General features: G+C 30.2%; 2 protein-coding genes across 2 annotated transcripts; both read left to right on the top strand.

The window, feature by feature from the left end:
- The first annotated feature begins 7,706 nt into the window (after positions 1-7,706).
- LOC136971755 (patched domain-containing protein 3-like) lies at positions 7,707-32,425 on the top strand. The gene is made up of 5 exons (XM_067266251.1): positions 7,707-7,813; positions 20,832-21,355; positions 21,517-22,004; positions 22,644-22,976; positions 31,086-32,425. Exons 2-5 carry the CDS (start codon positions 20,847-20,849, stop codon positions 32,363-32,365), a joined length of 2,610 nt encoding a protein of 869 aa, XP_067122352.1. The 5' UTR covers positions 7,707-7,813; positions 20,832-20,846; the 3' UTR covers positions 32,366-32,425.
- A 5,185-nt stretch (positions 32,426-37,610) lies between these two features.
- LOC136971754 (insulin-induced gene 2 protein-like) lies at positions 37,611-48,346 on the top strand. Its single transcript, XM_067266250.1, has 6 exons — positions 37,611-37,732; positions 38,385-38,569; positions 44,602-44,726; positions 44,969-45,135; positions 45,216-45,315; positions 47,908-48,346. The coding sequence occupies exons 2-6, from the start codon at positions 38,389-38,391 to the stop codon at positions 47,950-47,952; spliced, it is 618 nt and encodes a 205-aa protein (XP_067122351.1). The 5' UTR covers positions 37,611-37,732; positions 38,385-38,388; the 3' UTR covers positions 47,953-48,346.
- The last annotated feature ends 4,578 nt before the right edge of the window (positions 48,347-52,924 follow it).

Below are 52,924 nucleotides of genomic sequence, written 5' to 3'. Positions count from 1 at the left end.
TTGTTGTTACAGACACAACAATGCGGGAGAACAGATACGCAAAGTACCGTACAGGTGTAAAGACATCAGGAGAATAGGGCACTGAGGAGGACCAGGAAGAAAAACACTGGACCGAAATGCATATGTAGTGAAACAATAAAAGTGTTTAAATGCTTGTATAAGCTGTAAGAAAGTCTACCGTTTAAAGCAATTGTTCGGTTTAAAGAGACTTTTATCAATTCAAAATCATTATTTTAATAAAATACATCATAATTTTATCCTAAAACACAAAAAATTACAGACGTTTAAGCTGAACTTCTACTCGACATGCTCAACGTTCCAAATGCCGTTGTCAAACTTCTAGGATTACAAGATGGCGACGCTCGACGTTCCACGTTTAGTTTTAGAGATGAAAACTTCGGCCACAACCGCTCTATTGAAAAATGGACTTCGCTCTGGAGAGAGCTGAAAAACTACATTGTAACCAACATGTGCAATCCATATGAAGCATGTATGTGCGTGCGTGCGTGCATAAGGTAATTATATGCCATATTAATTATTTTCTGTACATAATCATTTAGGACCATGTTTAGTACTCTTTCTTGTGTTTGGTTTACGCAATAAAATTAAATTTCTGCATTCCCACTTATTTTGTTGAATAAGGACATATTGTTTATTGAAATTAACGGTCATGCTTATATATTGGACGTGAATGTATAAACGCAATTTTACCCGAATATTAAACAATGACTAAAGAGATGAATTTTTAAATAACGGGATTATTTTGACATGACATTTATTATTAGGTTGTAAAAAAATTTAGGAACTCCTACTGACATGGATTATAACCGAAATAATTACAATCCTGATTCTATTTATTAGTCTTCGTTTTCATTACGTTTGAATATTTTCCATACAACTAAATAATGTGTAGGCCTACTTAATGAATATATATTTAATTTATACGCTTAATATACTTAATTTAATGAATATAATATTCTGCGTATGAAACATTGTATTTCTTTAATCACGACAATTTTTTTTTAATCGTTACTTTGTCTCATTATTTTGCCTTATTTCTGAAAGATTTTTATAATTAAAAAAAATGAATTGTCGCAAATGAAGAGAAATGCAACAAAACAAAAATTTTACATTCAAAAGAATGAAAACATATTTTATCAAATATGGCTATATATTAAAATATATCTTCATTTCTTTCTATAATAAATTGAGAAAAAGAAGTGGTATTTTACCTATAATTATGAAAGGTATATTTACTTTTATTGAAACAAAGAATTATATAATATTTCTACCATTGAGTTAACATTTGATTTTAACATTTGATAACATTAACATTTTATTTTTTTTATAATGGCCAATTGTTTCGATGATTATAATAGTTTTGTTTCATTAATTGAAGAAAAATGAACGTTGTTTTATACGTTAATTCTATCTACAGTATATACTACTAAAAGTCTAAGATTGTGTGGTTGGTTGTAATTAAATACAGAAAAAATACAGTACATGTGTAAAACAAAAATATAAAAACAAATAATAATAGCCAAGTATGAGCGTTATCGCCAATGCGCAAAATATAATGATCAATTTTATTCTATTTAATAAACATTGCTATTCTACCTGCTAAAATAAATATAAAGAAAAAGAAATAAACCTTACGTGTTAAATGAAAAATATTCCATATTTATACTGCTTTAAATTTATTCAGTTATGTTTAAATTAAATTTCAGGAAGGGTCCTAGCATTCTATGAGTTCATATAGTATCACTTGGTTTATATTTCAATAAAGGGTCTCAACGCCATGGATTACAGATCTCACCTTGTCCTGCGGGACCAAGGTACGAATCCGAGATAATCCGAGGTTTATTTCAAGGGAAAATCTACAAAACGAGATATGCCGAAGCGCTACGCATCTATAAAACGCCTCTATTACTTATTACAGTATCTTCTGTTTATAAATTTTAAGGAGTAAGTACTCAACGGGTCACGGTGGTATGGTTAATTCTAAATTATATATTCGTTTAATTCTATTAAAGAATATAAAAGTAAATATTGGATTTTCATTATTTAAACAATATAACTCCATCTATTTATTTGTGATTTATATTACACTCGGTAATTCTTGACACCAGGCAGCTAACCAAATTACAGACGTGAACTTCTACTCGACATGCTCAATGTTTTTTTACGGATGGCAATGACGCGGTCTCTTATAATGAGATTAGGGGTAAGAGGATGGAGAAGGAAATGACGAGATTCAGTTGGATGAAGTCATTCAATACAGTTAACTATTTTTAAATACTTACGAGTATTAGACAGCATGAAAGTTTTGTACCGTACGTAGGATTCGCGTTTATGTTTATTTTGATCTCTGAGACAGAGAGAGTTTACAATTTTCAATATATTCGAATCCTGACAAACGTTTCCCGCGTTGAATAGCATCCAAACAGGAATTCAGATGAACACAAACAAAATCCAAATATTAGTTCTAAACACTGATCTTAACGACTTGATGATTGGCACCATTGTCTAACTCGGCCGTCATTCCTCGCATTCGAAGGTGAAAATGATTCAAAGGGGTGACTAAGGGCGAAGAAAATGTGTCAAAGGTGTCACGATCAACTCTGAGAAAGCGTCAGTTGACACTCTTATTAGGTCAAGAAGTTGACCTATCCTGACTTCGAATGAGATAGATTTTCTTTTGATATAGATTAAGATATATGTATATTTTTCGATTCTCGCATTCGTTTTTGAAAATATTGTTACATCCATTAATATTTATAGAAATTTGGAAATCATACAAATAATAGTTTGTGATTTACAAAAAATAATTTGTTAAATCTTTAACATATACAAAATATAATCAATATTAATTTAAAATATCAGCAGCTTTTTTAAAAAATTGAAATTGGAAGTGTTTACTATTGGTAAGGTATCAAATAACTTATACATTTTATCTAATGCACAGTTCATTTCATAAACATTTTCACTTTCTAATCATTGATCTGTTTACTGATAAAATATACTTTTATATTATTAAATCTAAAATTAAAATGTTCATACTTCTTACTTTTATATTTTTTATTTTCGTATTTAATACCATTATCTATATACACTCATTTAAGAAATTACAAATTATTTATCTTACAGAATTCAAATTGTTGAAGCTGTTACGTGTAAATGATAAATGAAAATGAATCAGAAGAGATTTGTACATCGAAAAATGGGTTTCTGTCGTTGCGTAAATGCTCAATAAGAAATATCATCTTAAAATCATGGATGAAAATTGCAGTTATTATCATGTTTATAATTTATTTTTGTTGCGAAATTTATTGTTTAAACTTTCTGAAGAAAAATATCCCTTATATCGATTTTTTCTTTATAATTCCTAAGCATCACTTTATTCTTTAAAACGATTAGAATATTTTGCAAATTACTCATACATTACTCAAGTAGTAATTAATAAACAATTAGATTATTCTAGAAAAAAAGTACAAAAAAATATATTTGGTATTCTTGATAAATCTTCTAACTCTAAACAAATAACAGAGGAAGAAACTTCAGAGTTTTGACTTAAATACTATTTGAACTCTTTTAACGATACGAGATTATGGTATTCTTATAGCGGATATAATATGAGCTAATAGGAAGATTTCATTGAAGCACTTCGAAATATATTCCTGAAATTTCCTGTCTTTCGACAATTCAGTAAAGATATTCTTTTTAACAAAAACATAAGTGAAATATTAGCTTCGAGATTTTACATTGTGGAAAAATATATTCCAAATTAAGATATAGAAAACGAGTTATTGGCTTCTCTGTGGGAAATTGCAGATTCTGGTAAATATCCTGTATATGTATATGGTTTCCAATATTTAATTAGAGTTTTTGTCGAAAATACTATAATTATGACACTTTTAATAGCTTTCGTTGTAATAATTTTAGTATTTTTATTTTTATTTTTTATTTCTTCCAAATTTAATGTCTAGTTTGTGTCGCACTAACAGTAACACTTCCTATTGTCTATTTCTTCAGGTCCTTACGTAAATATGAAAAAAGATACACCATTAGTGAGAGAGAATGCCTTGCAATTGTAGCATCTATTGAAAAGTTTCACTTTTATCTTCATGATATCTATTTCACCATACACACTGATCATCAAGCTTTACAGTGGCTGAAAAGTATAAAAACCCATCTGGAAGGTTATTTAGATGGTCTTTGAAACTAAGCATGTATCAGTATGATATTAAACATCAGAAGGGAAGCCAGAATATAGAAGCTGATTATTTATCCAGAGCCCCCGCAAGCCATTTTGTTACCACTGAGGAAGTCCTTTCCAACCAGGATACCTCATTACTCACCTCACCCAAATTCTTCCGAGATCGTGAAGATGTAATCTGTATCAGAGAGAAGGGATTTACAAAGAAAGTCATACCTCCATCGCTTCAGTACAAGGTGCTATCCAGGACACTTGCACACTATGGTCACCAGTGAAGATCCTTCTTCCTCGTCACGTGATCTTTACAAATGTTCCGTCCCGAGTCGTTCTTTACGCCTCGAGATTGTCCGTTTGATGGTCCGTTGAAAGTCACACCTCCACACTCGATAATTAGTTATATACAGTTTATTTACAAATATTTACAAAGATATACACTATGTAATAGCATTACGTACACTACAGTATCGGAGCTGTGATGCAGCACGTCGACTTAGCTGGCCTGGGAACACGAGTCACTCTTCCGGAGATGGCTTAACCTCGTGGCCGTCCGTCTCTACAACAACCTTTCTTCAGAGGACTTTCCAAGAGGAGAACACTCTCTCTATCCGCCTCAAAGGTCTGCCTGTTGTTAGAGACCGCCACGTACCAGGTCCCTCGCCCTTTCTCCTCGCTTTTTTGCCACCCTTCCAATTTAAGGGATTCTGGCACTGCCTCCTGCGACCAATCACTTCCTTCCCCTTCTTAGAGCCTTCCAAGACGTCCGCCCTATCCCCCGCCGACGTAGCTCACATTTGCGTCCGTGCTTTATTTATTCTTGTTTTCTCAAGCTGGCCGGCACGTGGCCAACACATTGTCCCTTAAGTGGAGACGCTCCACCTTTGATCCTTCCGGCCGTTTATGGCCCCGACCCCAGGTGGGAGCAATTACCTCAGTCGGGCGGTTTCTTTGACACAGGCCGCCAAAGGCGACCTTACAGTCACCCAGGTATAACACAGATGCTGAAACTAATTAGTCCACGTTACTATTGGCCGAATGTCATCAAGGATGTTGTAGAGTTTGTTAAACATTGTGATGCTTGTCAGAAAGCAAAGACATACAACCATAAAAAGTTTGGCTTGTTAGGTGACTTACCTTCATCAAAAGCTCCATTTAACATGTTATCTATGGACACTGTCTCTGGAATGCAAAGATACGGATCTACTAAAGGCTACCTTCATGTTGCCATCGATCACTTTTCTAGGTTTGCTTGGTGTTTTCCATCCAAATCTACTTCTATAAACGCCTACATAGATTGTCTAGGCAAAATATTACAAACAGGCAGCCCAAAACGTCTACTAACAGATAGAGCACCTTCATTTACCTCCTCTAGATTCAGAAGATATTTAGAAAGGAATGGAATCAAACAACATCTAACAAGTACTCAGCGACCTCAACACAACGGGATAGTTGAGAGACTAAACGCCACACTTGTCTCTAGACTAAGAATAAAATATTCAGAAAATCCAAAACGATCCTGGACTCAAATGTTACGTGACGTTGTGAAAGAATACAATCAAACACCCCATACTATAACAGGATTCCCTCCAATGTTTTTGATGTACGGAGAAATCCACGATTCACCTGACAACTTGAATTATCCCTCTCTCAGCGAAGCACGTAAGATTGCCACCTAAAGAACTGAAATAGCTCATGAAAGAAACTCCATGAGATAAATATAATAGTCAACATCAAATTCCAAACTCCAAAGTAGGAGATCAAATACTACTACAAACCTTCTTCCATCCCGACCAAGGAAAGCTTGCTCCAAAGTATCATGGACCTTTCACCATATTAAAGATAGTATCTCCTTGTAACGTAGAAATAGACAGACCTGTCCAATCATTAAATAAATTAACTGATGTTGTAAATGTAGATAAAATTATACCGTATTATAATCCAACCAACTTTAGAGTTCAAGCCGATAAATTGTATAACACCTAGCCCAACCTCCCTGAGGCTCCATGATGTCGCCTTTTCAGGAGGGTGGCATTTAACATATTTTAAATTTTTGTAAACTTTGTAAATTTAAAACTGTATATATATTTTTCTGTAATTTACTTTGTTAATCACCAATAAAGTGGTTAACAACACCAATAAAGAATAAAGCAGAGTTCGAGTGAGGACCCGAAAGTGAACAGACGTGTTTTTATGGTCTCTAATTTTCATTTGTCTTGCTCACCCTACACTCGGCCCCACGACTACGACTGCAAAATAATACGACATATATGTATTAAAATATTTATTATAGCTATTAAATGTTAAGATATAATGTAGGTATAAGTATAGCGATGTACTGCATATATAACTTACTAATAATAATTTGAAAATATAATTTAAACCAGAAAACTCTGTAACTGAATTTTTCATAACAATAAAGTCATTTTTATCTCTTAAGTTGTTGATATATTCTTACAAATCATTAAAATATTTAATTACATAATCATTATTATAATGTCAATAAGACCGATAATATATATGATAAAATACGGCTTTGAGTACTGCATATGAATTATACCCCATAGAGTAATATACAGTAGTAATCGGAAAATTTTTGTAGTTTTTTTTTATGTTTATATCAAATATATTAAACAGATAAAGCTACATTTATTTATTAAAATTATTTAATTACTTACAGCTATTTAATCAATCACCTAATGTCCCTGTAGGATACGATCTTTACAGCAATTTTGAGCTCACTTCCAACGCTCTCAAAAGTTCTTATATATCCTAATTTAGGTTTAAAAAATCAATAAAAATATCATTCTCTAAAGAACCAAATTATGTATTGGATTAGCATTTTTATTAAATTATAATGTCATTTAGAATAGAACTTATATACTAATTGATTCACTGGCGTTGTTCAGTTTAATAGACAATTTAATTAATTCTAATTAACTATTAATAATTAAAATTATGTACCTATAAATAAGAAACTATTCGTTATATATACATTATATAATATACTGAAGTAATATAAATTAAAATTTTTATATTATAAAATAAAATACTACTTCCGTTTATTCGTTTATATTTTCATTTATTACATATTTAATATTTTAGAAATTGAAAAAAATTCATTAATATTTGTTAATATGTCAAATGAAGTATTGAAAATATAAATATAACGTGTTAATTATATATTTAGATAATTACAATTAACAATATATATTTCTAAAATTTTCTAAAATTAATTTTAACTTAAAATCTGTATTACAACTGTAACCTTTACATTCAAAAATTTAAATTTTATAAATTAAGTTTTTATTTTAAGCAAAATTTAATAAATGGTATAAATTAAAAATAATTTTAGTATTAGGCTAAATATTGATGTCAACACTAAATTTTGAGAAAACTTTGAACTAAATTATCCCTATACGTTAATCAATATTTAGCACTTACACTGAAGGGGCGTTATCTGTTATTGATAGGTATTAAATTACAGGAAATTTCCCAAAAATATGAATCATCATTTTATTGAAAGACGATGTTAAATCTTCATCATAAACGGGATTATAATTAACTTTTACAAATACATAAAGAAAATTTTCAATTAAAACTGTAAGTATTGCATAAGTATTTATACCATACGTTCGTATTGTAATTAAGAAGTTCGTTCGATTAGAGAAACTTTTTACCCACTTCAAGAAAGTTAATTATAACAAATTTTGCTGAATTACACTATTTAAAAACATTGTTAATGTAACATATATAAAGTGTATATAATGTAATTTTAAAATTAATATAAATGAAATAGAATAAAATACAAAAATCCCATTAATTACATTTTTTTAATTAGAAAATTAGGTCATTATTATTATTTTAAAAATTTCTTGAATAATAATTTATAATAACGTAAAATTTTATGTATTGTTAGTTTTAAAACAACTAACTGAATTCTTAAAATATTACACGCGATATAAACGTTAATAGAGTAAAAGTTTTAAACATTATAAAAATAATAGATAATTTTTCATTAAATAACAATAAGTATTACATAATTTAATTCTCGGTTAAAATTAAAATTCATATCTGTCATAAAAACAATAAATAAATAGAAAACGGTGTTCTATTAAATAATAAGTGATTGTATAACGTTTACTCAAATACAGGGTGAACCAAAAATAGGTAGGCAGTAGGTGGAATAGGGTTTATGTTAGGGTTATACTATAACAATGGTATATATTTAACTTGGTTATGGTTATGGTTGAAAAATTATATGAGAGATGCATTTCAATAAATTAATATACAAAGATACTTGTGCAAAAATGTTTGTCGAAGCGTGAAATGGTGAAATGTAAACTTCAAAGCTGGTATAAATTGTGATGGACAGTAGTTTGAGCACCCGTATTGATAAAATTGCATTGTATTTTATTAGTAAGTATAATTGTATATGTAATCTCAAAATTTATATGTATATGTAATCACAATAAATGTTATCATTTGTTGTCCACCTACTTTAGGTTCACCGTGTGTATATATGTCGTATTATTGACCAAGTGCATTGTAAAACCGATATAACGTGGCTTCATATAATGCAAAATGCTTTATTAGGCGATCAAATTCCCAGTTTTACATCTACCAAATTTAATAAAAAGCTTTATTTCCGTTCTTCAAAAATTTCTACAGGATAAGATTGTCACGGCTTTCTTTTATCTGTTACACCAATACCCAGTGTCGTAACTAGATTTTCAAGTGGCCTGTGCAAGATTTTATTTTTGTCCTTCTTTTGAAAAAAAATATAAATAAATACGATGGAAATAGTCGGTTAATTTTTAACTTTACCCAAAAGCGTTACGGAATTGATACCCACAACGATAAAATTTAAAATTTGAAAATTAAAATTTAATACTGATAAGTTTTTTGATACTATTTCAGAGCCCCCTTCGTCTTGGGTCTGTGCCTATGCCCTCGTTGCACCTGCCTAGTTACAGCACTGCCAACATGTATCAGCAACAAGTATAAATTTGATACAGGGCTCTCTTATAATGCGTACCAAGTTATTGATACGCATCGAGATTCCGTATCACCAGCATTATATACAAGCAGTTCCAACTTTCTGACGTAATGCATTCCTAAAAATGTGTCTGAAAATAAAGTTGCATGTTGTAAAACGAATTCTCCGTTCCCAGAGAATAAATTGAATATGTGTGTGTCGTCGTCGTCGTACTATGTTGTGTTGTATTACAATGCTTAAAATACTATTTAAAACGTGCATACTATATATTAAAGTGAAAACAAAGAATAAAAATATCTAATTTTAATACATGGTTTAGATGTTAGCGAAACCAAATTTTGCAGAGAGCGCCACCCCACAATAGCTCAAACTCTTTAGCTTAGTTTACACAAGTATTCACTTATGAAAGCGGTGTGCAAAAAGTGATTCAGTTTTGCTTAGCAAATTCTATTTTCAGCTGCTGTTTTGCAAAACGCGAATAGCGAAATGAGCAACCAATCATATGCGAGTTAAGAGAAACGTCATCGACACAAGGTGGCGGCTGGAAAGAACTAATTGTTGTTAAATTCTTGTATTTTTATTTAAATATATTAATGATAAAATTAATATAAGATTAATATTAGTTATTATATATATATGAGTTATATATACCACAATTAAAATATATCTATGTACAGTACATATTTTTATATATATGTGCATACAAAATGTCTTTGATCATTGTTTAAAAAAATATACGTGTAATATTAAATAGCCTACTTTCTCCAATAATTTGATCAACCTTTAATAATTACATCCTATTACAAATGGGAAGTAAATAGCAGTACACACATATCAAAATATAATAAATTTTAAAAATTAAAAGACTTAATATAGGTAAAATTACAGCGCTCAGCGAACAATTTTCATCTGTTTTCCTTTAAATGGAAGTCCAAATAATATATCGTCGTTAACACACGAAAACCTCGTAAGCGCCACTAGGTATCAAACAAATTTTGTCATAGTTATGCAGGCCCTTGGAGTATCCATGTGCTGCAATTCTCGGAAACATTTGACCAATAGAATTGGCTGTACTGTTACCTGTAACAAACTCGTATATAATTGGGAAATCCACATTGCTAAGGAAACTTCGTAAACGACTAAATTTTTTTTCTATTGTTCAGTTTAGTAAGTATTAAATCAGGGTAATCACACGATAATAAACCTTCACATGGGAAAATCTTGTGCTATTATGTGCAATATTAATTGTTTGTTGTTGCCTCTGTAAAATTTGATTTTTGGCGCTATTAGGTGTTTTCGTGTGTCAACGACGATATGTCTTTTTTGAAAAATGAAAGTAGAGCTTCGTTTATCTCCATAAAACGATGCTTCAACGTCGTAGTTTGGACGTGCAAACTTCATCGCTTTCATCTTGAAACTCCCTGTCTTTTCAAGAAAATTCCGTGCTTAGGATTGGTAGAAAGATTATTCGCTTTGCAAAAATGTTCAACATGCCAGTGCGCTTTGTGGCCCACCAGTGGCCAAGCGGTTCCGTTCCCCGAACACCCCGAATTCGGTCGTGTGTTCACACCTCTCCAGGACGGGCTAACCACATGGAGTTTTCCGAGATTTCTCCACGTTTGTAACGCCTGAATAGGGGCCAGTTACCTTTAAAAAGATCTCCCGCAAGACATCTCTAGGCGTGTTGCCTGGGGAATATTCTTTATTCCTCAGTATACTGTATAATAAAGGAATAATCTTTATTCCTCTACTGTACACAATTTTAAAAAAAATTTTAAATGTGTTAGATTGGTCACTCGGTGTGAAAAACTCTTACATAAGATAACATTTGTAAATATAAATTAAATACTATAATATAATATAATAGAAAGATTAGAAGTACGAAATAATTTAATAATCTTAATCTTTGCTGATGCTATTTTTTACCTGAGCAACGCCGGGCTCATCTGCTAGTATAATAATATAATAGTATAATAAACAATATAACGTAGATTTAATTGACAAATTTTCCATAATTCTTGTAAAACTCTACAAAATAAAGGAATGAATTTCTTACAGATAGAGTAAAAATTTAAAGTTTTTAAAAAATATATAAAACAGTCGACTCCGCATAAGTCGACACCCCAAGGGAAAGTGGAAATGTGTCGAGTTATCCGGGTGTCGACTTATGCGGACTCGACTGTATATTTTTTTCTTTATCTGATAATTTATCGATATAGTCTCACATAAATAAAAATGAAATCAGCAAGTCCTCTCTTAACGTCGTTGAACAAAGACAGTTAAATACAGTTAGCCCTAAATTTTATACAGTGAAAATAGTATGTAGGTTTGTTCAATTGGTTGTAGGAGCAAAGCAAAGCGAATTTATTTAAGACCTGGTTGGTGATTCGCGAAATAACCGTGTGTTTGGATAAGATAATACCCCGGTACACATCAGGAACTTTATACAGTTCCTCCATCTTGTTTTTGCTTACCCTGTATACTTATACCCCTATAAAACAAATGGAACATATCTGCATCTTTTCACTGTCTAAAACTTAATGCATTAACATTTGTAATTACTTACAATTATTGTTGTCGATTTTTTTTTATAAACAGTAAAAATGACTCTATGAGGGGAATTAGGCTACGTGCTGATAGTTGCAAACGCCATACGCCATCCATAGAAAATTTTTAACTATACATCGGTTAGCCTATGGTAAAATTGGTTCCGTTATACTTCCTTTCGCTTAACGTCGCAATTTCGAAGAACCTATCGACGACGTTAAGCGATGACATGCACATCCTAATTTTTTGGAATTATTTGAAGAAAGCGTGCTTATCTGTGGTATATTTATATTCATAATCAAACATTTTATCAGAACATTAATTTAAGTAATATTTTGTTTCTTAGTAAAACCAAAAATGTTGTAATTTTATTTGTTTCAAACTAACATAACTTAGAGATTAGTACATCCCCATGTAACAAGGCTTGCCATAATGCAATAGATTATTATTATACTGTATGATATTACAAACAGAATAACTTCTTAGTTCGCAAATAATTTGATAAGATTTCGGTCAGCATAGGTCTATATACTTTAAAGATGTCATTTATTACGTTTACTCATCTGCGCCTTGCAAAAATGTGAAATGAGTAACAGCTGACAGATTTTATCGATAAATTTTGAAAAAAAAACTAACAACTTTCTATTACTAGTTTTAAGATTAAGTCATTTACAGTAGAAAAAAGGGTATAGGCCTATATAAAACTATTTTTTTGTATGATGATTGTACAAAAATGAAACGCGTTTAGATATTTTTACGAAAATGTTTTTCATTTTGGTAAAAATATCTAAACACGCTCCACCATTGCCGATCTTACACATAATGATGGCTAAATAATATATGTTCTTTAAAATAATCGGATGCTCGTAAGTTATAATAAATTAATTATATCATTAACGGGGGGCGCTTGCAACGTTCGTCAGTGGTGAGTTTTTGAGTGAGCTGTCATTAATGAACTCTAGCGCTTTGGATATGATTTATATTAAAAATTGTGTGCTTCTTTACTTCAGTCTTACTAAAGTACTTACAGTTTTGATATATATTTATTACTACGTGCTTTATTACTAATTGGAGGTATCGAGTCTAACCCTGGCCCGATGTCTCGCACTCCTCCTCCCTCCCCTTCTTCAAAGTCGTCCATATCGTGTGTTGATAAACGACAAAGATCTATTGAACCCAGTGCCGTCTTTAGGGGAGGGCCTACGGGGCCCGGGCCCGGACCCCGAGGTCGTAGGGGCCCCTGAATCCGAAAGTAATAAAGTTACAAAGAAAACAAATAGGTTACTTGAAATGAAGAAACCATTAATGATACGATTGAAATTACTCCTCCAACACGCAGTTTGAAGTGTTGAGTACAGGGTGAAAAATCTCACTGGCTAAAAAAGAAAAAAATAAAAGGTCAACAGATTTTCTGGGGTATGTTAAAGGGTGATAGCACGATATCCGTAACCGGTCTCGCCGGTGCCAAGGTCTGTATAAGAAGGTCAAGACACGCTCCCGTGATTCTATGCGGCAGCGGCCATGTTGGGGCATATCGATAGAGATCACCATACGTGGTCCCTGCGTGAGTCGACTATTATTACGTATATACGCACTCAGAACGTTAAACAATGGGTTATTCTGTGGCACCTAATTGTAAAAGTAAGTCTACCGACCTTCGATTGTTTAGATTTCCTGCAGATAAGCAGAGGAAAGCGAAATGGGTGCAGAACTGCTGACGGGATAAGTGGCAGCCAACTGAACATTCTAAACTATGTGAGAGTAGTGTATATTATGTATTTTTCTATAGGTACTGTCTTCGAGATGTACACTCAAACCTGTTTTTGTGCGGTGGATAGGGACCGCATAAAAAAAGTCTCACGTAGAAAATAACTCAAAACCGTACGAAATAACTAGGAATTGCTTTTTTAACTCCTTGGGCCTTTTTCTGCAATCCCTAATGGGGAAAAAATCCTCTAAGAATTTTATTTTTTATATTAATTAATTATTTCCACTTAAATACCAATCTAACATTAAAAAGTTAAAAATAATCGTTAAAAAATGATTTTATTTGATAAATATAGCTGCAGAAAGTGTTATTTCATTTAACAAGGCGTGAAATTTCACACCCGCAGTCTAAAGCTGGAGGGGAGCTAACTTACCGCATCTGTTCAAATATAACATAATATTTATGATTTTTATGCTATTAAAATGAGAGGGACCGAAAAACGTGAGAAAAAAATTTTACTGAATAAAAAATGAAAAAACCTGCTGATGTCATAGAAAACATCCAATAGAGTTTTAAAAAATTTTACAGGAAGTCAATTATGTTCCAATTTGATTGAAATTTTCATATACCGCACAAAACAAATCGCACAAAAACAGGTTTGAGTGTATACGTGAGCTCACATTAAATTATTTGTTGTTCAGCTTCATTTCGAAGAATCTCAGTTAGAACTGTTAATCTCAACTTTTCTGTCAGTGAGATTACATATTTTTGCCAGAGATATGAACAGTACTTTGAATGTAAAAAAAACTGTATGGAAGCAAAAACTCATTTATGCGTACTTCTGCTGACTTCCGAAAATGGTATTTTATTATATTTGTATCTTGTGTGTTTACAGAGAAAGAAGTTATGTCTCAGATAAGCTCTGTTAAAAATATCATCAAATTGTGTTTAATATTATCCTTTTTGATTAAATTTTATATAATTAGGAAAATATGACGTTTAAGCCTTTGTAAAGCCAAAAATGTTCATTAATTAAACGTTAGTCCAGTATTTATTTTTTAATGCATTAATATTGTATTGGTAAATGCTTTAAAATAAAATTTTGGATAACTTATGTTATTGCATTACTTTACCAAGTGCTTATATACGTAATTGCATCAGTTTTAGCACCTATTTAATTAGTTTCATTCACGACAGCAAGTGATGTGGATGATTGTTTCTTTTAAACTATTTGATCGAAAAGTTACATAAAATTGGGGATGCATAATCATCCGAAATTATTATTATAATTTTGACTGGAAATCACTGGATTTATGCAATTTTAGTTTAATTAATGTCGTATAAAACTGACTGCTCGTACAAGTTTGCTTAAAACATGCGACTCAAAATACCTCAAAATGGCGGCTCAAGAAGTAGGTCACGCGTGTCCTGACCTTATACAGACCTTGCTGAGTCGTCTGCATGAAAGTATTAAAAAAGTATGATAACTTAAAACGTATGATAACTTTCTTATTTTTCGTCTCCGGTCCAAAAGTAGGGTATTGTTGAACTAGTCTCGGTCCCCTCAGTTCAGGTATATACTCAAAGTTCCGAAATTCCATAGGTGGTAATATATAGTATCCCCGAATTTTCTAACTTAAATGTCTCTTTTACTACTCCGACTTTCTATTTTTTTATATCTCTTAAATTCATCGTCTAATGAACGTCAGAGAAATAATATTGTTATCACCAGATTAGAGAGAAATTCGTCTGAAGTTCTGTCTTTGGTTTCCGACATTCTGTCATCTGTTAAAAGACCCAATGGTGACTCTATTTTGATGAAAGATCTTAAAATAGTTTCAAAAAATAATTTGGTGGTGGCTAAACTTGACGCTGTCTCCGATAAAAACTCATTTACCGAAATGTACAGTACATAACATCCGAATGAGGGAAAAGTGCTCTAGGATAAAGTTTTTTGACGATTTACATTGGAGATGGAGAATTAGGAGAAGAAATCTCGTTCTCTACCGAAAGGCTAAGGCGACAGGTAAATCTGCGTTCATGAGAGCAGATTGTTTAACAATTGATGGAGATAACTTTACGTTTCACCTAGTGAATAACAGGCTGATGAAGATTGAACCTTTTTTATCACCAGGGAAGTCGGTGGATCGTCAAATGGACGAAAATTAAAAACTTTACCTGTTATTCCTTGCTCAGAAGTTTGTAACAAAAAAAACGTTTGAGTTAATTTGTCTTATTAATGGGTATAATAACTATACATAGACATTATTTTTTATATGGTCAAAAAAGTTTAATAAAAACGGCGCCGATGTAGGTGTTTACAGTGTGATAGAATTTGTAATATGTTTCTCTGAGCACTGGACTAATTCTCTAAACTAGTTCTTAACCGGTGTTCCGTGGAAGAATAGGCGTTCCTCAAACTCGCCTCAAGTGATCCACGAAAAGAGGCTTTAAAGCTTTTATTACAAATTTATTTCAAATACTACAAGATATTATTTCATTCGGAGACAATTCCGTGTTTCTAATTTATTCAATACAATAAATTTTATTAGTTTATTGTCTTTTTGTTTTTGTCAGAATAGTAAACATGGAATTACTTATCGTATTTTGAATATATTAATGCTAATGCTTCGCTTAATAAAAAGTGTATGAATGATGTTCTGCGTCCTCAGAAAGATCGAGACCATTGATCTAAACCCATGGTCGGCAAACTGCGGCTCACGAGCCGCACGTGACTCTTTAGCTGCTTGAGTGCGGCTCTGCCGCAAATATTTACTCTCTGCTAAATATTTAATGACTTATATTTAAATCATCTTACCTTATAAACAACTTAGTCAAATAAACAATTACAGAAATATTAAAATAAATCATTTTATTAATTACAAAATTGGACGAATATTAAAGCGAAAACTAAATACGTGCACATGCTGCTATACGTAAACAAAGAGGTCAGGTTTCGTGCTAACGTCACTAACTTCGCATTCTTGGCTAACACTGTAGAATAGGGATGAAGTCCGTCAGCAGTCTCATTGTGTACAGTACGTTAGTTATCAAGAGAAAACGTTTTAAAACGTTTCGCTTCCTTACTAACAGAAATTAGAGCATTTCTTCTTGAGAAGGGTGTTCACTATCCAGAACTAACGGACAATCAGTGGATCCAAAAGTTTTATTTCATGGTAGACGTTACGTCTCATCTAAATCAGCTTAATCGTAAACTACAGGGGAAAGGAAACTCAATTTTTTTCGATGTTAGAAGTTATTTCATTCGAAAACAAATAATCCCTTTTTGCTCAAGATTTTGAAAGAGAAATTTTGATTCACTTTCCAAGCCTCTTGAAACATCGCCAAGAAAATAATTCTAATATTGACATTTGCTATTTCAAAACAACAATTTTAAATACGAGGGAAGCTTTTTTCAACAGGTTTCAGGAATTCAGAAACAGCAAAGCGACGTTAACCTTTGTTAAAAAATCCCTTAATGCTACTGTAAAAGAACTAAATTTTTCTCCCTTTAATATTGACATTGGCAGCTTTGAAATGCAATTGCTGGATTTAAAAAACAAAGAATTATGAAGCTCTAAATTTGAACGTCTTTTTGCTGATATTGGAGACAAAAAAAATGTGAACTTAGTTCACAGCATAAGTGGTCTGCTTTGAAAGACCTGGAGAAGGAAGACATGATGATTTTTAACACCTGGAATAGTATTCCTGACTCATATGATCAGTTGAAAAAACTAGCGTTTGCTGTTCTTTCCTTTTTCGGTTCTACATATTCACGCGAACAATCTTTTTCAAGCATGAACCTTATCAAGAATAAATTGAGAAGTCGTCTTATTGATGAGAACCTGGAATCGTGCCTAAAATTAAAAACAACAACATACAAACCTGACTTACTCAAACTTTTCAAGGAGATGCAAGGCCATTGTTCACATTAGTGTTTGTCAGTCATTATCGTGATTTAATTTTATGGATACCTTACAATTTAATTTTATCAATAAATAATATCATTATTAAGTATGATATCAAGTTTTCTTCAATGTACAGTTCCTATTGTTTAATTAAGACCTAAAATTTTAATTAAAGTTTATTGATTAAAGATTGTATGTATGTATGCATTAAGTTAATAACAATGTATCTACCTATATAGTTTAAGTTTAAGAAATTTGGCTCTCAAAAGGAATCTCAATCGTTGTAATGTTGATATTTGGCTCTTTGACTAATGAGTTTGCCGATCATGGATCTAAACTGATAATTTATAAAAACCCAACGCTATCCGCCCGGTATATCCTGTCCGGACGAGAAAGTTCCCAGGAACTTTTCGTGGTGATCTGCCCCTGATAGTTCGGGCCATCTCTCACCATCCGGCAGCCCAATTGTGGCTTGGCTGAAACCACGATAATTATGAATAAAAGGTCATCTGAGCGCAACAGGGAGAAAAAAGTAAAAAATAAATAATAATAATCATGCGTATTTATAGTAAACTTTTTAAATATTTAGTAATTTATTTCTGTTTAAGATTCTTGTTTCATTTAGGTCTAATATTAGTACACATTTGAAATGTTACGCAAAAACTATTTCACAAATGGCAATAATTTGTGACAATACTTTTTCTGGAGAAAATTTGAAAAGAAATACACGTGTAATTAGCAACTTGAGACCAATTACAATGTGATTTGTTCAGTAATACATCCCGGTTGCTTCCTTTGTGGGGCTTGCCGAACCCATGACAGGCATAAAAAGGCCCTTTTGATGCTCACGGGACAGAAAGTCAAAAATGAAATATATAAATAAATAAATAGTGTTACTATTTTGTTATTGTTATAGTATGTTTCATTTATAAGTCATTATTCATTAAAAAACAGGGCTGAAGTAACGCATTAGTCAACTCAGGCATTGCCTAGGGGCAGCATATGAAGAAGGGCTGAAAAATCGAAAATTAAAATATATAGCCTACTATATGTATGTCATACTTTATGTTTTATACTTAAACTTTAATTTTATAGAAACGTTAAGCTTTATTAGATATCGGATAACAAATAATCAGTTATAACTATTTTTCAAAATAATAGTGAACTAGAACCAACGAATTAGGATTATTACACTCTCGGGGAATTTAATTAATTCTTTTATGTCCAATATGAATTTCGGCCTATCTGAATTCTTTTCAATTGAATTTTACAAACGATAATAGCAATCCCAAAAAACAGAACTTCTGATAACAGCCATTAACACTACAATAAAACCTTATAGATAAGTTAAGGTACTCTAATTACCTTGTTATAATACACACGAAGGTTTAAAGAACAATTACGGCATTTAAACGAGTCATTCACATAAAATGAAAAAATAATTAATACAGATATTGAAAACAATCCAAAAGAGAATCAAAAATAGGAAATGGAAATGAACTAACCTAGCTTAAAAAAATGTGGGCCAAAAAGAAAACACCAGATCTAGGCCTATATTTCAAAATTTTTGCTCCCTTGTTTAAATTGTCATTCGGTTATGTGAGTGGTTCATCTATATGCTATAACTGTTCTGTGAATTTGAGTAACTTATCTATTGAAGATAATTTGAAGGTATTACCTACATTATAGATTTAGATAAGTTATACGACCTTTTATTTGAGGTTACTCGTCCATTTCGTTATGCAAAAATGCTTTAAAGATTTCCAGGTGGCGGAACAATTACGGTAAAAATAATTTTTATTACAAATAAAAATATTTAACGTCGACTCCGCCCGTAAACACTGTTGTGTTCCTGAGTTGTTGAATAAAGACAAGATATGAGGACATTTTATTGTTTCGTCTGATTTGTGAATACAGTATTTTTATATTTATTGTCCTTGTCCATTTCATTAATGTATTAATTGAAAGATCCTTTTATTGAAGTTTAATCGTTTTCACATAATTTTAATATTTTATTCTGACTGTGGCCATTCTAGAATTTCCTCTCTTCCCCAAAGGTTGATTTTTAGACTGTGGTTCCCTTGAAATGTTCTGTGGCCCCAAGGGCAGGGGCGGACTGGCCATGTGGAAAATGTGGAAAATTCCACATGGGCCGTATACATTTTGGGCCGTTTTTCTAAATACAGTATGTACATAATATACCGTTTTGTTCGGTTTTATTTTTAAAAAATTTCATTTATTTTTTTTTTCGTCAAATAAGATAAATTTCAATTTTTAGGTGTAATATAGATATATGTGTAGGCCTTTATCGTTTTCCGGCCCTACCCGAGTCTGAAGTTAAATTAGTCCGGCCGACCCGAGTCCAACACTACATTGACCCGACTCGGCCCAAACGCAAAGCATTCTAGAAAAAAAGTAATCAAAACAGACAAAATTGATCATTTGTTTACGTTGCTAGAAACTATTCACCACCCCTATAAATCTTAATGCTAAACTTTGAAAACACGAGTTATTAGTTTTCCACCCAGCCACCAAAACGCTGACTGTAGTCATAACAGATTTAATGGCCAATTATATCATTTCCTTTATTTTAGGTAAGTAAAAATTTTATTCAATAATAATTTCCTTATATTCCAAACCATTTAATTAAAGATATTCTTTAGGTTCAGCTAACTAATCTTTAGTTTGCCATTCACCCACGGTGGCGTTGCTTGTAGATGGGCAACCTGCGGCGTTGCACAAAATATTACAAAACAATATAACGCCATATAAAATAAAAATTTAAAATATTGACATCTAGTCGTTTGTAATCGTACTAAATATCAAGAGCCCGCTTCGTACATATATTCGACGCAACTAGAGTTAGCCCTTGGGTTGAGTCATTTTTGCATCTTTAAATATGAATAGAAAAAAAGACATTTTTTTTATTTATGGGCTGGGCCAGTAATAATTTTTTCCACACAAAAATTTTAAGGCCAGTCCGCCCCTGCCCAAAGGGATCACATGGTCTCCGGTTGAGAAACAAAGAAACATCCTGCTTTAGAGTTCATATAATACAGATCTCGTGTATACTTTTTATTCGACGTTTTTCATGCTTAAAATGTTATTAATCGCCATTCAAAAAAACTCTATTTTATACCATATATAATGTGATATAACAGTATAATAACAATTATCATTACATTTATTCGGTAAACAAAGCTCGCCAGTCATTTATAATTTATATGATAATTTATATCTAATTATTCTGATTTAATGTAAACTTAATTGTGTTCGTGCCTGAGTTTACAAATTAATCATCGTTTTTATTAATATTTGTTATTTACTGTTTTTAGATTTATTTTAAATTGATTAAATAAACTTTTATGCTTTATTATAAATTTTTCATGACAATTAGATATGTTTTGTTAAATCAATTATAAATAATTTAACGAATTTGTTAAAACTTTGTTATTATAGAAAGGAGCTGAAATCATGAAGTATGATTACATCAATAGATACGTTTCTCTCTTTTTTGGAAAAATGGGTTACAACGTTGGAAAACATCCTTTATTATATTCTTTAACGCCATTACTAATCATCGGGATATTATCAACTGGATTTTATAAAACAAAAATTCTAAATGATACCGAAGACTTGTATAGTCCTAAAAATGGAAGAGCAATAGAAAGCAGAACGATTGTGGAAAAACTGTTCCCAGATAATATGTCTAATGTTCAATTCAGTAGATCAACAAGACTTGGTCGATTAGGATTTATATTATTCGAAGAAAAAAGGCATAAAACAATGCTAAAAGAGTATATACTTAAGGAAATTACTTATGTTCATAACGTAGTACAAAATATAAGTGTAACTTGGAATAACAGGATCTATAAATATTTTGATTTGTGCAGAAAAAATGTGGACGGAACATGTTACAATAATAATGTATTGTCTTTTAGAGGAAAGATAAGAAAAATTCGGAAAAAATTATTAAAAATCAGGTAAATAATGCACTGTACTGTACATAGTGGCAATTATTAAATTATAAATTTCATATTGAATTATATTTAAAATTTTCAGTAATTTCTTTATGTTATATTAATTAAAAGCAGAGTATTTATATATATATATTTATTTATTGAAATATTTTAAAATTTTCCAGATATCCTGTAGACATACATGAAGCAACAATGAATGCAGTAATTTATGCTTTTGGTTTGGGTAAAGTATCAACTGACGACGATGGATATATTGTAAATGTGGGTGCTGTAAGACTAATTTATTTATTGAATTATCAAGATGAAGACAAAAAAATTTTAAACTTAAAATGGGAAGAGAAATTTATTGATACTGTTTCTCAAATTAAATGTGATCATTTGAATATTTATTTTTTTGCATCGAGTTCACTTGATGTGGAAGTAAATAAAATAACAGAATTGGTTCTTCCCCTTTTACCTGTAACAATAGCCATCATGGTGATATTTTCTGTAGTAACTTGTATGACTACTGACTGGGTTACAAGCAAACCTTGGGTAGGAATTGCTGGATGTATAAATCCGTTATTAGGTGTCGTTGGAGCATTCGGCCTTCTATTATGGACGGGTATGGAATTTATTGATATCAATGTCTCCATACCATTTATTCTCTTAGGTGAGGATTTTTTTAATCATTAAATATTCAAAAGCCTGATAAGAAATAACAGGTTTATTTAAGTTAAATTGTTTATATATACATTATAAGATATATTTTATAAGACAAATTATGAATTTATTTAGTTTTTTAGGATATCTACATACTAAAAATCATATAAATAGTTATATAAATCGTAACTTATATGATTTTTAGTACTCAGATGTTATAGCTTTAGTTATGATAGACTGTATTTAGGAAAACTTTTCAGATTAATTTTTGTTTTCTTAATTGAGATATCGTTTAGAACTCTAAATATTGAATTAATAGAAATTAAAAATATGAGATTATAATGTACATTTTTAAAAGTCAAATTATTTTGACTTTTGGAAACAATTCTTTTTCAAACAATTCAATATCTAGTAAACGTCCATCGCCTCTAGATTTCAATGGCTTTGTCTGTTTGCCAACGAGGTGAAAAAGACGAATTACGTGTTACTCAGCGAAAATATTAAATAATTAAATGGGGATATTAGCAACAAGTACTGTACAGTACATTATTAATTTTTTTGATTTTGTTTTTGTCATGTTATAACATATATACAATTCGTTTTAAATTATACTCTTGGCAAATTATTAAAATATGTTTGTATATTTTAGGTGTTGGACTGGATAATTCTTTTGTTCTTTTGGCTGCTTGGAGAAGAACAGATCCTAAGATGAGTGTAACGGAAAGAATGAGCATCACTTATTCAAAAGCAGCAGTATCGATAACAATCACTTCACTTACAAATTTTCTATCCTTTTGTATTGGAATGACTACTAGTTACAAAATAATCCAAATTTACTCCGTTTATATTTCGTTGGCAATAATCTTTTGCTATTTTTGTGAAATTACCTTTTTCGGAGGAATATTAGCAATTAGCGGATACAGAGAAAGCAAATGTCTTCATTCTGTATTCTGTATTCCAGTGAAAAGAGGAAAATTACCAGGTAAATATTTAAATTTTAAAAATATTAATTCAGTATGCTATTCATGATTTGCTATTTGTATTTATAAGTATAAATAACGATACAAAAGTAAAGAAACAAATCTTTTCACTGCAATATTTCTTTCCAGTGGCTAGATTAAAAATTTCAGCTATTGCATGCGTATCCAGATTCGAGACAGATCTGGATCCTTCCAAATTATCTTTGAAAATTTGGAACAGGCGGCATTTCTACGTCATCCATATTATTCATCCCAACCGAGGATCAAAGCCATGCATTACGAGTGAAAATAAATCCACTATATAGGATAAGTCAAGAGTCCTTTGCATCCGCTTTATTCCAAAAGTAATGCAGATATATTGATTTTATTAATTTAGTTACGTATGAAATTATGAATGGAGAATCGAATGGAACCTTTTTGTTTACGTTGAAAGCGATTTTCAAGTTCACTTTTATACTCCTCGTGAATTTTAAGTTACTTTTTTGAAAGAATTAATATCATGAACGCGATTAACGAATTTAATATATCTTCAGTATTCTTGGAATTATAAAAGTGCAAGCGACTACTCTATACACTTATAATATGATGACGAATGCCAAATGGCCGAAACGGTTAAGGTGTCAATATACAGTTCTGGGGACCAGGATCGAATCTTTACGAGCAACTCCACGGATTTTTAAGATTTGGTCTGTCCTATATTTCTCACCACCCGGTCGTCCCCACAGTGGACTTGATAGTTCAATGGCATGGTTAAATCCACGATGGGCGGGCGCTCTTAGTTCACACAAGGCAAAAGAGCCTAAGATAAAAACCAAAATTTGTATAAATATAACGGTGCTTTGCGTTGACAATTCAATTGATTGATCTTTTATCCGATTTCTTTCAAATTTAACTTTTTTTATTTATTTTTGTTTAGATTTTAAACAAAAAGTTAATTATATTAAAGATGTTTGTATACTATGATTTAAATCGGAATAAACATTAATTTTTGACATTTTCTATTTAAAGTTATAAACATATCAAGATATTAGTTAGAACATACACAGCAAGGTCTTAACATCGTTTTTGTTTTTACTCCGTGACGTCGCGTGTAAATTAAATAAATAATTTTCCTGTTAGAGCTTATATTTAATTTTCTGTATCTATTTTGGTGTTTTTAAAATGTATATTCCAGAAGAAAGATCAGAAAAAATAAAGAAAACAATAGAACAGGAGGAAGACAGAGTAATAAGGATGAAGAGCGCACGGAATAGGGCAAAAAATATTTATAATAAAAATTTACATTTAAATCTCACTTTTGTTTCAATTTATTACTTTTTAATCAAATCGTTCATTCGCTAGCTGTACTTAGTTCGTTCCTTAAGTTGTCTATAAATAATGAAGATCGGAATATTTTAATAATTAAAAAATTTTAAAAAGTAAACAAAGGATGTAGTAAATATTCTGGTTAATATTTTATAATGTACAATTTACACTGCAGACTTGCTTTGTATCTTCGCAATTTTAAAGCAATATAGCAACGTTTAAGTGAGAAAAATGTTGAATACAACACTTTTTAGCCCCATAAATCATCTCAAGAATGAAATTATTTTTTATAATACTAAGGCGGTTTCATATAGCTTGTGATAGCAATTTCCGACGGGAAAATAAATAGCGTATTGTATTTTTGAAAAAAACAAACAGCGTAAAATTCAGCTATACATATTGCCATTATAAAGTTTATAATATCACAATATTCGCGAGGCGTTAAAATGACAAGACTAAAATCTGTTAAAATATGAATCGTTAATGCAAACAATTTTAACAGTAGTGGATTATCGCCAAATCAAAAGAAAAAAAAAAGGTAATGGAATTAATCTATTAGTATTATTCAGGGAATGAAACATTTCGCTACTGTTTTTTCCATTTTTGGCTCTTTCTGTCATATAGGCATTAAGCATTTTTCCCAAATTCATCGTGGGTTCGGCCAGACCCACAATGGGGGCGATTGGGTGGAAAGGTATGAGGCCCGACATATCCAAGACAGACCGCTCATGAAAGATTCCTGGGCAGTTGTTGCTCGTCTGAATTCGATCCCGGGTTTCCTGAGCTTTAAATTGATGCCCTAACCTTCTTGACTATTCGTCGTACATGTCGCTTGCTATGTGAATCCGCCTGAAGCCTTTCAAATTTTTGACTTTAATGTTAAATTAAACTACTAATACATTACATTTTGTAACTTTCAATTTACAAGCTAATTTTATCTTAAAAAGTTATTTCACGCATTTTCAATTATACCGTGCATCCCATTTTAATTAGTCACTTAAAATATCTTGAAAAATATGCATCCTACGAGAACGTTCTACGCCGAAAATATTCTACCTTAAGGGAAGCTCAAGATGACACCGTAGATTTCAACATATATGGCGCTACAATCGGTGTAAATAGTCTTTATCATTTATACGAGGAATGCGAAACAAGGATCCCAACAAGACATCCTTGCTGATATGGAAATTTTTGAAATGTTTAACGCTAAATCCAAATACGCCACCAACAAGTTGGTATGTGCTTGTGCAATACGAGCAATGGGCAATAAACTAATTCTTTGAAATGGAAAGAGAGTATTATTACATATGTTTTAACATTGCTTTTAACTGAGAAGACTTCACAGTGTTTCACAGCTTCTAAACTCAGTATTATAACGTATCAACGTGCTCATATCAAGTTATTTGGATTCAGCATTAAACATTGTACAGGAATAACATTCAAAAATTTCCATATCAACAAGAGTTTCTTATGGGAATCCTTGTTTCACGTTACGCCTAACACTCTGTGCATATAAATATGTCATTATGTATTCATATTTTACATATGTTTTTATTTACTTACCCAGCTTAATGTTATCAGTCAGTTATTATTATCATTATAGATGGGTCCCAAAGTAATTATAATAAGCGAATTCTGTTGTGTCTACAGTTACGGTGACCATACGTCTTTTAAGAGGACAATCCTTTATTTCACCGCTCTGTCCTTTAGAATTTTTTTTTTTTTTTTTTTTTTTTTTGATAAAATGGCCATTTTGTCCCTTATTTTGTAAATTGAAATAGTAAATTGAATATTGGCACACGACACCAATTTTCAATTTACCTAATTTATTTTAAGCAATCTATAAATTTTACCAAACCTGCGTTGATTACTTAAATAGCTAGGATAGCTCTTGTGAAAATGAAGGAATTTGAATGCTCCTACTACGAGAAACACTTCTGTGGGCAGGAAGGAACGAGGAAAAGGTTTTGTGCATTTCCTGTCCGTGGAACTTATATATAAATGACGGCGAACTATTCAACGAAGTTTCGTGTATTATAAGTTATGTCACCAGTAAAAAGATCTAAGAATTTCGGTAATACGGCAAGTCTTGCCAATGTAGATGGATTGAATTTTTTTGAATATTTCACAGATAAACACAAATCTTTTCAAGTCATTTTAAAAATCGTTGAATATTGTTCATACCTCCCTGGATCTAATGCCACCACTGAACGAGTATTTTCATTGGCGAACAATATGTAGACCAGTGTAAAAACTTAATTAAAAATCAAAGCATTGGAAAAAAGCATTTATACAAAAGCAAAGTTGACATGCATTGTATACAGCGTTATGATGCTTATAAATGCTATGAACAGTACATGCTTATATTTTATAAAAATGATATAAAGCATTTTAGTTTAAGTGAAACAAATAAACGCAATCTGCTTTTTTTATTATTATGAAACAATTTCTAGTTTGACCTTTATTTTCTCCAAAAATATGGTCATCGTATCTATTGTATATGTACTGGGAAATCGTAAATAAAATAGTCCTACTCCTCTTCAACGTTACCTGGAGAGCTATTTAGCAGTATAAATGCATTTTTAATCTTCTGAAACCGTGTTGTCTTAATTTCTTTGATTCACTAACACAAGGTGTGTTACCATTTCAACACTTGGCGGTATTTCATCTTTATCAACTAAATAAAGATGAAATACCTCCAAGTGTTGAAATGGTAACACACCTTGTGTTAGTGAATCAAACTATAAATGCAATCAAGTTTTGTGACATTTTAGGACACACAGAAGACATTTCTATAAAAATTAGTACCGAAACTCATTTATTATGACAGTTTTGGCGCTGCAACCAACAAAGAACAGTTTCCTTTGCATGCAAACATACATGTCGCAGTCAAGTTCTGCGTATGGAAAAGTGATCAGAATGTTGAAAGATCATTCCTACCACTACAATGATCATTACTTTTCCGGAACGCACTTTTGTTTTTGTATAGCTGTTTCATGAAAACAACTCCAATGCTGCGCATGCACAGCATTGAAATTGTGCAGTTTCGTCGAGAGGACGATTGATTTCACAAGCTCTCAGAAAAATGATCGCTAGATTCAAGGAAATTGGACAACTGGAAGTTCAACCCGGTCGAGAGCGCTAACCTATCACTTCAAAAGTCGTTGAAGATGTTACCACAGATGTTATTGAATAATCCAAAAATAATGTTATAGGCTCCAGTAGTACACAAGGTAGTTGGATGTACTAAGTATACTTTAGCACAGTGTGGAAGGTAGCAGAAAGTTAGTGCATTGTTATCCACATGTCGACTGAATTATGATGACGGCTTTTTTAGCTCTTTCTACCCAGGGGGAATAAGTGAGCCTTTTTTAGCAAATCCATTATGGGTTCGACCAGGCCCACGGTGGGGTTGCGAGATGGTGAGGAACAGAACCTTGATACGTCCGGAACGGGCCGTCCCCGAAAAATTCTTAGGGTTTTTCGATCCTGATTTCCAGTGAGATTAGTTAACACCTTGGCTATCCAGCCACATGAGGCCGTGGCGGTTTAGCAGCAGTTTGACGTTCTGAGGAATCCAAGATCTGGTTCCGTTCCTTGGAAAATCCGTGCAGTTGGTTCCAACTGCACGGATTTTCCAAGCGTGCCAGCATTCTCCTGAACTAGTTTTGCCACCATTTTAAAGTTGCTGACCCTGACGGAAAGTCAAGTTTTTTCGACACAGAAATCCTCCATGACGCATGCACAATGTTATTTTACCATACGAAGAATAACGTGCACGCCAGTTGTAAACCAGTTAGGGACTTGTTTAGGAGCAACTTAAGTTAAGAGATAAAATAATTTGCTTTAAAAAGCCGAGAAGAAAAAACAAGGTTGACAGGTTGCACATACGTCCGGGTGTAAGATGGCGGATTAAGTTTCGGTGAGAGTGTGAAGACTTTCGCTGTTAAAGTGAAGTAAATTTATAAAAATATTTGCCAGTACTTTGTTTCGTCATAATTTCACAATTTCTACTAAATCCCGGACAAAATTAATAGTTAACCCGGACAATGGATTAAAAACCGGACTGTCCGGGTGAAAACCGGATGGGTGGTAACACTGTCCTGAACCAAATGAGAATGAGACGACTGCTTTCTCGAGATTCTTGCATTAGGTGGCGTTGAACCCAGTTGAAGCGTCTGCGACTGTCCTCATGGATCTTTAGATGGACGGATAGATCAGGCCACTCACTAGATAGATCTAGTCGCTCAGAACTGGGCCTTTGAGGCATCAGTTCTGATAGACTTCTTCTATATAATCTACACATATAACATCAGCCACAACCAGAAGTTGCTTGTCGCCGACATAGAAACGGGACTGATCTTCGCATTAACTTTCCTTGCCAAAATGTAGACGAAGTAGATGTGTTGAGACTATGGAAGATTCTTTGCACTGATGAGGCACATTTTTATCTCATAGGAGCAGTAAGCAAACTCTCGCATTTTTGTCACAGAAAACTCCTAATATATTTCTAGCTGCTTCCGCTGCACTCACCTAAAGTTACAGCTTGCTTTAGATTCACACTTAATTTAAACCTTGTACTCAAATGCTGAAACAGATGACTGAAAACCTCAACGGAAACATAGCTCAAAATAGCCGCTTCACAAACTCAGAAAAATGATTTCGTCGTATTTCCGCATCGAATGTGACCACATAAATAAGCCAGATAACGGAAAGTCGAAATTTACGCCATCTGTCAGCCATGTGTCTGATAAACTGGCATTGGAGCCTGTTGTTGCGTAGTATGAATTGAATTTTTTCTTCTACTTTCTGTTATACAGTATCAGCAAGAAAAAATGCAGCAATGAGTTGCATAACTTTTCCAGCAATATTTAAAACTGCATGTGGCACCATCTGTTATGATATTTTATTAAAAACTTTTTATATTTTTAATTATTATAAAATGGCAAGAAAATTTAATTTTGAAAGTAGGGATGAGTTTTATTTTTAAAAATTGTAAATGATAATAACAAATAAAATCGTCATTAAGTCTGATCCTACTCATGGTGTGGCAAACGACTCTACTCTGTCTCCCCACTCTCTCTACCTTTAACCACTAAAATTTAATAGCATCAATTCTCCTAATACACAAACCTTCCTGCAAAATAGCAGAAATTTTCGACAAAAAGCACAGGAGTTAGTAAGCCTGAATAAGTGTGACCAAAATCGTGCCCCCTACACAAACACATCCACACATACAGAAAAACCCCAAATTTGTTTGCATTTCTCTACGTTTCAAGATCCCGAGTCCAAAAATGTAAAAATCTTTGACCGATTGCCATACTTTCTGTCTGTCATGTATAACAAAGCCGGGAAAATAAAAATAAAAAGGACGAATCTGAGTAAGAAAAATATTTCGAAACAGATCAAAGTTACAAATATCAAAAAAATCGCACTTTACTATTCCAGTTATGATTATACGATCGTAAGTTTTTTTTTTTTTTTTGCTAAAGGCAGATTAATTTGTCCAATTAATATTTAACTTGGATAATAAATAAATAATAACCACACTTTCTAGAGTTCTAATGCAATCATCTTACGTGATGTTTATGACATCATTACTAAATAGTCTTTCTATCAATCGAATTTTACCTTTCGTTTTCCGCAACAGCAAAATTTGAAATTTTCAACAGACAGTGTATTCTGTCAACTTTCCATTGGCTTCAACTATAAAATTTGGCATCAATTTGGATTTATGCTGACGGTTTTTTCAGTTGTCTGTTTCATCTTATGATACTAAGCTTTATCTTTGGTCAATTCTTCTTCAAGAAGCTTGTCCCAATAGGCGTGGAACAAACTTCTACGGCTACCCAAGACAGTATCGGGAGATGCTCCACTTTTGTCGTACCTCATTTGCAATAGCGATAATGTCTTGTAGAACTACTTTCATTCGAGATGGAGTGCCTGTGCATACCGGACGCTGCGTGCAGTAGTTTATATCATAATTTTCCCATTACAGAAGCGTGTATTTCCACTTCGTTCTCCTGATCTTAATCCGTGTGATGTTTATTTGTGGGGCAACTTTAAAGATCTGGTTTATCTGTTGAAAATTTGGTACCTTTCTAAGACAGTATCACATTGCTTGTGAAAATCAATTACTGTCGACAATTGACGGTTCATCGTCTTCAGATTTCACACGTTCAGAATACATTGAGAAGTGTCTTCTGCCTCTGTATAGATTTTATTTGTATTAAAGTATCCAGTCTATCTTATACAAATAAAATTTCCGTTGCTTGCAACGCCAAACTTGTCATAGTGATGAGTTCGGGCGTATTTTGCTTACGATCATCCGTTTATACAGTAATTGTAAATTATTATAAACGAAATATTAATACTATTAATTTTTTACTTAGAAAAAAAATACACACACACACATTCGCTGGTTAACTGTTTTTAAACATGTCATTAATCTACCTCTATTCGCATAGTTTTTGATAAATTTCCTTTCTCATACGAATATGTAAATTATTTTTTATTTGGTCAATGTTACCTATGGTTCCAAAATGGCGGCTCGTCTCTGATTCCAGCAAATAGAAGAAAGGAAACAGTGGGGACGCACGTTCAAACCTAACCTAAACTAACATATTCTAATAATTTTGTTGGTAATAATTATGGTAATTTATTATGATATCAGAGACGAGCCACCATTTTGGAACCATAGGTAACATTAACCTTTTATTTTTACTAATTTTTAAAAATATAGATCTTATTTGTGCTAATTGAAAAATATCTTGAACTGCTAATGATTAACTAAATTATTTTTACAGATATTCCATTGCTAAAACTTCTTTACGTTGGATTGGTGAAAGAAACTGATGAATTTCATGATGGCAGTAATATATTGATATTTTGTAGAGATACATTAGGAAAAATATTAACGAAAAGATGGGTAAAAATCATAATAATTATATTAACTCTCATATATTGTGCTTGTGGAATTTATTGTCTAAGATTTATCAAACAAGGAATGAAGAAAAATGATTTCTATCCCTTTCATTCTTATGCAAATAAATTTGTACATAAACACTATGAATTATTCACTGAATACTCCCATGTTGTTCAAGTGGTTATTAATAAAAAATTAGATTATTCCGATAAAAATGTACAGAAAAACGTATTAGAAATTATGAATAAGTTTTCGAATGCAAAATTCATGGCTGGAGAACAATTAGTCGATTTTTGGTTAAAATATTATGTTCAATCATTCAATGATAAAAGATTATGGTTTTCGTATAGGGGCTATAATATGAGTAAATCAGATGATTTCATTGATGCACTTCGTGATATATTCCTAAAATTTTCATTTTCACGTCGATTTAAACAAGATATATTGTTCAACAAGAACAAAACAGAAATTATTGCATCTAGATTTATTGTAGTAGCAAAAAATATCTCGAATCCGGAACTGGAAAGACAACTCCTATTATCATTATGGGCTCTCGCGGATTCTTGTATTTATCCGGTATATGTTCACAATTTTTGGTTTACAATTATTCAACAGTATGTATATATCAAAGAAACTACTATTCAAACTTTATGTATTGTTGCTATTCTAATTATAATAATGTTTTTCTTATTCGTTCCGAATATTATCTGTGTTGTTTGTATCGCGATAACAACTGTATTGATTCAGATTGGCATTATCGGGTTTATGTCTATTTGGAGTGTGAATTTGAATACGATTTCAATGCTATGCTTGTTTATGGCTACCGGACTTTCTGTAGATTACACATTTCATGCGTCTTACATTTATATCACTAGTAAAAAAGACAATCCTGATGAAAAAATCAAAGAAACTCTGTATGCTACTGGATATCCTATATTTCAAGGATGTATCTCCACAATATTAGGAGTAATGGTTATTGTATTTCCTCCTGCCGAGGCATTTAAGATCTTTTTTAAAATTATTTTATTAACAATGATTTTGGCATTTTTATACGGTATTTTCGTCATTCCAGTATTTTTAAATGTTTGGGAAACAATTTGGAAAATTCTAAAAGAAAGAAAACATAAAAATGAACATGTAGAATGTAATGAAATGAAATAATATTATTCACAAAAATTTTTGTAACAATGACTTGCACTTATTTAATATTGTGTTTTAAAAACTATCAAATAAATAATATTTTTGTAAAATCGGTTAGTTTTTTTTCATTAAATTTATATTTACGTTTATTACTTGTTTATTTTTGTTTCTTTTCATATTAATTATTAGCGATTCTAAATTTTAAGAAACAAAAATTATAATAATCACTGAAACTTGTTTAAATGACATTTCTGGTAATTAATCCATATCTAAATTTTCTTTCTGAAGAATTGAACAACTGTCAAACGTTCAGATTTATAGGTAAGTAGATCCATTTTGTCTGGATACTAAAAATAAGTAACTGTTCGGATATTTATCTATTCCTCAAGGATAAATACCCGAACAGTTAGCACTACATACATAGTAGATATCCAAGGATTCTTCTTCGTTTACCAAATATAAACATAAAATTTTTATTTTTATTCCAATGAAACTGTGTTTTATATTTCTTTGTTTTTCACAGACACAGTGTAGTGACAGTTTTCAAACACTAGGCAGATTATTCATCCTTTATTCAGTTAGCATTTTCAATATAAAATTTTTTAAAATGGTATTTAAATACTACATAGTAAACGTTTTATAAATATAGTTTAAAAATAATAATAATAATAATAAAGTTTTATCCTACATAATAGTTTTATCATAAAACTTACAAAAAGTTTTATGATTCACGAAGAAAAAATTCAGCAATAAACTGTGAAACTTTTCAGGCTGTTAAGAGATTTTATTTTAAAAATAACTTTTATGTCATTGATCACACTGTTAATAAATTAATTGTATTTGGCGCCATTTGTTATGAAATTTTATCATAAAAAATTTTATATCGTTATAAAATGGAAAAGGCTTTAATTTTGAGGGTATAGATGAATTTTATTTAAAAATAATGTAAATACTAACAACAAGTAAAATCATCTAACGGTGATTTTACTTGCGTTTATCATTGTTTACCATACTGTTTAACATACTGTCAACGTCGAGGAACTCGTTATATCTTAAAATGGAATGTAGTGAGTGTGGTATAAAATATACTGTAGTCATAGACAAAGTTTAAACAAGTAAAATCACCGTTAGATGATTTTACTTGTTGTTTGTCTGACCTCACTCGAGATATGACACACAACCATCTATCTCCCCACCCTCTTGACCTTTACTCATTAAAATTTAATGGCATCAATCCCCCTAATTCAAAAATCTCTCTGAAAACTTCAGAAATTTTAGACAAAAACACAGGAGTTATTAAGCTTAGAATTAGATTAACAAAATTGTTCCCCCCACACACATTAACACTAATATCCATACATACAGAAAAAATCACTTTTGGTATTTCTTGACGTTTCAAGGTTCCCTGAGTCCAAAAATGTAAAAATCTTGCAGAGGTCATTTTTTGACCGGTCGCTATACTTACTCTGTGTTATATAAAATAACCGGAAAAGTAATAATAAAAAAATGGATGCTCTGTGTCAATCACTTACTTATGTACTACGTGACTGTGAATTGTTCTAAAAGAAAGATCATATTCAAGATCAAGTTCTGATATCGAGTTTGTTTTCGAAGTTTCCTTCTAGATGTATCGGAAATATTCTAGAACAATTTGTCTAGCGAGTATACAGAGTGATCAGAATCAACCGCACAATAGTCGTGCCACCTGATTCCTCGTCGAAAACCAACCCGAAATAATGTTATCCGTCTTTCGATTGGATTTTGCATTCCAGAAATATTCGCGTCGAAATATTTATGACGGTCATTTCCGGTAACGTTTGAAACGTTGAGAAATGCAAAAAAATCGGGGTTTTTGCTGTATGTATGGATGTTAGTATGTGTGGGGGGGCACGATTTTGTTCATGCTCTTTGAAGCTTAAAACTCCTGTGCTTTTTGTCAAAAATTTCTGAAATTTTGCAGGGAGGTTTGTTATTAGGAAGATTGATGCTATTAAATTTTGGTGATTAAAGGTCGAGGGGTGGGGAGATAAAGGAGGTCGCGTGTATCTCTAGTGGGGTCAGACTTAATGACGATTTTGATCGTTATTAGCATTTACAATCTTTTATAAAACCCATCTCTACTCTCAAAATTAAGATTTTTGCCATTTTATAATAGTTAAAAATATAAAAAGTTATTTTAATAAAATATATTAACAGATGGTGCCAACAAATGTTGCGGGGAAAGTTAAGCAACTCATTGCTGGATTTTTTAGGAGTGATTAGAGGTGAGCGAATATTACTTTTTTCAAATTCGAGTTCAACCAGATCTGAATGCTCGAATACCCCGAATACTTAGTGATTAACTACCTTACATAACCTAACTCATTTAGTTAATGATTTATTTAATATTTATTATTTGACTTGTTTTCTTTATTTCAATACATTAACAAATTAATTTATAAAAAATGAAAAGTTATTTGTTCAAATTACAAACGGTGTTTTTATAAACATTTAGGATAGCAAATATCGGACCATCGGCAATAAATTATCTTGTATAATTCTTCAAATGTTTTAAATTTATAACTTAGCCATTCCCTTTGGATACTTCTGGATTCGCCATTATATGGTACAGTATTCGTAATATTCGAATTTCTTTTTTATAAACGTAACATTAGAGATCTCAGGTAGCTTATGTACCTAAATTTTATTTCCTCCGATGTATTTTTGCTTCTATAGCATTATATAACTTTTTCAAAGAGGGTGGCAAGAAATTTCTACGTCGTTTTTTCGGAGTGAAACTAAGGCCACATCTTACACTAAGACAGTGGTTCTCAACCTTCCTAATGCCGCGACCCTTTAAAACAGTTCCTCATGTTGTGGTGACCCCAACCATAAAATTATTCTCGTTACTACTTCATAACTGTAATTTTGCTACTGTTATGAATCGTAATGTAAATATCTGATATGAAGGATGTATTTTCATTGTTACAAATTGAACATAATTAAAGCATAGTGATCAACAAAACAGTGAACAAAAAAACAATATGTAATTATATATTGTGGAACATTTATTTCTAATTACAAATAAATAAAATTTTGTCTTGAAGCATGGTGTAGTATGGGTAACAGTCTTAATATAACAACAGTAAACTACATTGCTACATTTTGCGATAGTATGTGTAAAAAGCCAACGTCAGTGTGAAGGTTGAGATTGCTTCTTTCTCACCAGATCAGAAATTCTCGGGGTAATCTCTGCAAGAGCACAACGAAGATCATCTTCCTCAACAAGTCTTCGTATTTAGACTTGATAACCAACAAGCTGGAAAACCCTGTATCACTAAGATATGTTGTTAGAAATAGAAGAAGGCGCAACACAGTCTCAGACAGAACAGGATATGACTGCAAACACTTGATCCAGAATTTTGTAACTGGCATTGTAGAGAAATCAGTTCTCGCTGCATCGCTGTTAATAAGTTCATTGAACTCCTCTTGTGCTGTCTCAGGAACATCCTCAACTTTGACTGTGAATGGGCTTTTGGCAAGTGCAAGTGGGGTGTCAGGAAGATTTGGAAAGTACGATAAAATTTCGTCTGCAAATGTGCAAGTGTTCTTTCACAGAAATTATCATCGTAATCCTTTTATCTGGTTCAATGTCATGTTCCTCAAAGAAAGCAGATAAGGTAGGCAACATGTAAATTTTATTTTTATCCAATCTTTTTGCCAAAGTTGAAGTTTCATTTGGAATGATTGGATGTATTCAGACAAATCGAGGCCTGTTGCATTTGGCAACAGATGTCACAAGATGTCAAAGATGTCAACCAAGTAAGTTATTTTCTGCAGTTCACTTTTATCACTGAAAAGTGCTTCGAACTACGGTCTTGCTTTCTGATTAAAAAACGTTTTGAGTTCATCACGAAGCTCACAACAAATAATACATTGCGGTTTCTCAATTCCTGCTGTAATTATTAAGGTAAAACAATACTGTAAAAATCCTCACTATACTTTCTTTTCTTAACGTTCTTCTCTACAAGATCCATTGTCATGGGATGGTTTGCTAATGAAAATAATATATAACAATAGCTTTAATAATACAAAAGATGATACAAGGCGTAATTCAGTCAATACAGTTCATTAAAGTTTCCCATGATTTACCATTCTCTGTGTTGTTTTTTTTTACATACCTGTTACTATCACAAGGGGACAATATTCACATCAACCACAGCTGAATATAAAAAAACCGTTCAGCATCTAGACTAAGTTCCTGTGGTACATATATATATATATATATATATATATATATATATATATATATATACAGTACATATTTTTGCAGTAGTTGATGATTTTACAGTAGTTGATGATTTTACATTTACCCAGTAATTATAATTCATGAAGTGTCGTTTTATCTTCAATACTGCTGATTTCAACACAGTAGCTGTTCTCTACACATGTGTAACTGGTCCGCATAAGTACATTATGGCGCCAACCTTGTCACATACACCTGTATTCGTACGGGGTGAATGTGATGGGGTTGGCGCGATGATGTCATCATTCCGGGTACTCGTATATGGGCGTATCTGCATGTAGGCAGACCTGCCTGGAAACGGATAGCGGAGCGGTATCTCGGTTCCTAAAACCATCGGAAATGTTTTCCGAGGGTCTTAGGCGACCCCTGTGAAAAGGTCGTTCGACCCCAAAGGGGTCGCCACCCACAGGTTGAGAACCGCTGCACTAAGGGGAGGGGTTTAAACTTTAAATAGCCTACATAGGACACATGATTTATGGACAAACTGATAATAAAAATTAATGTTGTTATAATTAACTTGAAGCATGTTAATTCTGGTAAGAGTAAATGACTGATAGTAATATCTGTGATTACAATAAGCAAGGTATAGGTATTTTGCCAAACTGAGTACTAAAAACCGAAAAAATTCACATTTAGTAGCGAACGATATAACACAAATATACAATATTATCTAATAAAGACGTAGTGAGGTGACATCAAATATATTCTTAAAACATGAATCTTCGCTTTAAATTAATGTTACTATATCAAGATTTACAAAAATAAAAAAATTTTCCCAATTCGATTAAAACACTCTTTCGGTTTCTGTTTCTTTCATCCATCTCGTGACCTCATTCTTACTCTATGACATCACAATCAGCTGACAACTCGCCAACGATTGGTTCCTTTACAAATCGAAAGACAAAAATAACAATAAACCTCGTGAGATAGCTTACAGCTGATTGGTCCGAACTAGTCAGACCATTGCAAGATGGCGTCATGTCCAGTCGGCATATGTCAAACATTCAGCTTCCAAGTTTATGACAACAATTGAGTTTTCTAAACTTACATATACACTTTTAACGATTTTAGTATTTTTTTTGCAGTAATTATTGCTGTGAATTGTAAGTATAGATTGTAATGTGATATATATGAAAGCTTAAAGCTTTGTGCTAGATCATGTTTTTTTTAGTTTGTTAGTCATTTTAACATTAAAAAGGCTGTTCCTATTCTATATAATATGTAAACTGCGTGTTTTTAATATATTACTTTACTAATGTTATTTGGTCTTATATTAAATGAAAGTATTTTTTGAATTTTGTTTTACCTTCAATTGTTTTACCTTATAATAGAAAAGTTATCCAATATAGTTAAATGTAGATTTTCAATCTGTTTATATTCAGTCAATGCAAACAATAGAATCATTGCATTATTCTCTTTATTGTTTCCATGGTTTTATAAATATATGTTGTAAATAGTTCTTATTTATATAATTGTTAATAAATTATTATATAAAATGATGTTATAGCAATTTATATTTCTATAATTGCTATTAATATGAAATATAAATAAACATAATAATTACTGAAATTTCTGAAACTAAACAACTTAATGAAAGCCTATAATTATGTTGACTGATATACTTTATTTTTAATTTTATAGCACTAACTTGTATGAATGTCTCAAAATTTTAATTGTTTATTAAAAATTTATCATTATTTTTGGAAAGGATTTTAAAATATTAGAATTTATAAATATTTTTTACTGTTTTTTTAGTGATATGTTTACCTTCCAATTGTGTGTAAGGGCAGGATTACTCTTTCTGTTAGGAGCGTCATTTTCGCTCGTTCTAAATCTATTACAAGTTCAACGACATATTCAGCCATTAAATGGAAAAAATTTGCTATTTGGCTCTTGGTCGTCGCCGTTATGGGTTCCAGCTAGTTGTGGATTAGCTTCGGGTAAGTTATTATTATTATTTTTATTACTATGTTGGACTAGAACTGTTATATTATCTCATCATATATACATGATACGTGGAAATTGGTCTAAGTATAGATTAAAGAATGACCAATAAAACATTTTAAACTAATTAACATAGTATATACAGTGTGTAACAGTGTGCACCTAGAAGCAGGGGTTTTGGTACCCTCTAAAGAAAAAGGAAAACAAACACTAGAAAATTTTCCAAAAGTCTTATCTTAATTAAGATTCATTTTTTATTTATATTGTGTCATGTCTTATAATTCTAAACTACTTATGAATTAGTGGTTATTTAAAGTGGGAATTTTATTGGAATTTTTTTTATCTATTCAACTCTGCTCCCCCAAAATTAAATTTTGAGTGTGCCACTAGTATTTAATAGTTTTATGTGATTTATGACGTGCAGATTAAAAATAATAGTGAATCAAAAAATTATATATTTTAAAGAAGAGATGGTATGATGCATTTTCAGTTTGTTACCATCATTCTAATGCAATGTTTGAGAAAGTAAGCTCTTCTGCCAAGAAATCACTGCATGTCTAGTAAAGTAATTGGTAGTGTCTTCATTTTTACTGCAGTTGTTAATGATTATTTTAAACATAATGTATGTTCTCTTAATGCATGTAAGCAGAAATATTAGCATCAACACATACGAAAATAGTTATGCCTCTTGTTTTAAATATGGTGTGGCCGTAAGCGCCAGAGATCCCGAATACTGCCTGGCAACACTTGCCAACGAGATGTTGGCTGGCAACTTGTAAGAAAAAGAGGCGCGAAAGTTCGCGGGGTTTTTGCCTGGATGTTGGCCGAGGATGTTGGTGACAGTTCTCACCTTTTTAATAAAGTTTTTTTTTTGTTACTGTTCGTGTTTGTCTGCTTAGTTCTAAAGATCAGTAGGATTGAATGACAAAATGGCATCAAAATGATGGTAGTCTGTGTTTACACCCACTATTTCAAAATTAGTTTTTAACAACTAAAACAGATGCTATTATTTTTAATTTGTTTGTCTTTTGATGTTAAAACTTAATTAAAATACACAAATTATTGTAATAACATTATTTCTTAAAAATTAGATACTAGAGTATGAGAGCATAAAGAATTTGTTATAATTAATAGCTTACATATGGACTGCTGCATATATACTAGATTAGTCTAATTTAAAACGTTTAATAACATACAGAAATGTTATTAAAAGTTCTTATTGTTAAAGTGTAAAAGTTGTTATTATCTAAATAAATTTTTGAATCTATATATATGTATATCTGTAATAATCTTAATAATCATGTAAAGCATTAATGTTGTTTTTTTTTTATTTGTTATGTACAGTACTTAATATATTTCAGTCTGTGTTGATATTTAAGTGAATTATCAGTATTTTAAAATATTAAATATATAATTAAAATCACTCTACATGTTAATAAAATTTCACATGAAAACAAAAACAACGTTGTTCTGTTTATAATGTTATTTCATTCCTAAAAAAGTTATTTTGTAATAATAACAGATAGTTTCATTTTTGGAAACTTTTTATTTGAACTTATTTCAATGAATCAGTTTATAAACACGCTTATGAATTGTGTCACAAAATGTATTTCGGCCTTTTGTCTCTCTTCAATTGCTTTATTTTTCTCCAAGTATCATAATTATGATTCTGAACATAAATAAATGCAAGTCTGTTTTATTAGGGGTTAAATAATTACAAATACAGTTGTTAAAAATATTAAATTAGCAGTTAAATTTATTTCAGATGAAACAAAATATTTGTTTCCTTCTTTTTTAAAGACTTGAATGATAAACTATGAAGTTTATATTCTATTTAAATTTTAAAATATGATCATTGCATGAGTTCCCCCCCTCTTAAATTTTGGAGTCTTAAGGAAAAGAGAAACAAAGTTGATAATTTGAAAATGTCTCAGTAATAAACCTGTAAATTCAAGCTTATAAATTAGCTAACAAATTTGAATTAATATCATTAAAAGAATTTTCAAAGGGTACAATATCTTTATCACAGAAAATTTGATGATTAAAAACAGCTGATATCATGTATCATATTTCCTGTAATAATTGCCCATTTAGTGATTCTTTTTTTCATTTTCTTTCCTTTTTTTGGGAAGGACAATTCCTGGAATAAACAATATTGATATTTTAAGAAGGAAAAAAAGATGATTTTAAGAGGTATATAAAACTAGTTAAGTGGAATGTCGTGACAAATATACAGTAAATGATTTGAATGAAGTACTTGAATTACCTTAATTAACTTCAAAAATTTTGATATTTATTCTTGATATTAGGAATTAAATGTCAATATTAAATGTTGACATTAGCTAGTATTCATTTTTTCAACTTTGATATTGGAAAATTATCAAATCAATAGTTAATTATTTGATGATATTGAACAGCACTAATATATTGGTATTTAGGTCAACTGGTGCAGTTTACCTCACAAGTTAGATGGACAGTTATTATAAGAATATTTATATAGACAATTATTACAGAAAAAACAGCATTACTATTTTTTTGCTAGAATATTTATAAAATATGAAACATTTATTTTGTTATCATATATACATTTTATTAAAAAATGTATGATAATGAAATGAATTAAAAAATTTTAATTTTTAAACTTTCAAATCATTTTTTGTAACAAATGCATAAAATAAGAGGTGGCTTTTTTCCAGAAATTTAACATTTTGTTCATTAATCTCTTCCGAACATCCAATTCATCATCAGAATATTCTATAGAGTTTATTTGTTAAGAAGTTACAGAATAATATAATTGATATTTGTTGTATAAACAACTTCAACATAATCGTTTTGAAACTTTTTGTCAAAATAATTACTTTGAAGTCTTAAATTTATTAATTGATCAAAATTTTAATGTAATTTTGAAGTATTCTTGCCTCAATTTTGTTAACTTATATAAAGATATATCTGTAAGACTCAAAGACCAAACACACCGAACATGCTCAATGAGTGATAAAATTAACCACATGTTCTAAGTTCTCAGATCCAGCCCTACAATGTAAATTTTATGTTCTGACACTTTCAAAACTACACATAATTCATTTTAGCATATTCAGTAGACCACGAAGTGCAATTTGTGTTCATATTCTTTTAATAATAAACCAAAGCACAATCTGGCAATGTGAAAATGTCACAATGCATTGTAGACACTTATTAATGCAACCACAATGCAATGTGATAAAAATAAGTAACAGATTTTTAATATTTATATAAATAATAATAAAATCATATTCTAATTTACAGTGAGAATTATATCAAAAATAAACCAGTTAGCTTCATTAATTTTATGTCTAAGCCTTAAATTTCTAAGACAGAAACTTCTATTTATTGTTTTTTACTAAAATTAATATAAAACTTTGTGTGGAGTTAGTCTTTGTGGGAGTGTCATTATTGAAAAGAAATTTGCAATCATTGATAAAGTGACTTACAAATAAATTTCTTATTTGCTTAAATATATAATACTTTTTTAGATGTCTGGTATTTTAAGGTATCATATGTAAATATCAATGATTCTAAACAAAACAATTAACAGCAAATTGTCTTCTTGACTGTGAATTATAAAAGAAAATGAAGAGTTGCATTTATTATGCAGTACTATGGTTCTTTTAAACTGTATAATGTTCTGTGACAGGAATTATCATTAAGTATAAAAACTAATAATAAACATTGTTCAGAATTAACCTTTGGTGGAAGTTATACATAAATTATTTATAAAAAATATCTGTGCAAAAATTTGTTACTGATTTAGCACAGACATTTTTATCACATTGCACCATGGCTTCAATGCATCCAAACTTTCGGCATCTTGGTGTTGCCAGATTTCATTTTAGTTGATTATTGAAAGAAAAGGATACAAATTTCATTTTGTGGTCTCATTGGGCTGCAATTTTAAAAAAAATTGTGTACCCATAAATTCCCATTGTTGTCTGTTTGTTTGTCTGGCTGTCTGTCTTTCCTTAATCTTGTGAACAGAATTAGATACATGAAATCCGAGACCAGATATGGAAACCTTGGGGCAGGAGATCCCAATTAACCATATATGAGCTTCTGATGCAAACTGGAAGTCACATTATTTCAATTCAAAAGTCTTTCCCTGAAAACGATTAATAGATGATCAGACAACTCTATTGTTAAAGGAAAAGTATGATGTACAAGAACAAGATACTACTAATTTGAGGTAGAGAGCATATATTTTAAATTAAATAAATTAAAAATATGATTAAAAATTGCAGCCTGGCATTGTGGTGATGTCACAATAATCACTCATTGAATATGCCAAAATGTGTTCTGCACATTTTTGAAAGGGCTACAACTCTCAATTCATATTGTGGCTGGATCTGAGAAGTCAGAACACATTGTGGTTGATTTTTTTTTTTTTTTTTTTTTTTTTTTAATGAACACTTTCAGTCTCAGCCTAACATCCAAATTTTATTACTTGTTCTTGTGTTGTTTTAATTTTTCACTTGATATATAACCATAGATTAATACTAGAATGTAAGATCATTTCAGGTAATTTATAGAAAAATTGGATATAGTATATTTTAAAATGTTAATTGTATACCGTATTTTCCGGCAGATAAGACGACTTTTTAACCCAGGAAAATTTTCTCAAAAGTTAGGGTTCATTTTTATACGCTGGGTGTCATCTTATAAGGGCGAGTATTTCCCCAACTCTATATTTTGACTGTAAAAGTCAGGGGTCATCTTATACGCCGGAAAATACGGTAATTATTTATTAGATTAAATTCAAAATGTGTGTAAACATGTTATAAAATGGCATTTCAATAATATCACTGTATTTACTTAATTGTGCAATAAATAGGCTTTATTTTATATTTTGTTTTTAGTATAAGAACAAACAACTGATATCAAATTTTTTCCTTTCAAAACAAAATTTTCAGAACAAAAATAAATTTAATCAGGCATTATTAGAAGACAATGTTTAATTCTAATATTACAGAAAAATATTTTTATTTTAAGAATTTATGAATATTTATAATCTATTACAAATGTTTGAAAATTGATTATATCTGGAACATTTAATTACACTTAGATCACAAACAATGATGATAATAGTAACATAATAAACTTTTGTAATTAGTGACAGTTGTCCATTGTTCATAAGCTACAAAGTAATTGACATATGTCTTTGATTATTATAATGTGTTTATTTAAAAAGCACACTATAAAAATCATGGTAAAAATTTATTTTATATTGTGGTATATTTAAAATTTATTAGCTGCAAAAAATTAGCATTGAAATTAAGCAAAAAACACTAAACAAATTTAGCTTTTTATACTTAATGAACTATCAAATCACCTACTGTTGCTGAAAAATGTTTTATTAAACAAACACAAATGTTTTCACCCTAATGCAATAGGCCATCTTCAGGTGTAACCAAATTCAAATGCCTCTTCAAAATGGAACATTTTAATGAAGGAATGTTCAAACTCTCATATTTAAATTTAAATCAGATAAATTAACATTGTTCAAAATATTTTATATTTGTATTTAAAATGTAAAATAAAATAAATAATAAAATGAAAATGCATTAAAATATACAAGCAAGTGCAGACTAAGAATTTTTATATTTTAATTTTTTTTATGCAGAATTTATATGCATTAGGTAGTCCATCTGCATTCCTGGCATATATGCAAACTCTTTTAATTTACTTTTATAAATTTTGATTTTTTTTTTTTTTGGCTCGGTGCTAACAAAGGTGAACTCATTGCTCTGAGGATACTCACTTCATTTCATTTAATTATGGAGTTTTGTATTGGACAAAACTGTGTTGCAGTGCCCCTATTTCGTCCACTATGGCACAGGTACAGGACTCCATAGTTAATATGATCAATAAAATTATATTTTTTTAGAACTGATTTATTCTAAATATTGAAATCATTACTCTATTCTAAATCAGTTTTCAAGAGTAATGATTTTAAAATATATTAATATATATTTTTAATAATTTTATATTATTACAGCTGTAGTTGGGCTTATGTATCCATGGCTAGATCGAAAGTTGGGTGAAGGAAAAGTATGTACTCAAGAATGGTCTGCAATTATGCGATGTGTTGCACTTTTTGTGGGTATTAACCATGCTAGTGCTGTATCCTTTTCTTTTTGTTCACAAAGTTTTAATTTATATGATGTATTTCTTGCAAATCAAAAGTGGAAAAAAAATTTTCACAAAATATTAAAATTTTTAATTGAAATATATGAAATACAATATATAATATGAAATAAAATATTAAGATATGTATAGATCTTAAATAAAAACAATAAAAAATAAATAAATATAAAATTACATAAATATAGCTGACTCATACAATTTCTTAACAGAAAATTCAGAAAATTAATTTTTCAAGCCATCTTCAATTAAGTGTATCTTTAGCAGTTTTATCAATTGCACTTTGGTGGTGGTTTGATCGCACTAGAAGTGGTTTTGGCATGGGTGTAACAATAGCTGTAATTGCTACTTTTATAACTCATTTACTTGTTCACCATGGAGTCTGCAAGTAATTATTTTTATTAAAAAATAAATTTCACAGCAAATTATGAATTTATGCAATACTTATATATATTTTTAATTTAATAGATACACTGAAAGAGATTTTCTATATGTAAAATCCTGGTTACCTTGCATTGTGTTTTCTGGTGGTGTAACAATTGGAAATATTGGTCGCCAATTAGCAGTGGTAAGAACTCAGTTTTAATAGTATGCATTAAATCATTTTTATTGGAATATAGTTATTAAATCTGAAATCATAAAGCATGATGAGCATAGTAAACAAAACAAAACAAAAAAAATTTAATATATTATTTATTGATTGGAAGTTAAATGGAGGTTGTTAACTATTTGTAAGATGGGTTGTAAGAAAAAGTTTGCATTTAACAAGTTTCTTGGTGTACACAACTACTACAAAAATATCTGTTGAATATAAACTAACATTATTTATCATATATAATTTAAATTTCCTGACAGTTTGCAGGATTTTATTATTTGTATGACTTTTAAACTTAAGCAAATCATAAAGAAGAATAAATTTAAAAGCCTGCTTTATAAATATCCAGCTAAAGATTTTTTAATATAAAATTTGAATGATGCTATTTGCTAACCAATAGTAACAGGAGTCAGTTTATTTCATGTGCATTAACTTCAAAAAAGATTCTTGGAACCACATATTCTTGTGGAAGTAGAACATTTGTAAAAAAAAACATTTGCATTTTTTAAATTCAGTGTTTTGTTCAAATAAATATATTCAGCAGAGTAATTTTTTTCTTTTTAAATTTATCACACAGTTGTTACAATTGTACTTTTTTCCCTTCTCTCTTTACAAACATTTAACATATTTCAGAATAAATTCAGAATTAAAAAAATACTTATAAATTAACTCTATTAAAAATTTTTTAGTTCCTTTCTTTTAATCAATTTGCATTAGCCATTCTGAGTTTTTCAGTTGTGTGTGTGTGTATATATACACACACAAGTTGATATACGATATATCTTATTTTTAAGTATGTGTGTGTGTATGTATATATATATATATATACACATACACACACACACACATACTTAAAAATAAAATATATCATTAAAATATTACTACAGGTGATATAATAAAGAAATTTTGTTTTTTCCTGAACTAACTCTCATTACTGTGCCGATCTTTAAACACCAGTATAAAGTCCTATTAATAAGTAAAGTCTAAGTAGACAATTAACAATAATATTTGAATTAAGGACAGTAAGGCTTTCACAATTACAAAATTTAATGTTAATTTATTTATTGAGAGAAACATGTTTCATGAATGCAAATACATGTCGGTTAAATTTTTCTACCTTAATTTTCAGCATTAAATAAATAAACATAATGGTTTATTATTTAATAAATACTATTAAGTTTCATAGTTTTATATAAAAATATCAAAATATGTAATAAAAATATAAATAAATTATTAAATTTTGTCTGCATATTAATTTGATAGTTAGTTTCATAAATTTTTCATTTTAACTCAGTCCAAATTCTACAGCATATATTAGACAATAAATGACATATTCAATTTACAATGGCATATCTGAAAGCAATAAACTTATATACATAACATTATGACATACAACAGAACAAGTAGGACATATTAAGACCTAAAAGACCTGGTACTCTTTGTCCTACCTATGCCCTTGTATCCAAAGACTCCAAATTCAACCAATCCAAATTAAATAGAATATCTATAAGTTTTACTAAATTGACTAAATAATTAAATTTTATTACTAATATAAAAGCTGTCATTTGTGTGTGAATTCTTATAACTTCTGCAATGTCTGTTCAATCAGGATGAAATTTTGGTTATATTCATTTTATGTTCTGATGGAAAGTATAGGCTACTTATTTTGCAGAAATATTATTTTAAAGGACTAAATCTGTTTGTGTAAGTGAATTCTCTATAACTCCTACTTTTTTTGTCCACTTCAGGTGAAATTTTTTGTTGCTCTTTATGATACAATAGATAGTACAAACTACTTAATTTATAGAAATATTGAGTTGAAAACAACTCTTGAATTTCTTGAAATCCACTCTTCTCAATTCTTCAATCTCTACTTTCTGATAAAAAGTATTCCTTCATGCTTGATGGGGGAATTTCTAGTATAATATACAATTATAAATGAGGTGAACATTTTTAAAAGCATTTGTTTTTATACAGTTTACAGCATTTAAGACATGAAAGGTGAAGTGAAACAATGTAAGGCTTGATGCCAAGCTATTGCAAGAAATAGGACACAAGTCAGTTTATAAGCAATGTGAATATAGAATGTAAGCAAAAGATTAAACAAATAAAAATTATCAGAACTGTTTATTAAATAATCATGAAAAAAATGTGAGAGAAATACCACAAACACTCAACATATGTCAATCATAATCTAGCATGCCAATCTAGATTGGTGACATCTGCCATCATTTTGGCTCTGAACCATTCATTTTTAACTAAGCTGATCTCTGATAATTCTGCTTTATATATTTAAAAGTTTTAAAAATTATTAATAAGGTCTTTAATTTTCAAATTTGATTCAATAAAGATCTAAAATATAATTAGATCTCTATTGAATCAAATTTTTAGTTTTTATCAATTTTTTTTACATTCATATTAGAATATCAAATCCTATTGGCAGGTTCTGGTTTTTTGTTTCTGATATCTTTCATATTTTTTAATCTTTCATGTTTACAGAATTTATTTTAAATGTTTGTGATCACTTTACATTATGTTTTAATGAAGTTTTTATTTCTTTTGCAGAATGATGATGAAGAAGAAGGAGAAAATAAAAGACATCAAGAATAATTTATTTTTTGTCAAAAGAGTCAATTTTTTTTATATTTAAATATTTTATAATAGTATATTACTAGAATATTTATCGTAAAAATTATATTAATTATTAGTCATTTTTTGCTATGTTGGAGATTAAATCATTTATCATTTTCATTATAATGATTTTGATAAATGTTTTAATTTTACAATTATCCAAATTTTTTATTATCAGAATAATCTATGAATTTGAAAAACTATCAAATAATATTTTAGTGATTCACATGATTTTTTTCTAGTGTATTAATAATTATTGTTTAGTTTTACATTTTATTTTAATCAGTACATATGCAAATTTAAAGCATTGCATATTCATAAAAAAAATTATTTTACCATTTAATAAAACATGAACAAGATGATACATCATTATTAGTGTTAAGTACTTATTATTTAAAAATGGAAAATTTATAAACTGAAGTTTTCATCATTTAAAAAATTCATATACCGTATTTTACGGACTATAAGATGCTACGGACTATAAGACGCACCTGAATTTTGGAGGCAATTTTTCGAAGAAAAAAGTGCGTCTTATAGTCCGTAAAATACGGTACTATAAAAAATAATTTAATCTTTCAAAACTATTTTATTGTTTAAATAATTTTTAGCAGGTTAAAAATTTGTGAAATAATACAGTTCAATATTTTTGATTAATTAAAATTTTTCTTAATTCTCTTGATATGTTAAGAAAAATTTTAATTATCTATTTTCGAAAATTAAACTGATTTTTTGCTGGTTTCTAGTGTTTCTCAGTATTCTGTATTCTTTGATAACATCACACTTTCTCTTTACTTTTCTTTGCCAAATTTTTATTCCCATTTTTTATACTTTTTTAAGTTAAAGGTAAACTTGCATATGTATATCATTCAGGACTCTGTAAAAACAGCTAAGAAACTGCTACTGTGTAGACTTACTTAAACTGAAACACAAAACAACTTGTCCAAACCCATGTGTTAGCAGAACATATGCATTTTGCCAAATCTTTGAAACATACATTCTATAAGTCAATTGTGACAATATGCCATGTGTGTGTGTGTGTGTATATATAGTATTGAGCGTCAATGATTTTATATGTTATATATATATATATATATATATAGAACATTTAAATATGGTTATTGACATTTGTACTGTAATACAGAGTGTTCCACTCAAAAGTACCCAATTTGATTTGACTATAAAAATTAACAGTTAAAGATATAACTTTACCAAAGATTTTATATGAGAGAAAAACTCATCAAATTTCATTGAAGAAATAACTACATCTCTGGGTGCTCCAGCAGTCACACTGACAACATCAAAGTGGTAGACAATTTCTGCTATGTATACTGCAGTGTATCATGTCTTTGTGGCAATGGCTGCTATGATATGCTCCCAAAGATCTTGAAATTATCTGACTGAGGTTTCAGAAACTGTATCTTTCATCTAACCCCACAGAAAGAAATTTAATGGGGTCAGATCAGGAGATCTTGACTGCCAGGCTATTGGGCATACCAGACCACAACCTGCACTTTCTCCTGTGGTGAAGTCATGACTAGACAATAATTTTATGCTCACATTTCAACCTATGCACCATCTTTCAGTATAAAAAAAATCTCTATAAAACTGAATTTTCTCACCAGATGCCACTTGTTGCTTTTATATGTCTTAAACCATTCATTTTTATGGTGAATTAAAATTGGGTACTTTTGAGTAGAACACCCTGTATTATTTTCAAACAAAATACAGTGGTGCCTTGAATAACTTACGCCTCACATAACAGATGCTGCAAACAACAAACTTTCCGTTCGGCAGTTACGTGAGGCGATCAAGTGTGAATGATTTTTCCACTCTTTTGCCGTTGCCATTGACAATCTACTATTTTTAGATGTTTTCCCCTTCTTGGCTTCCCAGAATAGCTTCTTGATGTAGGTATTTTGGAAAACAGGTGTTGAAGAAGAGAGAGAGAAACGGTCCACCTTGGACATGTTTTTCAAGAAGCCAGCTGCCAAAAAACAAAGGATGCAAGCCCTGGTAGCCTCTCTTGAATCTGACTCCGATTAAAAAACAATAAAAAGAGACCCGCTGCAATGTGTAAAAAGTGTGTGTCTGTATGAATGAGTGAAGAAAGTGTTCCTTTACCTCCTCCTCACAACATCTGACTATCCAGCATAATTGGTGACTGCTCCATTTTCATTTTTTTTATGATACAATACGGTTATTTTATGCTGCAGAACAAATTAGATGTTTTAACATGTATTTCTATGGGAAAATGCGTTTCGTATAACAGACTTTTCACTTAATGGACGTGCACCTGAAACGGATTAAGTACGTTATATGAGGCACCACTGTATAACATTTTAATAGCAACTTAGAACTTCTGATATTAATTTTTTCGATATGTATTACCTTTTGGTTTTTGATAGGTAATAATATAACTGAAAAATTTATATTTGTATGTAAACCTAGTCTATTAAAACAATTGAATTTTGTTATTAATAATTTGTTCTAACAATTTAAGTTTTAGTTAATTTTATATATATACAAATAAATGGATATACAATAATGTCTTAGAGATTTAATTAAAATTTGTTAAGAAAATTTATTCTAATTTTTATTTAATGCATATCATTTGTATTGTTTATTACAAGTATGTATTTAAACACTGAAAATTTGAAACTGCCATTTAACAATGCCACACCTAAATCATTTCATAATAAGAATAATAATTTAATTTATAATCAGCTATATTCTATGTTATAGTTTTAAACTTTAATACCTATAACTAGTTTTAATTTTGGTGTACATTGTCATTTGCAAACAACGATCCCACACAAATCAAGTTATGTAGTTGCTTCTTCCATAATGTATTACATTTTTTTATATTGCTTTACATAAATTATTTTATTCAAAAAATATGAATCTCTCTATTTAAATTAAGCCTTTTGTTTGATGTTTAGGCTTTTGAAAATATTTAAAAATTAGAAAGTTGCATAACTTTCTAATTTTTAAATCTAGTTAACTGAGTAATTTTGTGCAGCTCAGTAAAAGATTATATTTAGAATGTCTTAAGAATAAAAATATTCTTGAATAGTAAACTAATGAAACTGTCATACTAGAATTTATAAGAAAAAAATAGAATTTTAAATACATCTATGTGAACTTAGAATTAGGGCAGTTTTAATGTGGATTGCTAAGTTGGTTATTTCTGCAATCTGTGGAATATGTATTAGATATGGTTGAAATATAGTAATTAATGTTGTGAAGATTATGACCATTTCTATATTTCAGAATAATTCTATTTCAACAGAAGCAGTTCTGTTAAGAAGATATAAATAATGTGCACATTTCATCATAACAATGAGGAATTTATTTGCAAAATTGGTTGATAGATTTGAAGTTTTTCTACTATAACCTAATTAATGTAAGCCTAGATAACATTCAGTAGCATTTAAGATTACCGTTTGACTTTAGTAAAATAATGATCTAGGAAACTCTAAACTGGTAAATGTAACTTTGTGATTTATCATTTGAGATTTTTACCTTTTGAGATTAAGTTTTAATTCATTTTTTGATTTCACACTGTTCTTAGCAAGACAATTGAATATAATCTTAATATGTATAATTTCTCTATCAGGTTAATTATTACAGAAAAATATACGGGTATTTTTCATATTTTGTGGGAGAAAAAATTGATTTATATGTATAAATCAGATACATGTATCTTTCCAGATTCTACTACAGTAAAGGTTTCTTTTTTTCTGTTCAAAATCATTTGGGTGTTATATTTGTATATAAAATTAATTAAAATTTATTGTATAAGTAATAATTATGTAAGAAAAGAATTTTTGATATTTGTTACATTCTGTCATCCTGTCTGATTTTTAAATGGAAATTTTATTCTTAATGCTGACCATGTATTTTGTTTCATTTGTATACAGTATATTTCAGAAAATTTTGTCTATAATAATTATACAATACTAGTCATTTCATCTTTTAAATTTGGGTGCATGTATTCTGTTTATATGTTAAAATAATATCACCAGTATAAGTTTCAATTAAAAAGTCGGGTCTTAATATTTCTGTAGTTTTTCTTATTTATGAACAAAATTGTAATTTAATAAGAGTTAAAATTCTTTGGGATTTTAATCATATTAAACTATTTAAGATGCTTATTAATGAACCAAGTACATTAGAAAATAATACCTGTAATTAATTTAATTTAATGCCCTATTTATGTTTGTATGTATTCTGTTTGATTATGATTCTTTTATTTAGCTGTATGCAGAAGACAGTTTCTGTGAGATCTGAGTAATTCACACAATGATCTGTTTTGATGTACTTTATTACTTAGCATTTTTATCATAGGATATGATTTTCATTATTTATTCACTGTGATATCAATTATTTGTATTACTATAATCAGTATTTTGAATCCGATAATTACTTTTTGTATTTATGCAAGCTATGTTAACCAAAATTGTTAAAAATCTATTTCCTTTCTTACAGAGCAATGTATAATACAAACACAATGTGAAAGTGATTTAAATTATGAAGGTTTTATAAATTACAAGAATAAACTAGAAATTTGTGTAGGTTTTGTACAAATAGAGATTGTACAACTGTATATATATATAAACAAGGACATTGTATAATGAAATTGTATTTATAGACAAGTTAGATGTTAAGGTCATTTAATGAGAGACTGAACTATCTTCTTTATACCCACTGATATCATTTTTGTGATATGATATTCACATGTTTATTTCATTTTAATTATATTTTATAACCCACTGTTTATGGTGCTATCTTTTACATTAATTGTAAATTGATATTTTCTTATGTAATATTTTCTCCCTTTCGCTGAAATGTAATTTTTAACTGTTTTCAAATAAAAGTTTCATTACTTGTTTTTAAATTCATTCATTTTGGTGTAAATTTCAATATTTAAAAATAGTTCATATTACATAAT

The sequence above is a fragment of the Centruroides vittatus genome, unplaced genomic scaffold, assembly GCF_030686945.1.
Source record: "Centruroides vittatus isolate TY-2023 unplaced genomic scaffold, ASM3068694v2 contig_2696, whole genome shotgun sequence".
Taxonomy (NCBI): Eukaryota; Metazoa; Arthropoda; class Arachnida; order Scorpiones; family Buthidae; genus Centruroides; species Centruroides vittatus.
Note: the sequence above shows the minus strand (reverse complement) of the source record. Positions and strands in the feature narration are given on the sequence as shown.

Excerpts from the sequence above, each read along its gene's own strand:
- LOC136971755 (XM_067266251.1), top strand. The coding sequence starts at position 20,847 with ATGAAGTATGATTACATCAATAGATACGTTTCTCTCTTTTTTGGAAAA. Across the intron at positions 21,356-21,516 it reads AAAAAATTATTAAAAATCAG|ATATCCTGTAGACATACATG; the intron begins GTAAATAATGCA and ends AAAATTTTCCAG. Across the intron at positions 22,005-22,643 it reads CATACCATTTATTCTCTTAG|GTGTTGGACTGGATAATTCT; the intron begins GTGAGGATTTTT and ends TGTATATTTTAG.
- LOC136971754 (XM_067266250.1), top strand. The coding sequence starts at position 38,389 with ATGTTTACCTTCCAATTGTGTGTAAGGGCAGGATTACTCTTTCTGTTA. Across the intron at positions 38,570-44,601 it reads TAGTTGTGGATTAGCTTCGG|CTGTAGTTGGGCTTATGTAT; the intron begins GTAAGTTATTAT and ends ATATTATTACAG. Across the intron at positions 45,136-45,215 it reads GTTCACCATGGAGTCTGCAA|ATACACTGAAAGAGATTTTC; the intron begins GTAATTATTTTT and ends TTAATTTAATAG.